Raw genomic sequence first — 60,643 nt, 5'->3', positions numbered from 1 at the left:
GACACACGGCTCACTCGGGTCCTGGCTTTGACATTTTTTGCTTCTATAACCCTGGAAAAATTGCTCCGCCTTCCTGAGCCTTAGTTCTCCTCTTTAATAGAAATATTTTTATCTTCCTATTGCAGTTTTTGTGACAATAACAGGCAGTGCATCAAGGGTCTTGTTACGATGCCCGGCGCTCAGCAACTTGTGCTCTTGTTTGTGGTGGTGTTATTAGTATTTTATCTTTTGGAGCAGAATCTTCTCTCATACCTTTTATTTCCCACAACGGGATGCATAGTCTTGCAAATAGTATGGGCCCAAATATAATTTTTGAAGGAAGGATTGATTGTGTTTTAAATACTATGGGGTAATCAAGAGATAGGAGCCACTGTATAATTTTTAAAGTTCTATCTAAATATCATATTCTTCTATTTTTCCATGTTATAGAGCAGAGTGAACAGGCCTCAGTTCTTGTGGTTCATCCAGGTTCTTATCTCCTCTTCTAAAGACCATCGGATGCATTGTCTGGAGTCAGCATAACGCAGAGCAAGGGGAAAGCCCTCACGAACGTCTGTTGCTGACCACCACCATTCTACCCACTCCGTGGCCCAGGGGTCAGGCAGAGGCAGCTGCTGAGGCGTTGAATATAGGACCCACTCTCCTTTCTCCTTTTCGGTGTTCTTTTGAGAAAAGCAGTCCTTCAGTTTAACATAAATTGAGAACTAAAATACCCATGGAGAATGCTGTGACTTTAACTATAGGAGTTAATTATTAGCTGAATGAAATGAGAAAGGAGAAGTGTTTCTAGGCATTTAATGTTAAAATAATTAAATGCACAGCTGGGCACCTGGGTATCATCCCAGCAGATATAATAATGTTAGGCATACACCTCTAACTTGTTCATTCTAGGAGCTCATACCACGGATATTAAACAACCTAGACTGAAAGGACCTCTGTCTGTAATTTCTCTAGAGATGGATATCTATTTTTATATCACATTTAATACCGTACCTAACTTTCATCTACATCATACTGTTTAAATCTCACAACAGCCTTGTGGAGTGGGTGGCATTATCCCCATTTTTACAGATGAAGAAACTGGAGTGCAGTGTATTAAATCACTGCTTAAGGATATACAGCCAGTGTATTTGTTATTTATTGCTGTGTAACAAATTACCCCTAAACTTAGCAGCTTAAAATGTTTGTTATCTCACAGTTTCTGTAGGTCAAGAATCGGGCCACTGCTGAGCTGGATGCCTCTGGCTCAGAATCAGGCTGTTGCTGAAGGCTCACCTCAGGGAGGGTTGGCTTCCAAGCTTACTCTGGGGTAGAATTCAGCTCCCTGTGGGCTGTTAGCCCAAGGAGCTCAGTTCCTCGCTAGCTGTTGGCCAGAGGGCCTTTCCTCAGTTCCCAGCCACGTGGGCCTCTCATAGGACAGCTCACAACGTGACAGCTGGTCTCCCTGAGCGAGCCAGCAAGAAAGGGGGCGGGCCACCCAGCAAAGAGTCACAGTCATTTTATAACCTAATCTTGAAAGTGACATCTGATGTTTCTTCTGTGTTCTGCTCATTAAAAGGGAGTCACTAAGTCTAGCACGCACTCAAGGGGAGGGGACTTTAGCAAGGCGTGAAAACCAGGAGACGCACTGGGGAACCATCTTAGAGGTGGCCTACACAGCTAGTTAGTGATGAAGAAAGGCCTCAGACGCACATTAGTGTTCTGTCCGCTACACCACGATGCTCCAGCCAGGATCCATTGATTCTTTCATTTATTGCAGAGGCGATCCCCCCTTTTTTTGGCAAGAAACACAATTTATTTTGTAGCAGATATACTGTTATGCCCTGTTGTCACTCACATGTTTCAAATGCTAATTCTAGCTTATTTTCCCAAAGGAAAGTAATCTGGAATCTAAAGATGTGGGAAAGTTTCCTGTGTGGATGTAAGAGCATCTCGCAAAGAAACTACCGTCTAATTAGAAAAGAAAAATGTGTTTTATTTACTACAAGTTTCTTTTCTTTTGGGGGACAAGGTTCTGCTTGCTTGGCCTATAGGCCAACTTGGATTTGAGTGATACTGCTAAATCTGATTTCCTTCCCCCTCCCACAGCACACCTACAAAGTCCATCCAGGTAAGACAGAATTCACTCAAGTTACCGACTCTTCTGTTCTGGCACAAGCCCAAGTCAATTCTAAATAGCTGAGTGATACAAATTCCTCTAAACATCCAAGAAATCCAGTTATGAGGAATAACATATCATAATGCTCTATGTGAAATCCAGTGACTTGTCACATTTATCCAAAAGGCTGTGTAAGTTGTATAATAAAATAATGGCTGTGGGTAATTATCTGCATGGCCAGAATTTTTTCTCCTTTAGTCATTGAGGGAACTCAATCTTTTACAGTAGGCAGATACGCTATCTCATAAAGCTTTTGTCCAAATGAATTAGACAAGCAGAGGACTCAGATTATTTCCATTCTACAGACGGGAAAACTGAGGCACAGCATAGACATTCTCTATGCCACATACCAGTGAAGCGGTGGAAATAATAAAAGATCGCTTTTGGTTATCAAGAATCTACCCTAGCCCCTCACCATCAGGCCTGTTATAAATATTAGTGCTAATTTTCGCATCTACCCTGGAAGGTAAATATTAGCAAACTGAAGTTCAGAGGGGTTAAGCGACTTGCTTAAGGTCACATAGTGATTAAGTGATAGAATCTGGGAGCTGCCTGTCTAATTCCAGAGTCCATGCTCTTTGTACTACTTTAAGCGCAGGCATCCTGGTCTGTGGCCTAGAAGATCGCACCGTGAGATAGGGACACAGCACTGGCTTTTGTAAGATGTGTGATGATTAAGTTTCAAGATTTCAGAGAGCAGTGCCCAGGATGTGGTTAAAGGTGAATTTGGACTCAGGTGAATGCTGCTGCAAAACCAGGTGTTCCTGTTTTAACGAATGTGATTAAGTTGCAATGGGAAGTGGGCTGGAGAGGAAGAGTTTAGGGGCCCCGCTCTGGCTCCGTGGATTAAACAGTGCACAGATCCAGCCCCCAGCTGGAAAGAGGGACCCTCGCAGGCAGTGGGACTGCTCTCTCTCACTTGAGCATCCTGCAGAGAGGAGCATGAGAGAGAGGCTCTAAGCTAGTGTGGTCTCGGGGAGAGCAGGGACTTCACAGCCAGCCAGGCTACGTTTAAACCTCATTTCTGACACTCTCAAGGGTGTGTGCCTCGTGTATGTCACAGCTTCCCAGCTGGGAAACCAGAGACACCCTGATCATCTTCATAGCAACATGATGATGATTAAATGAGAACTCACGGTTAAGATGCCAGAGCAGGTAGTTTGACCTTCCTGGTCTGGGATGGCTGGGTCTCAGGAAGCCAAGCTGCTTCACAGGGGGATGCAGTGTGACCCAGGGTAGCCCAGGCTGGTTTGGTGTTACCAGCATAAACCAGACCCAGCCTTTACTGCGCTACAGGAAAGAACAGGGACATGGTTCTGCTTCACTAGCTGGTGCAAGGCAGTTTCCACCAGGCTAGCTTAGAAGGAATGAGGCGGTGATTATGGGAACTGCTCCAGGCGAGATTACCTCCCCAGGGAAATGGCATCTGGCAGCCCTGCTCTGCCCAGAAAGCGGCAACCTGCAGGTTGGGTTTACAGAGCCCCACCGGTACTGGAACGGGGCGGGAGAGAAATCACGTACTTCTCAAGGCCCCTTGCAGGCTCGGCTTTTCCTTGCGTCACCCACGCCTTTGGGCAGAGCGTGAAAGCAGCACCCAGACCTGCCAGATCCCCTCCTTGTTTTGCCTGCTCAGCCGCGGGCTCTCAGGGACGCAGCTTTAGAAGAGTGAGAGCTTTCCAAGTCCAGACTAAATGGAGCCGACAGGGCACCAGGGCCCCAGCGTTTATTATTCCTTGGGAGTCTTGAGCTCTCCTGTAATTTGCAGTTAATACGGTAAACTGTTTCTCACTTGTCAGCAGCCTTGACTGAGTGCCTGCTCGCTGCCCAGCAGAGCTGCACAGATTGCCTGAGAGTCCTGACTTGGAAGCACACATCATGGGGGATGGAGGCCTGTGCCATAGCTTACTAACTGAAGGACTTTGAACTCCCAAACTCAACTGCCCCATCTGTAAAATGGGAATAGTGTTAACATACACCTGATGCAAATTGACCGATGCCTTGTCAGACATTCTCTCTAATGCTTGGCACTTGTTAGATATCCCATAAATGTCACTGATATCATGAGTAATAGAGTATTCATAGTCTCAATGTGGTCACAGTGAAAGCCATGCAAAAAATAATAGAATGAAATGCACAGATCCCATAACTAGAAAGAAAACATAGGATGCAGAATTATGGAGAGTGACCTTCCAGGCATTTAATTCAGACAGATGGCCATACTGTCCCTGATTAAAGTCAGTCAGCACTAAGGGGGCCTCAGCTTTAGAACCACATTTTAATGAGAAGGATTTTTAACTTAATCATATGGCTCAGGGGTGTTGGTGATAATTTCATTCATGCCACAAATATTTTTACTGCCTACCATGTGCAAAGTTTTCCAAAGAAAACAACTGCCACGTTCAGGATAAAAGTGGTACATACAATTTCTGGTGAACCGATTGGAATTATTTGGGGTGAAATGGAAAAGGAGGCAGCTTGCCCTGTGTGTTTTTCATGAGTTCTTTTGGCGTTTTCGTTGCTCCAGGTGCCCTCTCCTCCCACCACATCCCCTCTCAGCCGTGTCCTTAGTCTTCAGGTGTCCCTTCTGGTCTTCCTGTCTTCCCGATGTACGTCAGAACTTACCTGTCCTTGTTCAGCATTGGGTTTCCTCGATGCCCAGTCTCAGCTAACTGTGAGGAATTAAACTGGGAGACCACATTTCACATCGTATTAATTATTACAATCCCATTAAAATCTTAACCACTCCAGAAATATTTACAGCATAAACAGGGACAGGTTGGGCACTTAACACACTGGCCCAAGGAACTGAATCTAATAGAATTTGAGACACTGCAACAGGAGGATGAGGTACATACAGATATTTTTGCTTCCTACTCTGATCATTTTTTAATTTTTTGTTAAAAGATGGGAGGAAGGAAGAAGAGAATTTACAAAAAGAACAATGGGCCAGAGGCTGACAGGGGCTTTGGAAATTTGTCGATGAATAAGACAGTCCAAACAATTTTTTAAGTAGGAAAAAAGGATGTGATTTGGAAGGTACTAGGATACTTAATCCTTCTTCCTCCAAATGGAGATATTTGCTTGACATTTTCCTCCTTTGTTGAAATCTCCTGTGCTTGTCACCTCTCGCCATCCTCCTGACTTGTCTCCTGGATCAATCTTTAAAATCCTTCAGTTCACAAAGAAGATTTTTTAAAGGGAAACTGATTGTATGGACACAGTGCTTCTGCTAAGTGGTCACCCCTCAAGTTTGTTTTCCTGATGTTCTAAAACGGTGGTCACATGGGGGTGGTTCCTTAAATCAGGCCAATGAGGCTTCACAGGTACATATTAGTTTTTATTAAAGTGTGATTGTTAGTTTATATTTACAGTCTAGCTTCAATTTTTTTTTTCCTGGGGAAATATCTTTGAAATATAATGCAAGTAGAAAATTTGGTTCGTTAGGAAATTTTAATTTTATTTATAAATATACAGAAAGGAAACTAAGACTTATAATTTGAAGTTGTCTGATTAAAACATTGTAATACTATATGGGTTAAAAGTTAGGAAATACCAGATATTTTTTCATTTTTATCCTGACATTCTCTGGAATATTGTATTTAAAATTGGTATCTTTGAAGGCAGGAGCAGTACCCTTGTGGTTTATCCTCTCTTGGTAGGAATTCGTAATCAAAAAATATTAGGAAAGAATCCTTTAGAGCAGGGATCCATGGTCTGTGGATGGATTCAAGGCATCCATAACACCCTGAAAATGTATGTTGATAGTCTAATGTATGCACTTTCTTCCGGAAAGTTTAGAGTTTAGAGTTTTCATCAGATGCTCAAAGTTGTCTGTGATCTTCAGAATGCTGAGAATCACAGTCTCGGAGATAAGCTACACCAGCCATCTCATTTTACCAGTTGGGAAACTGTGCACCCCGTCCCAAACCTGTATGGTTAAGCAACTTACCTGACATTCTGTATGAGAGCAAGGCAGATCCCAGACATGGACAAAAGTCTGTGGACTTCTAGGAGAATAGAATTAGAATCATCCCCACTAACACCAATATCCTCTGGGCTTTTCAGGCAAATGATAGATGTTAAATTTAGTTTTGAAAAATACCATTTTTCACCATAATTATAAATGGCTCGTTAACATTGATGAGGAGCTAGAATTGTATTGGTGAAACACTGCATTTCTTAGGTGTACTGGCCTCCAGTTTGGCTCTGATTTAGGACAGGGGCTGCATACGTGCATGAATAAACACCCCCTCCATCTCTTTCTCCTGCACCGCATCCTGCTCACACGTTTGGTACTGGTGGCAAGTGTTTTGGTCTCCTCTGATGAAGCCCTGGAGTCGGAGGATGCTGTTTGCTTTTGTTTCATGGAAAATTACTGCCGTATCTAGCCCTCATATCTGAAACCTCATACCGCAGTTCTCATCCAGCAGGTCTGTCAGGTGTCAGGCGTTTGCACAACAGACTCTTGGACAATAACGGAGAAGGTAAAATTTCCCAGATAAGGAGGAAGCGGGGTGGGTGGAAACCCGAAGAGGTTTATAATTGCCATTCCTCCCTCTCCTCACTTCATCCCCCCACCCGTCTCAGAGTCTGTCCGTAAAATGCTGTCTGCACACGGGTGACAAGCTGTAGAGTTCACAAATGGTCGTTATGAGTGGTCCACCAATGAATGTCTATTCTACGTACACTTGTGTAAACGGCTTTGTCTGTAGCCGAGTGACAGTAAATAAAGTTGAATCTGAGAGGTTGAACTGCCAGGTGTTGAGTGACCTTCATTCCCTTTCCTGGCAAACCTGGGGAAAATTGCCCAATTCATGCATCTCAGTGCTCTCCAAACAACTTGTTTGATATCATTAACTTTAAGAGTTAAGTCCTTTCCTTCTAACACATAAATATTTTTCTCAATGATTTTTTTTTTCTTATAAAATGGAATTATTACTTCTTCTCACTCTCAACCAATTTCCCAACCAACCCTTTCAGGGTGACTGTTAAATCTGTTTCTTGCTGCTTTTGTTGTTGTTGAGGAGACATAGCGTCTCTCCTCCCAGTTCTCATGTTTGGCAGAAGGAGTTTTCTGTTTTAACTCGTCATTTCAGTTCAGTTGAACAATGGCTTTTGAACCTTTCCTCTGTACCCTCACTGGTTGTGAGGAGCTCACTGCTGAAACAAGCAGGCTTGGTCCTCAAGAAGCACACAGCTCTGTGTGGGCGTCTCGTGTAAGCTGCTAATTTTAACACATGGCAGCATGACAATTTCATGCTGGAAAGAAATACAGGCAATGTGTCATGGCAGCTCACAGCAATTACATCTTAGATGTGTGATCAGGAAACTCTGCAGAGAAAGGGAAGCATTTGAGTTGAACTCTTATTTCCTAAAATAGTGAACAGATAGCATTTATTGAGTGCTTACTACAAAGCAGTGCGATTTTCTCATTTCATACTCACAACAATCCTATGAGGTAGATACTATTATCCCCTACTTTACAACTGGGCGCTCACAGGCTTAGAGTTCAAATAACTCCAAGTGCCAAAGGCGGTTCTTGCTGACTGCAGAACCCCTGCCCTCACCACTCCCCCATGCACCTGCTTATCTGAGTGAGTTCTCTAAGCCGCAGCAGGTGAAAGCATCCCAGGCTGCACTGCTGTGCTTCCCGGATGAGCAGTGGAAACTGAGTCTCAGAGGGCAGGACTGTGGCAGCCTAGAAAAGAGTGCAGGAGTCGTTCTTAACTCCTGAGCAGTTTCTCTGAGTCAGGTGTTAACTGAGCGCCTCAAAGACACAATTATCATTTCATCGTCATAATACTCTTGAGAACTGGATCTCATTATCCCAATTTTTACAATGGAGGAGACTCAGCGAATTAAGTTTACTTACTTGAGATGTCAAGGAATGTTGAAGAGCAGGGGTTTGATCTCAAGTCCCAATAATTCCTTTCTTCCAACATCTCTAATCTGCTAGGAGAAGAGGAGTCTCCATGAACCTGATCAAAGACTTCTGGGCTTTGAACCATAACTATACCTTTACTTCCTTCCTTTCTCCAACCCAGGACCAGAAGGCAAATTCAAAAACAAATATCCTAGACTCCTTTCATCAAATCAACTTCCTTTTGTCAGTTGGAATATTATCTGTTGGATTATAAACTGGCAATGAGAAAGAAAAGGGAGCAGAGTAATTCTCACCATAACCTCCCCAGATGAGTACTGCTTCCCTTATTTTACAAAGGAAAGAATGTGTCCTCAGAAAGTAAAGACACTTGGGTCAAAATCAGATAGCAATTAAGAGGCAGAGGGATGAGTGCATCACTGGATGATATTTATGAAGACGATTATGATGTAAAACACTTTGTATTCAGATGCTGATCCTTGGCTTTCTCTGGACTACTCTTTTAAAGGACTCAAAGTCAAAATTTGTAGATGGGTCTCCTTCCTCAAAGTTTGGATTTGGGGTGTTCTAGTCCTTGTGGGGTTTGGGGAACTTTGCATTGGACTCGCCATAAATGGTAACAAGTCCTCCTCTGTCATTCTCTCAGGAAGTCTTGGGGGCAAACCTCGTCCGAGTGCACCTTCACAGATCTGGGTCATCTCTTGAAAGAGGGCAAGGGAGATGCCCGATTCCAGCATCCTAGAGAGACTCTGCAGATTGTCCTTCCTTCTCTGTCCCAGAAAAGTAAAAACAGCATGTTTCTCAGCTGGTCATAGGGTAAATGCCCAAATGCCCTTGGGTAGCCTAACCATGCTGGTGATTCATGGAGCCGCTCACCGTGGTAATGGGCACCTAGAAGAACCAACTGACAGCAAATGTGAAAATGTTACTCAGAGGTACTAAATTGTTGCTGAACTGTTGATCGAAGACTGCTCAGAGTTTACAATTTTATCATAGCAACAATAAATATGTATTGAACAGCTACTATGGGGCCAGATACTCTGTTAGAAATAGGATGTAGGGGTAAATAACACAAAATTTCTCCCTTCAGGGATCTTACAGTCTAGAGGAAGTTTCTATAAAATAACAGGCAAGTGCACTGAGTTTTGGGCAGTGGTATAATAGGGGCACTTAAACAGGAAGGCACAGGTGGGACACTAACCTGATGGGAGCCTCAGGGAAGACTTCCCAAGAGAGGTGCCATCGAAGCTGAAGTCTGCAGGGTGGATCGGTGTGAGCGCAGCGAATGGGGAAGAAGGCATGGGAAGTGTGCTGTGCCCTTGGAAGACTGTGCAAAGGCCAGAAAGTAAGGAAAGTCATGATACTTTTGGATAGTTAAGAGTAATTCTTGTTGCTGACTCATGCAGCTCTGGGGAAGAAGCAGGGGCAGACTATGAGAGGACAGCTCCAAGTCTTTCTCAAGAATTGATTTTTTTTTCCCCCACAACTAGCAATTTAGTAGTGACTTTGAGGTTTCAGAGACAGAAGCTTTGACTACACTAAAAAAGAGTATTTCTCCCCCAACAATATATTTTAAATATAGAATTACTAAGTGTTCCAGTTGGAAAGGGCTTCTCATTTAATACCATCACCTTGTTTAACAAATGAAACCGAGGCTCAGAGAGGTTTGATGACTTATCCGAGCTCCCAGCAAGCTTTCATGGATGCTTTTGCTTTAATATGCACAAGTACTTTACATTCCAGGATGGGAAGAAAGTACTTTTTCCAAAGCGAATACCTTTTCCAAACTCAGATGTAGCATTTATACAACTCCAATTAAAGTGGCAAAAGGATTGTTTATAAACAATCCAACAAAATCATTCTAGAAATGAGTGACACTTAAGTGTCCAAGTCATTCAGAGTAATTGTCTTTTCCATAGTACAGTCCCCATAGAAGAGAAGAATGGAAGAAATGCAAAAAACCCTTTTGTCCGTACTTCCATATGTTTCATCCTGCTTTTAATGAGTCCGAGTACATTTTAAGAACACATTTTCCAGGGGAAATGTTCTTATCCTTCCTACCGTCCATCAAGTGGACAGACAGCCAGCAAGCTGATTTGCAGGGAAGCTGTGTGATGATGCCTTCAGTGAAAGGAGCAGCAAAAGGCATTGTAAGTCAGCCCTGGCTCAAAGCCTTCCATGCCAGCCTTTCAAAATACTTACTGTAGTAGCTCTTCTTCCTTCCAACTGCAATAGTAATTAATGCTTATGTAATGTCTTTTATCCCAGGAGCTCTAAGGGATTTACTAACATTACAGTGCTTAGGTCCTTCCTGATTAGCCATGGGAAAATGTCAGTTCTTGTGGCTCAGGAAAGTTACTGCTCTTCCCAGTACCCCCCGCACAGCCGAATTCATCGTTCTTGGGCCAGGCGAGCAGAGTCCCCGCACCCGAAGGGCAAGCTGAGACTGGAACAAGGGAGGGACTTGCGTCAGGGAGTCGGGTGCTATTGCCCGGGGGTGGTGTTCACACAGACCTCCGACTCCCCCACGTGAGCAGTGCTGGGGAAGTTTTGTTTAAGGAGACTCACCCTCCATGCTGTTGACCTTGGCTTTCTGCAGTGTGCGTTAGTACTGTGGTTTGGAACCATGCGCTTCCTGTAAGCCACTTTTTTTTTAATGTTTCCTGGGTCTGTTTCAAATGTTAAGAAGTGTGTGTGTGTGTGTGTTTGTGTGTGTGTGTGTGTGTAGCTCCTAATTAACAGGACAAGGGTTGCCGGGCGTGGAGCACTCCTTTCAGAACTATGCAATCTCACTTGTAAGGGTATCCAATCCAAGCAGTTTGAGGAAACAGGTTACTCCTATGGGGAAACTTGTATGCTACCCTCTGCTCCTTCGGTACTTTTCCATCATTGTCATAAGCGTCTGGCTTTGAAGCTAAACACACACTATAGGGAAACATTAGACAATGGACTTTGAAGTCAGAATTCTTGGGTTCAAATCCCAGGTGCTCTACCATGTGGCTGTGTGGCCTTGGGCAATTACTTATGTCCTTCCCCGAACAGTTTTCTCATTTCTAAAATGTGTATAATCCCATCTCAAAGGGATTAAATCAAATGTGGGGATCAAATGTGTTGACGAGCATATAGAGTTCAGCCTGATGCCCAGCACAGAACCGTGGGGATGGCAGCTTTTGTTCTATCTGTGAAGTGGTTTCTGCTGATAAACTTGCTCACAGAGCTAAGCCATGTACCCTCTGCCTTTGTCAAAAGGAACTGGAAATTTTTTTCTCTGTTATGGTAATCAGTTTTTTTGTTTTTCTTTTTAAAGAAAGATTTATGAACTGAGAACTGGCAAAAACAATGTTTACTCTCAGGCCCTTTTCCACCAATTACTCTCTCCACATGCTGGTTTGTTTTTTTTCCCCTCCTTTCTTTCTTTTTTCTGATCACTTTAAAGTAAGATATTTATGTAGTTATCAGATGGTTCTTAAAGGATTAGGGCTTAAGGGAGAATTCTCATTAGCATTTGGTATTAAAACCAAAATCTCACACCTTGTAACTATTAACATTATTTTATCACTTATTACGTCACTGGTACCTTTTAAGTATTTTATATATGTTGACTTATTTAATTCTCACAAAATTGTATGAGGTAGAAAATGTCAATTTTCCCAATTTACAGAGGAAGAAACTGAGGCCCAGAGACATTCACTAATTTACTCAATTTATGCCATCCTGTCTTCCCAGGGTCCTCTGAAAGTCAGAGCCTGAGGCAAGGACTAAAGCATTAAGTCTCTATTTGGGAGATGCAGATCTGGGTGCGAGTGAGATGAGGAAAGAGGTGAAGCACAGGCAGGCATGTTCCCTGGAGAGTCAGGGCTTCTCTGGAATGTTTGAAAGGAGAAAGTGTCCCTTGGAGCAGTCGGTGGAAGGAACATTTATCCACCCGTTTCCTGCCATTTTCTCATCCCCTTTGATGGAGGTGCCCCTCTCCTCTTCCCTGAGAGCGCCCTGCCTCTCACCGTACTGCATGAGTACGTCATGCAGTCCCTCAGCTCCGCCGTTGCTCAGGAGCCAATGCCGTGATGTGGAGCGGCCACCCAGAGCAGGTAGAGTGCTGTCAGAGACAGAGAAAGAAGAAGGTGCTTGAAGGAGACTGAGAAGCCTGGCAAGTGTGTGACTGGAAGATGACTGTATCGCTCCAGGGATGGGTAGAACCGCCTAGAACCCAAGTGTATTCATTTCCTAGGACTGCCACAAGAAATAACCTCAAACCTGGTGGCATAAAACAACAGAAACATATTCTCTCACCATTCTGGAGGCTAGACGTCTGAAATCAAGGCGTCAAGAGGACCATGCTCCCTCTGAAGGCTCTAGGCGAGAATCCTTCCTTGCCTCGTCCCAGCTTGTGCAGCTTCCGGCAACTCTTGGAGTTCCTTGGCTGGTAGATCATCGCTCCAGTCTCTGCCCCATCTTCACGTCACCCCCTTCTCTGTGTCTCTGCATTCTTGCTCTTCTTATGAGGATACCAGTCATTGGCCACCCTAAATCCAAGATGATTTCATCTTGAGATTCTTAACTAATTACATCTGCGAAGACCATTATTCCAGAGAAAGTCCATTTTGAGGTTCTGGATGGACACGAATTTGGGGGGACATGATTTAACCTACTCCAGCAGGCCTTACAAAACCATCACTATCTGTTGTAGTAAAATGAACAGGGTAAGCATGCCCCTGCCTGAGAGAGAACAAGGACCATTGGGTGCACTGTGGGGCGTGAGGTCAAATAAAATCAAAATACCTCAGAATGTACTGATAATCTAGTTTACTGAGCTTATCAGAATAAAATCATTTGGTGCCTTTTGAAATAAAGTGCATTCTCTTTGGGACGTCCAATTGAAATGAGCTATCTGCTTCAGCCACACATCCATACACACACATACACACATGTATACGTGGAGAGAGAGAAAGAGAGAGAAGGTTTTACATGACACTGCTTATTGTATTATCATATACATGTAGCTAAAAAGACCAGAACTTCTTTGCATTTTTTATGCAATTGGAGGCTTCTCTTTAGTCAATGCCATTGGTTACTTTGGATTACACAGCATGACACTTTTTGCAGATTTGCGTCTTCTCTCCATGAATTATATTTTTTTTCCTAGAGCCATCTCATTTTGGATATTGCCACGTGGTGTGCTGTTGATTGTTGATTATTCTCTCTGTAAGGTCACAAGCCAGGGGACCACATTAGTTCAAGCCTTGCTTCAGTGGCTCCTGGAAGCATTTTTTTGAGGGGGAAAAATCTGAACTGAGGAAGGAGGATTGGAGCGTACCTTTACTTCATTGATGCTGTCCTGTTTCAACTCATCCATGCAGGGAAAGGCTGATTCAGCACCTGAGGTCAATGCACCAGTCCCTGTGATGGACTCTGGGGATACAGCGGTGAACCCACAGGCAAGTCCCCTGCTTTCAGATGGCTGATCACCCAGCTCACCAGACAGCAGCTGCTTGGATATACTGGGGTCATGGCAAGCAATGTAAGTCAGAGAAAACCATCCTTTCTAAGCTACTTCTTGATCTAAATTCAATGTCTTAAGAGGCAGCAGACAAACAAGTATTTATAGAATCAAAAGGCTGAAATTGACCTCTTGGATCATGTGATCCAGTCAACAGACATTTGATAAACATCTATTAAACGCCAAGAATGTACCAGGCACAGTACCTGAAAACACACCAGTGAGTAAAATCAGACACAGAACTTGCCCTGATGGAATGTGTAGTCTAGTTGGGGAAATCAGATGTTATCAAATAATTACACAAGTAAATATAAAATTGTGATTGTGATAAAGGCTATGAAGAACGTTTATGCAGGATCGTGACAGTGAGATTGGGAATTTGTCTGAGTCAAGAAAGTCAAGAAGGCTTCCCCAGGAATTAGACTTAAGCTGAGATCTAAAAGAGGAGCTTTGCAGGGGCAGAGAAGAGGGAACTGGCAGGTTCATTGTGGATTCCCATTCCAGGTCCTTCTCCAGACCTGCAGCAGGCTCTGAATGGGGACCAAGAATCTCCCTTTTTTTTTTTTTTTTTTTTTTTTTTGCAAGCCATCTATGTGATTCTGATACAACCCTGAGAGAGCCCTCATTTTGAAAGGAAAAGCTTTGTGTTCTACCAGACTTTAAAACAGATTATCTTCACCAGCTAGGTGACCTTGGGCAAGTTTCTCTTTTAGCATCAATCATCTGCTTCGAAGAATAGGGATAAGATATCCTTCAGAGCGTACAGAGATGACATTCAATATCATGCGTGTGAAAGCGTGTGCCACGGTGAGACACACTGATGTGGGAATACAGGTCAGTGAATTGTCATTTTCCTTTGCTCAGGAATATCTCCAAGGATAGAGTCTGCATGGTCTCTAACAGCCACAAGCAGCTGGAGACCAATGGCCAGAGCTGGGGACTGTCATCATGTTTCAGAATTGGCCTTGTATTGAATCCAGCCAGTTATCTCTTGTATCAGTCAGATCCCGGCAGGAAGTAGGTACATACTCAGGAGGAATGACTGGAGAGAATAAATGAAAGAACCATGTACAAAGATGTGAGCAGGATTAAGGGTGAACACCCACACCTGGGCCAGCTACACTAGAAACAGCTGAAACAGTGCTCCCAGGCTGGAAGTGGCAGGATAAAGGGTGATGTTACTGGAATCTAGCCTTGGAAGAGGGATCAGCCAACAGAAGCTGAGGCTTCATGGTGAGAAACCCAGCCACTGCCTACCAGGGCTTGGCAGGCAGGGAAATGAATATTTTGACCCTTTCCTCTCATCCTTTAATATTCTCCTGGTGCCTCCCATTGGCCAAGCCCAGCCAGGACCCAAGGGCAGGAGAGCACATTAATGCAGTGCATAAAACTTCCCAGGGCACTTTGTAGGAAGGAGAAGTGACTGCTTGTGGCTGACAGCTACCCCATGGGAGAAGAATGTGCTCCTCACTTACATGATGATGGGGGGCATCCTTGTGGTTCCTTCTTCACTGTGAAGCCAGTCCCACTTCTGCCCACCAATAGTCTACCTTCCACTCATATTGCTCCATCCAAATGCACATCTTTGCAAACTGTTCCCTTCAGGAAGTCAAAGGCAAATCTTGTCCAGGAAACAGATCAGGAATCCCTTTGACTTGTCCTGATGCATGTGGGAAAGGAAAGTGAAATGGAGATTGTCCAGTGCATCACTCACAAAACCGTGACCCCCCCCCCCTTTTTTTTTAGTACGAGGCCCTCTTCAGGCACTTTCCACATACTGTGTTATTTAATTTCATGTAGATTACAAGTAAAGTATGTGCACGTAGGTATGAGTGCATGAATGCGCACAGACGTGTGCACACGCACACACTCACGCACACACACCCTTCATGGCTCTGGCAACATAGCAGAAATGCTGCAGCCTCTATCAGTGCTGCTGCTCAGATGAAGCAATCGCCCTGCCAGAGAGTGTTGAATTATTTTGGTAGATGTTAATATTGCAGCGTTTTAAGAAGCTGGGATAGAAAATAGAAGTCATTAACACGCAGCATGCTCAGCTCCAAGATGCTGACGGGGACCGGAGGGGAGGCTGGGCTGCTGCCTTTGCTGTGGTTCTCAGTTCTGCTCTGTTGCTGTCCTCGTGGCCGGTGTGTGAGCCGGAGGCCGCCGGTGCGCGCCATGAAAGCAGGATGATAAAGCCCTCACCGCAGCCCATGGGCCGTGGTGCCGGGGGCACACCTGGACCTGGGCCAGCAGCTGGGGAGTTGGCAGAGGAGCCTTGCCTGGTTCTGCCTCACTCAGGGAAATGCATGAAGTCAGACACATTCACAGGAAATGAATACGCATCCTAGCCTATAGTTGTAAACTTGGTTGTGCATGAAAGCCTGCTGGGGAGAGGGGGAGCTCATTGAAAACACAGATTCTGGGGCCCCATCTCCAGGAGTTCCACTTCAGTAGGGCTGATGGAACCCCAGGAATCTGCCTCTAGCACATTATTCCTTGACGCAGGTGGTCTGAGGACCTCACTTTGAGAAACACTGGTTTGGAGCTGGCATGTGTTTTTAGAGCTGGGAGAGATGACAAGCTTCCTAGGTGGCCAAGTCCAGCTTCTGAAGCCCACAGAGGTTAAGTGCTTGTACAACGTCAAAGGACGTCCAAGTGTGCAGCGCGGGAAAGCAAGCAGGAGCATGAATCGTAGTTAAGGGACCAACATGACCAGAGGAAGCAGCGGACAGACCATGCTGGGGGGGCAACTGGCAGAGACAGTGGAAATACTCTCCCCTGGAGTGGAAAGTCCCCTTTAAGGAGGCTCCTTCTCCTGCTAAATGGTCAGAGGGAAGGGGTTGGTAAACGTTCATGAACTGGATCTTCCAAGGCACTCAGGATGTGTCACCTTGCTTCCCTATGGGACACACCAAGTCTCATGATGCCAAGTCCTCCAGACCCCTGAGAAAGCTGAGACTGACCATCAGAACAATGTGGGGTGCTTCAGGATCCCCGATTTGGAACTGGGAGACACAGGTTTGTATCAGCACCCCGTCACTCAAAACGTCTATAACTTTAGACATTGCCTCTCAAAGCCTCCATTTCCAGATTGGTAAAATGGAAATAGTAAAGCCAGCTTTACCACCTCTACCAATGCAAGGATGAACCGGATCATGTCAAGCCCTGCAAATGGAAGGATGTAAATATGCACTGAGAGTCTGCTCCCTGCTAGATCGTGTGGTTTGTGTACAGAGGCGAAAGTATTTGTAAGGCGGATCTCAAATTAGGAAAGTTGGCTTGGAATGACATCCCTTAAGTGCCTTCTGATTGAATTGTTTTCTTTGTTTCTCATCTGCATCCACATTCCCCCACTGGGATGGACATTCCTTCAGGGTGTTCTCTAGCAGGTCACGATCTCCTGATTACATGTATTCGGATGTCTGTTGTTTCACTTACAAGTACACAATGTATTCACTGAAGCAATATTTCCAGCAGCCTACATGTCTCTGGGCTTCATTCATCCTCACAGATCCCCCGAATGCTAATTAGGCACTTAGCCCTGCGAGCTTCCTTCCGTGAGTGCCTCAGAGCTAACCTGACTTAACTCCCCAGACACAACCTTGGTTCCAGTGCATGTGAAGACCTCCCTCTCCACCTTGGAGGCTCCTCCTTCTGCCTGTTGCTTCCGAACCTCCCAAATCCTCCTCCCTCACTCTTCCTTCATTGTCCAGCCCTGTCCTCCTGACGTCTCTTCCTGAAAACTCACTCTCACTGACCTCTGCCGTCCACATTCATCTACGTGAATTAATGGAGCTCCTGAGAGTGGTGACACAGCACCCTCCCAGTTTTGCTCATTCCCAGCTAATCCCACCTGTCACATATCTGCACGAGGGTATTCAGCTGCCTGTAGGGCCCTGGGATGTTTATCACACTGATTTGTATGATGAGACCCTCCATCCAGTGTCTAGTGTTTCTCTGAAGTGATAATGACAGCCTACATTTATGTCAAGTGTTAAAATTTACAAAGGCTTTGCAAGATAGGGATTTGCTTTGATTCTCCCCAAAATCTCATGGTGGTTATTATCTCTTGTTTTACAGATAATAGAACAGATTTGTCTAACTCAGTGATTCTCAACCAGAGATGATTTTGCCGCCACCAGGGAACGTGTGGCAATGTCTGGAGGCATTTTTGGTTGTCACATTGTCAGGAGGGGAGATGCTACTAGCAACTAGTGGACAGAGGCCAGGGTTGCTGCTCAGCATTCTATAATATACAAGACAGTTTCCATCACAAAGAATTATCTGGCTCAAAGTATCAATAGTGCCGAGGTCAAAAAACTCTGGTCTAATGTCATTTGATTTGCTTGTAGAACCAGAATTCTAACCCAGATATTTGGATTCCAGGAGCCCCTGCTCTTTTCAGGATCGTGGGCCACTGCTCTGAGGTCCTGTCACTATCTGGGATAATATACACTCCTCATTAAGAGAAACAGACTGATGAATTCAGTGAAGCCCCTTTTGTGCCTTGTGCTAGCTGTGAAATTAGGGCAAGTTACTAATTCCCTCTGAACCTCATTTTCTCATTTCCACAAAATGTTTATCCTAGAACTGTTGGAAGAGTACCCGGTCTATCACATGTAAAGCACATAGTAGGGTGTCTAGCACACAGTAGGTGCACTTTATTCTACCCCTCCCAATCTCCTCTCCTCTCTCTCCATAACTTGGGCTCTTACTCTTTCTCTACTGCCTCTAATATGAGCATTTTTAACTTCACTGGTAGCTCTCAAGGCTAACTTCAAATGGCACAAAGGTAGGTTCTATCTTAAGAAGGCAAAAGATCATGCAGAAAGTGGCAAGCTTGAGGAAGAAGAGGACAGCCTGGTTTGCCAAGATTATTTAAGACCTTCCTCAGCAAAGTATGAAGATGATGGATATTCTTTTTGGAGGGAAGCTATGAATGGTTCAGCGGACACTTGTCATCTTTCCTGACAGCATATATATGAAAACCCTGTACTTTGGCCGCAGAGAGCTGCAAATCCTAATGATACATAGAAGTTAAAAGGGGAAAAAAAAAAAGAAGGTGTGCAAAATAGAATCCTCCAATAATTTCCAGTCAATATTTTAGTTTAAGCATCTGTTTAGCTGGGGCTGTCACCTTCATCCAGGCACTAGGATAAGCCATGCCCTCCACCTTCCCAATAGCTTGGACACAGAGCCAACAGGCATGCCCAGGTTACTCCAGTGGACTTATGTCTACTCTAGAGTGACACCGTGAATGTATATTGTTTTAACTGGCAACATACAACAGGATCGTCTCCAATCCTGAAAGTCTAAAAGTAACTCACACAGAGGGCTGTGTTGATTTGAAACCCGTTCCAGGGCTCCCTGTTGAGATCAGGCCAAAGCAGTATATTTAGAATTTCTCAAGAAGGAACTATATCTGTGAGGAAGCTGCCAGGTAGGAGTGAATCCAGTCTCCAAAAAGTCTCACCACAATGTCTGTGGCTTTCCATAGCTTTCAGAAGAACTCAGACCTAGTTAAAAGTATTGGTGAGGATGTAGAGAAATTGAAACACTCATACACTGCTGGTAGGAATGTAAAATGGTGCATCTGCTTTGGAAAGCAGCCAGGCAGTTCCTCAAAAAGTTAAACACAGAATTACTATACAGCCCAGCAACTCCACTCTTAGTTATGCATCCAAGGGAAATAAAAGCATAGAGCCACACAAAAACTTGTATATGAATGTTCATAGCCAAAAGGTGGAAACAACCCAAATGTCCACCAACTTATGATGGTTGGATAGCCTGTGGTATGTCCATACAGTGGAACATTGCTTGGCATTAAAAAGAAATGAAGTACTGACACATGTTATAATGTGGAAGAACCTTGAAAACATTATGCTAAGTGAAGGGCCAGTCACAAAAGACCAAATATTGAATGATTCCATATATATGATATGTCAAGTTAGACAAATCCATAGAGACAGAAAGTAAATTAGTGGTTACCTAGGGCTAAAGGGTTGAGGGGAAATGGAGAGTGATTACTAATGGGTACAAGATTTCTTGTTAGATGATTTAAAAAACTGTTCTAAAATTGATTGTGCTGATGGTGGTACAACTCTGTGAAAATACTAAAAGCCATTGAATTATATACCTTAAATGATGAATTGTATGGTGTATAAATTATATTGCAATAAAGCTGTTAGAAGGAGGAAGAGGAGAAGAAGAAAAACAAGAAGAATCATCCAGGCTTTTGGAATGCTTATTGGCAGAGTCTCTCCAAAACATCTCAAGTCCATTACTACTAGGAAGTGAGAGGGCCTAGGGATTACGCTGTGAGCTCTGGAATAAATACGAATGAGTCGAGGTTAGACAGGCTTTAGTATCACTATATTACTCCTTACCGAGTGACCCCCAGAATTTGGGTAGAGTTTTCTGAGATACCTTGTGTATGGTGGTTCTACAGCATGCATCGGATCACCTGGAGGGCTCGTGAAAATGAGTATTGCTGGGCTCTACCCCAGAGTGTCTGATTCAGTAGGTCTGGAGGAGGGTCAGAGACCTTGCATTTCTAGCAAATTCCTAGGGATGCTGATGCTGTGGGTTCCTAGAACCACACTTTGAAAATTACCGATTTAATATTTAGTTCTTGAAGTTCCTCAGGGACTATTGAGCACACTTTGCCAACAACAGCAGAAATTCATAGTGCAAATTAGTATGTGTGTGTTATTAACCTTATAAATACTGGATTTGGCAATTATTTCTAAATGTTGATGTGTAATTAGTGGACTGTAGTTTTGATGAAACAATGAAAGGAATCACAGAGTAGGAATCAAAAGACCTGGGGGTCTTGCCCTTCTAGCTCTAGGAATTTGAACCAGAAAGCTTCCTGACTACAATCTCCTCATCTGTGAAAAACAAATCCCAGTAATGCCTCACTAATATATAAGGCTGTGAGAAAGATAACATGATAACCTAGTTTAAAGATGCATGGTAAACTGTACGTGCATTAAACTTATACTCTTTTTATTTCTTATTTTTCTTTTATTGAAGTATAGTTAATTTACAATGTTGTATTAGTTTCAGTTGCACAGCAAAGTGATTCAGTTATATGCATATTTTTTTCAGATTCTTTTCCATTGTAGATTATTACAAGATATTGACTAAAGTTCCCTGTGCTATACAGTAGGCCCTTGTTGTTTATCTCCTTTATGTTTAGTAGTGTGTGTATGTTAATCCCAAATTCCTAACTTATCCCTCCCCTCCACCCCTGCTTTCCTCTTGGGTAACCACGGTTTGTTTTCTATGTGATAAACTTATGCTCAGGGGAACGATTCCAGGTGAGGCCTCCAGCAATTGGCTCCAAGTCCTCAGCAGTCTCTGGAGGAATTGCAGGAGTTAGGATGCTTTCAACAATGAGTAGCAAGAGCCTACATCCAAACTAGCCTAAACTGTCAAGATATTTACTTTTTCACGTCACTGGATGTTTGGCCAGGGAAGCTCCAAGACGTAAGATAAGAGAGGTCTGCTGGGAACAGCAACAGGGAGGGCCTAGAAGTTGTTGGGAAACGAATGTGTGCTAAAGATGAGTGCTTACAATGATTTGTATTGTCTCTTGGAGTTCTTTGAGGTTCAAGATTGCTCGTGAGTCATATCCAGAATGCAGGCTATAATTTACGAGCAGCAGGATGATGTATTTTAAAACCTCTGTAGTAGCGGGTCTCAACCTTGGCTGTACGTGTGAGTCATACAGGAAGGTTTTCAAGGATCCTCTTGTCTGGGCCTGGCTCAGGAGCTCTTGATCTGATGGGTCTAGGGTGAGGTTCAGACATTGGTGTTTTTCAAAAGTTCCCCAGGTTATTCTTAAGTGCTGACAGGATTGAGAATAATTGCTCCAGCATATCATAAATCAGAGTGGTTGGAGGACTCCAGTTGCCAGCACTGGGGAGTTAACTTAGGGATAGAAGTGATAAGAGAAGATGGTACTAAAACAAAACTGGGACTCATAGGCCTGTCCAGCCCAAAGCCTCTTTCCCTCCCTTTGATAACTGCATCATCAGAGCAAATTACATGCCCAACACACACACACACACACACACACACACACACACACACACACACACACACGCACGCACATACATGTTTGCTTTCCTCCCATGTGTGACTTTCTCCATCAAGTTTATCTTAATCTAGCCTAAATGCCATCTGGTAAGTATTTTATCCGTTGGGCAAGGGGTGGGATTTATAGTGATTTTTCCCCCCTGGCTCACATTCTTTTAGGAAAATGGTTCTTCAGCTTTGATGTAAGTAAGAATCACCTGGTGGACCATTTTTTTTTTAATATAGATACGTGGGCACCGCCGGTGAGGTTATGCTTTACTAGATCTGGAGTGGAACCCAGGAATCGGCATGTTAGCAGTTTTCACAGGGGCTAAAGAGATTATTGGTCAACAACAACAATTTTAAGAAACGTCCTTAAGAACAGCCCTGATGAAAAATGAGAACTACTACCCACTTAGGAGATGCCCAAAAGGCTCAAGAGATCTGAACAGCTGAATCACCAAAGAAACAGACGGATGGCCAATAAACACATGAGAAGATGCTTAAAATTATTAGTCATTAGGGGAATGCAAATAGAAACCTCATTGAACTACCCCTGGAAACCTATTAACCTATTAAAATGGCTGAAATAAAAGAAATGGCAGTTTTCTGGAAGGGGTGCACAGTGGTTCAGTGCTTTACAAATCAGATAGTTTCTTACACAGCTAAATGCACACTTACCTCATGTTCAGCACTCTTATTCTCAGGTATTTGCCCTAATGGAAAAAAAAAATTTGCTCACACAAAAACCTGTACATGGATGTTTATAGCAGTTTTATTTATAATTACCCAAAACTGGAAAACACCCCACGTCTTTCAGGTGGTAAACGTATAAACAGTCTGTGGTACAACCATAGCATAGAATCCCGCTCAGCAGCGCGAAGGAGCGAACCACCAACACACAGAGACATGGATGAGTGTCACAAGCATTATTCCTAGTGAAAGGGGGCGGACACAGAAGATTGCGTATTTTATGATTCCATCCATTTGACATCCTGGAAAAGGCAAAACTATACAGAAAGTAGATCAGGAGTTACCGGGGGCTTAGTATTGGGGAGGGTGTGACTTGGGGGTCAGTGGATCTGTTCTATGCCTCGGTTATGGTGCTGGCTAAATGACTGTATGCCCAACATTAGAAAAGGTGAATTTTATTACATATAAATTAAACCTCATTAAAAAGTGAAGTAAGCCAGAAGGAGAAAGAAAAATACCATATGATATCACTTATAGGTGGAATCTGGGGAAAAAAAAAAGGCACAAGTGAACTTATTTACAAAACAGAAACAGACTCACGGGCATAGAAAACAAACTTATGGTTACCAGTGGGGAAAGGAGGTAGGAAGGGATAAATTGGGAGTTCGAAATGTGCAGATGCTAACTACTATATGTAGGATAGATAAACAACAAGTTTATACTGTATAGCTTAAGGAACTATATTCAATATCTTATAGTAACCTGTAGTGAAAAAGTATACGAAAAGGAATATATGTATGTACAGATATGACTAAAACATTATGCTGTACACCAGAAATTGACACATTGTAAACTGACTATACTTCAATTAAAAAAAAAAAGAAAACTCAACATGGAAGGGAAAAAAAACACCAAAGGGTATAAAGGAGCTTTATTCAGATTAAACCTATTACACATTTGAGAGCCTAGGACAGTTCCTAGGAGTACTTGGTCTACTTTCAGCAGCTCGGAAGGATGCGTTAAGTGTAGAGATGCCCCACTTATCTCTCCCGGGGCCCACTGTACTTCCGTATGTGACTTAAAAATTCTCTGAGTAGCCTGCAGACTGGTATTCCCTGCTTACACTCAGGGTTAAAAGATGTTGGGCTGAGAACTTGAAAGAAACCAGGCGTCCCAGCCTTGCAGAAATCTAAATGATGCTGTCCCTTCATCCTCTTATTTTGGTGTTTTGAAATCACTCTCTGCATATCTGTGCGGTCCTGGAAGTCTAGTTTGGAGAACAGATACAGGGGTTTGCTAGCAGTGGGTGGGGCAGGGCAGAGAGAGGTGAGGTGCTCAGAGATGAGGGGAAAATACGCTCCTTTTTTCAAGGGAATGTTTCTAAGAAGAGTGAAGCTGTTTGCCTTTGTAATCTGTCTGCTAGCTTGTTCCTTCTCTGGGGAGTTTCTTCCATTTGCATGTTCCTTACATTTTCCTAGAATTCCACCTTAAAACAAGCTGAATGTACTTATGGCCAATAGCTCCGCGCCGAAAAGTTTTGCTTAAACGATGACACACTGCAGTTGGAGCCTGCTCACCCACATCTGGAAGCCACATGTCAGCAGCAGCTGCATAAAACGGGCAGCCCAGCAGACCTAGGGTGACATTTTTTGCCAGAAGCCCAGGCAGCATGGACCTCACTCTTCTGTGGGTGCTTCTGCCCCTGGTCACTGTGGCCTGGGGCCAGTACGGCGACTATGGGTACTCGTACCAGCAGTACCATGACTACAGCGATGATGGGTGGGTGAATCTGCACCGGCAGGGCTTCAGCTACCAGTGTCCCCACGGGCAGGTGGTGGTGGCTGTGAGGAGCACCTTCAACAAGAAGGAAGGTTCTGACAGACAGTGGAACTACGCCTGCATGCCCACGCCCCAGAGCCTCGGGGAGCCTACGGAGTGCTGGTGGGAGGAGATCAACAGGGCTGGAATGGAATGGTAAGAGCCGGCCGGCTGCACTCGGCTGGGAATATCCCAGCAGAACCCTCCCCCTGGGGGATGCTTGACCTTTGGGGAACAGCACTCACTGAAGACTGCAGAGTCCTACCAGGAACCTTACCACTGCACGCTCTGGGTGGGGCAGGGCAGATGCTATGGGACACAAACCCAGGATGAGGGGTGTCCGTGGCAGACGGACTCCTCTGAGGTTCTGTTCCTTCCAGAAGCAGCCCTTCTCAGTTTGGTCCAGGAACGAGTGTGGCGCTGTGAAATGTTTACCAGCCTGCCAAAAAATTAGTTCAGAATTGGAAAGTGTTTAAGCAACGTTGTAGCAATTTAACAGCGTTGTGACGTCCAAGTCCTATTTTAGTTAAGTAGTCATTTACTTTTGCTGTTTTACAAAAGGATTGGTACCCGACAGTCTGGGGGAAGTAAACGACAGGACCCTCACCACGGACAGTTTGAGAAGTATTGATTTAGAGCACATGAATGGGGAAGAGGGCTCAGAGAAATTTAGACAAAGAGAAGTGGCATTACATTGCTCTCAACTGCCCCAATTAGATATAAGTGCCAAGGGTCTTTTCTTTGAATTTAAAATGGGGTTCGTTGCTGGGAAAGAGTTTACTAAAGTCTTCTGGGGAGCAGTGCTGTTCTTACCTGACTGGGCTCTGCCTTGGCTGATGACATGGAAATGGCCTGAGTCTGTTTCTTCACTGTGGGATGTGACTGTATCTCCCTAGGACTTGGTCAGAGCCCATCCCAGAAGCTATGGACTCTGAGCTCATGGCTGCCTGAATGGAGGCAGGACCGCTGGGTGACTGAGGGAGGAGAAGGGGTGAAGACAAACCCTGAGGGAGCCAGCCTGGGGAGATGGAAGCCCAGGCTGCTGCTGTGGTTACTGCAGAGAGAAGGCTCTGTGAGCAGCTCCAGCCAGCATGTGGCCAAGTGGGGGAGGGAGTGGCCAAGCATAAAACTCTGAGGGTCACTCAGGAAGCACATAGGACAATGACGGGGAGATCAGGAGAAAAAGACTGATGTGGAGAGGAGCCAGGCAACAGAGAGGACCCCTGAGTAATAAAAATAGCTGCCATTGATCGAGTCCTTACCCTGAGCAAGCACCATGCTGAGTGATTTATATGGATTATCTCATTTAAAGCTCGAAACAAATCTATAAGTCATTTCATAAGTAGACAGACTGCAGCACAGAGATCGGAGGTTCCTGGAAAGTGGGAGAGCCAGAATTTGGAGCCAGCGAGTCTTAACTCCAAAGCTTATGTGCTTAGCCATGGTGATGGGCTAGCTGAGAGTCGGCTGCCCCTGCTCAGTGTGGGCTCGGTCAGCACAGCCAGGGCCACAGGACTGGAGTCAGGGCCGTTCTTCATCCTGGGGAGGGTGAGTATCTAAAAGGTCACAGAGGAAGTCGGTCCTGGAGGGATGGGACCAGCTTGATTACTTCCGTGACTGAGGAGGGGCTTAGCCAACCTGTGGAAGGGATGGGAGAGGCTCACACAGGCAGCAGCAGGGAGAGGCCCCTTTACTGGGCCTTTCTCATTCACCTCCACTGCTTCTCGTGAGCAGATTTAATTATCCAAAACCCCTTCTGACAGATGGCTGACCCACAGTCTAGCCTCACCTCAATGACTGACCATCTCCAGTGGCTCCCCGTAGCCAGGCCCATTGCCTGACACAGAGCATGGGAAGGACCTAATTACAACTATCCATCTAGTCCTCCCATTTAGGGGACCATTATATGGGTGGGGCCCCTTTCTAATGCCCCCTTTCAGAGCTGGAACAAAACAGCACTCAGAAGATTTCTTAAGTCCCAAAGGAAGAGCCATGGGCTCTGAGTCAGGAGGCCTGAATTTAGATCCTGGTTTTTAAAGACAACTTGCCAATGACCTTGAACCACGGGTTCGGCTCTCTAGGCTCCCACCTCATTTGGATAATGAGCGGTCAGACGGCATGATCTGGGAAGTCTCCACAGCTCCAATACGCTGTGCTCTACTTGGCCCTGAAAATACAGCTGGATTTTTCTTGCATTCTGTTGATCTTTGTGTTTATTCCTGCTAGGGGAGAAGGCAAATTATGTTTAGTTTTAAACTTGCCAGCGTGTGACTGGTTTGTCATTAACTCCCAAACTATTTAAAGCAAGTGGGAGCCACATGAGAAGCTGAGAGGCAAAATCTCTCTTCCGTCTCCTCTATCTCCACATTTTTGAGTATGCAGAGTCAAAGAACTTTCTTCTTTTCTCTTTCCACCCTCTGTTGCCTCCTTCTCCACCTCCATTAATCACAGAGTAAAAAATGTACAAGCATGAAAAGCAGCTTCTTTTACAGGAGAACTCGGATGCCCCAGGACCGATACCAATTGCCCTAGAGACATTTTCTTAGATGATTATTGCTTTGAGTTTAGACTCCAGATACAGTGAAAAATCTGGAAGGAAAGAAGTTGCTCATAAACTGGGGAGCAATTGTATCTTCCCATTGGCTTCAGGCTCTTAGTCTGTTCTGGGGGAAGAGTTGATGGTTTTGTGCAATTTGGCTGCCTTGTATAACTACATTAGCTTGCAGGTTTATTTTAAGTGGGGAGAGGAATCTCGAACACAGACTTGACCACAGCGCAGAGGATCTGCTAAAGACACTTGCTAATTAGAACACAGTCCTTAAAAAGGGCTTCCATCGTGGCTGAGTGGCTTGTAACACTGCTATTCGCTAGGGTTTCTCTGTTGAAAAATCACTCCTTCAGGTGCCAGATTCTTAGGTGTGCATGCTGCCCACCCACCCCACCCTCCTCCCCTCCACCCCACCCTCCTCCCCTCCACTGACAACTACCTGGAGGCTTCACCTGGGTCCCATGAGTGGCATTTTGCCATCTCAGAGTGGACCTCAGTTGTTCCGAGAGGATCTTCTCTGACTTGGGTCGGCACAGGCTGGAGGACATGTGGGTCTTGGGTGGAACAAGATGAAGGTGGGACTTTCTAGGCAGGCTGAGCTGGAGTGTGGTGGCAGGAGCTCGGGTCTTAGAATCAGGAAACATTGATTCACAGCTCCTGTTTCTATCATCTCTGAACTCTGTGGTCTTGGGCATTTCAGTTGCTCATTCTGGCAAAAAAAAAAAAAAAAAAAAAAAAAGTGTGACACCCACCTCACAAGTTGTTAGGAGGTGTTACTGTGATGCTTATAGGAGAAACTGTGGGAGAACTCTAAAACAAATCTAAATCTAAGACAAATCCCTGGCACGTCACGGGCAGTCAATGAAGATTTTGTGGCATCTGGAACTTGCTGAGGCTGATCTGGGGCAAGCCAGCATTATGTGGAGTCTGAATTCAGAGGAAGGACATTGAGTCTATTACCTGCTTCTTCCCCTGGGTTTCAAAGAATTCTCAAGAAGACGTCTTAAAATGACAGCTTGTATTCGAGCTGACTGTTTGAATTTATGAATTCACCAAAGATAAGCCACGTAATAGAGAAAAAGAAACCATGTTGCTTCTACAACATTCCAAAATCATGAGATACTCTGAAAGCATATCTACTGTTAGTATAAATTGGGGCAGTTTTGTACTTGGCTAAAGTACAAGCCTGCATTAAAGCATAGAATTCAGCTTGTTAGGGCCAAGTAGCCATAGATAAAGATACCGCTTCATCCATATCAGAAGAAGTTACAATAGCATATCCACCACAGTTTTTGCCTTTGTCACCTTTTAAATAAGCACCATCAGTGAATCATGAGTAGTCAGTGTTACCCAAAGAATTTCCCACAGATCAACACCTATCTGTGTTAAGCAGTCGTGAGGAACTTTATCAGTGATGCAGGCGAGAAGAGTAGCGGGATTAAGATTACAACAATGTAAAAGCGTGATGTGAGGAACAGTTAACACAAGGACTTCTAAGGAGGTGAGGCAGCTGGCTGAGAGATGCTGACTGTGATGAGTTCAGGAGAGCTTCTACTGCATACGGTACAAAAATGGCCAAAGGGGAGCCCACAGTGATTTTCACCGTGGCCTCAACCAAAAGGGCAGTGATTGTAATGGTTCTAAGGTAAGGGGAGGGGGGTGTATCCCTGAGCCATAGAGTCCAGTTGCGGGCTGTAAGACCCTATGGTGGTAGCGTGGTCCCCGCGTTTTGGGGTGAGTGCCCCAAGGGCATTCCTTTCTCTTTCACATATGAAAAGGGAAAAAGGAATCTGATCATGGGGGTGCCTAAGGGCAGGTGGGTTCATCAAACTCTCTTTTAAGGCCTTGAAGGCTGTGTCATCCAGTTTCTCCCATAAAACTGCATAGAGGTTGTTCTTTAGTAAAGTATATAGAGTTTCGGTCATAGAGAAAAATTTGGGATCTGATTTTGGCAATAACTAACTACCCTGAGAAAACCTTGCTGTTGGCATTTAGTTTTGGGTTTGGGGAAACTTAGGAAACTATGAAGCCCATCTGGATCTGGATGTAGCCCTTGTTTTGATGTCAGATGCCCTAAGCATTAAACCTGGGTTTAAGCAAATGGTAAGATTTCCTTGGCAACCGTATGTCTCTTTAAAGTTAGAAGTGTTAGCAAGTGCGTGCTGTCTTCCTGTGAAAAGGCTTGAGGAGGACAACGAAGAAGCAAATCATCCATCATTAAAACTCTGAGTCATTACTGTCCAGCTTTTTTTCTTCCTAAGCAAAGCAAAAAGGTGTTAGCTAGCTTCATCACCTAGAACACTAAAGAATTCACTGCATAAATCAATTATAGTAAAAAAAAAATTGTTTCCAGTGGAAATGGATGTTAGTAACGGATGAGGGTCAGGAACAATGGTGTTAAAGGATAACAATGTTGTTTATTGCTCAGAGGTCCTAGACAGACCTCCACTCTCAGCCCTTAGGTTTTCTCACCCTAAAATAGGAGCATTACAGGGACTAGTATAAAGGACAATGAGGCCATGAGCCTTGTAATTGTGTAATATGGTCTTTATGCCTTGAAGGGCTTTTTTACTTATACGATATTGATTAATTCTGGGAAGGGGTTTTAAGAGATCTATTTAAATCTTGACGGAAGGTAGGCTGTGAATTTTGTCAATATCAGCTGGAAATTTTGCCCATGAGGAGGGTGGTAGTTGATTGAATAGGGGCCGATGATCAGTGTTTTCAGAATCAGCTCTAGTACCATCAAAAATAAAGCAAATAAAAGATGCCAAGAGTCATTTAATTCATTCACTCGGTTGGCTGCTTTGATGACTACTGTCAAATTCTAGAATAACTTTCCCCTTTGGGGAGAAACAAATTCCTGTATGATACTTCTCTAAGAAGTCTTGACCTGATAAGTAGATGGTCAGAGAAATCAAGAAGAAAGGGGTATGTGTTTCTCAAAGGGCCTAAACAAAAGGGACTAGGTTCAGAGGCAGAAATCTCTTGAGGTCCGTAGGAGACCCCACCACTGGAATTGTTTCAGTACTCTGAGGCAGGGGCTGCTTTGTTGTAGTGAAGCTGAGCACAGAGAGTGTAGCTCCTTTGTCAGTTAGGACTGGAAGAGATTCGTCGCAGTCAGGAGAAAACGTTTCTTCAAGTCAATTAAGAGGGAGGATTGGGAAGAGATCCTGTAGTTCCTTGGAGCCTAGTCATTGAGAACTGAGAGGATGTTGGAAATGCCAATTAGAGGGCTGAAGGCACTTAAATTTGAAAGTTTCTTTTCCAATGTCCTGGATTTTTGCAATAATAGCAGAAACTTGGGGAGGGGAGTTTCATTTGGGACTTCATTTGCTGGAGTTGAAGGTTAAGAATTATGGCAGTCTTTCTTTTAAGTGACTATCTAGAGTATGAGAGAGTTGGTTTATCTGATTAACTAAATCTGGAGTGGACATAGTTTCCCATCCTGGTCCTTTTTACTAGAAGGGAAAGGTCCCGGTTCAGCCCATTAATAAACATAGAATTAAAAGCCACTCTGGTGGAATCAACATCTGAAGAAAGACCAGAATTTGCTTCAAAAATAAACTGAAGTTGATTGTAATAGTCATAAACAGGTTCATCAGATTCTTGTGTACAAGCCTGCATTTTGCTCCAATCAGCAGGATTTGGAAGAGCCTTAGGAATTTCTCAACGAAGCCGCCTGGTGATTGCCTGCGCCTGATCATGTGATCTGTTAGCAGGCTGGCCTCATGGTTGTAATTCTAGAGACCGCTCAGGATTTTCCCTATTAGTGGTTTTCACCCGATGCTGGGCCTGGCCTTCGTCAACAAGTGTCTGAACTAGCTGAACTTAGTTGAGGAGACCAAGCTGGCAAGTTTCAATGACTATTCGTTGTTCAGCAGATCTGTGACGATCTCCAGTTACTTTGGGGAGATCTTCGACTGTGGCTCACAGTTCAGCTTCAGTCCAGGAAATATAAGACATTGAGGGTGTAGCCTCTGGATCCCCAAAGGGCTTAATTTTAAAGGGACAGTTTTGGGTAAGTTCAGAGGGAAAGAGAGTGGGGAGAGTTTCAGAGAAAAAGGGGAGTTTGGCAAGAGAATTGGTAAGGGGGATAGAGAAGGTGTAGGTGGCAAAGAAGGGAAGGAGAAAGATGGCAGTGGAGGCAGGGTCTGAGCAGGAGGAGCTGAGGAAGAGAGACAAGGTGGGGTAGGGAGGGTGGAGCCTGAGACGAGAAATCCAAGGAAGAAGAGCCTGAGGCTTCAGGAGTCATCTTCTCTTTCTTTAATTGTTTACCTCAGTTCATCTTAGAAACTTGCAGAAAATTTCAGAGATGCAGTTTTAGCCTCCTGATAATGTTTGGGGGCCTCAAAATAGCAATTGAAGGAGGCAGTTAGTTGTAGAAATTTAAAAGCTATGGTTGTCCAATTCAATTTTAAGAAAAGTAAGTTTGGGGATTTCAAAAATTCCCCATAATGGCCATTGATATTCTAAATTGCCTTTGGTTAGGTCAGTCCATTTAGTTAGAAGTGCACATGAAAAAGGACCTTGGTTTTCAAACATAAAATAGGCCAGGATCCCCATAGGTAGGGGGTGCCCTCAAAATATTTACACAACTGGGATCTCATTGCTTAGAGCTTTTTCACTAGAGTACAAGAGTAATTTTCAAATAACTTAAACAGCTCAAACAGCTCCAACAGTATGCAGGCATACCACCAGCCAGTTCTAAGGAAACAGTCTAGTCCTGGAAGAGCCAGGCAGAAAGCTGCTCAGCACAGTTCCAATGAAACAGCCCCTGCTCCTGAAGGAATGGGCTGATGGCTAGCCAGGTCCAGTTAGAACAGTCTGATTTCAAAATCAAACTGAAGGGCCAAATGTCCTCGCGTACAGAGCAAGGTCTTAACCAAAAATGTGAAACTTCAAAATAGATCCTGAATGAAACTTGGAGAGCTTCAAAACTCAAAGAGGGCAAAGCTCAGATCTAGGAGAAAGACTTACCCTTAAACCCCAGGGTCAGTTAGAAAACCACTGAGCAACAGTGGTTCAGTGTTTGCACCTATTTGCTCACCAGGCTCACGGTCATTGGGGTCTTTACTGGATCCCCATATAGAATACCAAAATGTTGACCTAGAGCAAATATACTGCCAGTTATATTCCTAGAAGAAAAAAATGAGTTTATTTGGGATGAGCAAAGAATTACAATTTAGGATCTACAACCATGGCAAGCCACATTCAAGTCCTTCACAAAATGGAAAGAACTCTTTTATAGAGGGAAAAGGAAGTTAGAAGGGCTATCGCAAACGAAGAGTCCATGGCTTTTCATTGGCCGAGTTTGACAACCTCTCATTGGCTGAGCTCTTGCAGGCGAGAAGAGGAAATCTTTCTTCTTCCTGTTGGGCTCCGCTATCATCCCAGGGTGTGAGAGCTCCCCCTTCTGTTCTCCTGACTCTGCTTAATTGAGGTTTCTGTTTATTAATTTTATATAGAAGCAACTCAGTTTTCCATAATCTGATTCTAATTGAGACGAAGGTTCTGTATAGTACAGAGCAATCAGTCCTGACTCGTCATTCTGACCATTCAGTACACACAGTGCCCATCTCCTCAGAGAAGTCTTCCCAAACCACCTCCTCTAAACCAGCGTCTCTCACTCCCTACTCCCAAAATTGCTCTATGTTTCCGGTGGTGCACTTGTCATTACCTGATTCATATTTGTATATTGTTTGCCTCCTTCAAAATACAAGCTTCGTGAATGTAGGGACTTTGTCTGATTCACCACTGTATAGAATATTGCCCAGCACTCAAACAGTGCTGGCACATAGGAGGTCCACTAAATATGTAATGAAAGAACAAAGAAAACTAGTTTATGCTTCCAGCAGCCCAAATCCCAGCCAGTGTCCCCAGCACCCTCAACAAAGAAGCCTGTGTACCTTCCTGCAAGGGAAACCATTTTGCTTACTTTTTTTTTTTTTTTTTGGTTTACACTTTTGATTTTCAATATGCCAGATCTATAATATGAGGCTCAAGTTTATTGTTCACATTTCATTTTGGCCTGTAGCATTTACCACCATACAAGATGGTCTTTTTCAATTTCCTTAAGTTCTCTAAGCCATGCACAGAGGATGGCTGACACATTTGTTACCTCAGGATAAATTCTTTATTAGGTTTCCATTATCCCCAAATTTTAGTGTCCCAATATGCTTTTTAAAAAAATACAATAGTAAAACTCTTCATTGCAAAAGCTATAAGGGCTAAATGCTACATACTATCCTGGTTTGAACTCTGTAACAGAAAAGGGGCATTAATGGAAAAAACTAGTAAAATCTAAATAACGTCTGGAGTTTAGTGTTATACCAATGTGAATTTCTTTGTGTTCATAAAGGCACCATTGTTATGAAAAACAACTTTAGGGGCAGCTAGGTGGAGGGCATAACATGGATCCTGTGTATTATCTTTACAACTCTTCGACATCTCAAAAATTATTTCAAAATTTAAAAATTAAAAAAAAAAGATGCAGGCTGGTGCATTTGGGGAGTTTAAAAGGAAAGCAGAACGTAACAGAATCAAAGACTCTCAGCACTGAGGGGAATTTCATGTATAATTTACAACAACCTCCCTTCATCATAGATTAGGAATTAAAGCCAAGAGAGTGAAGCAATTGGAAAAGCCATGAAGCAGGTACATTACAAGTGCTGTTACCCTAATCCTAATTGACATGGTGCTTTATTCATACATTCATTTGCTTATTCATTCACTACCAAATGCTTATTAGCACTAACTTTGCCAAACTCCAGGAATATGAAGATGAATAACCTATGGTCTATGCCGTTGAGTTGCTCATGGTTTAATCTTATCTGATCTGCACAACAATACTGAGAAGCAGGCATTACTGTTTTCTCCATTTTATACACAAGGGATAGTGTCTCAGAAGCACTGGGAGACTTGCACTCTCAGTCAGTGAGCAGCAGAGGTGCAACCCAAGCCACAATGCTGATGTCACAGAGCTGCAGGTGGATATTAAAAGTTGATGTATATTTGTTCTCGAATAAAGCTGTAGTGAGTGCTGGGCTGAAGAAGATACCACATCCATGTAGGAGGGACTTCTGAGGGCAAGAAAGCTGAGTGTGGGCGAACAGAGTTATGGCAGATCTAGGATTCTTGCCAACCTTCCATCTAGGTCATGCTCCTAAGAATCAAGAATCAGTTGTCTAGGGGAACTTGAGCTTTGTAAAAATGGCTCTTGGCTGTGCTCATAAAGATGGCCAAGGTTCACTCCTTCTAGTAGCGGATTTGCTTCTGTCTAGGTGCTTGTCAGAGATAATATTCCTGATGAATAAGAGATTTCCACAGTTAGGATACCTTCCTGTGTGTGTGTGTGTGTACGTGTGCAAGTGTGTTACTTTGAGGTATCTTGAAGAAATGGGAATATTATGAACTTCTGAGTCAAACAGAACAATTCTTAAAATGCAGCCCCCCTAGTACCTTTAGGCAAGTCATGTCAACTTTCTAAGTCTCAGTTTCTACTTCCACAAAGACAACTCCCTAAAATTGTTGTGAAAATTAAATGAGATAATATATACGTTTCACTGGCTGTGTGTCCTTTGGGAAATTACTCAACCTCTCTAAACCTGAGTTTCCTTATCCATCTAATGGTGATGGGGGGTGGGGGGAGGAAACTAATTATCCAAGCCCATTTCATAGGATTGTTTTGATGATTAAAATAATTAATGCAGGTATAATGCTTAATGCAATGCCTGGCACACGGTTAAGTCCTTAATAAAGGTTCCTTATCCTTACTATTACGGCTACTCTCTGGAAACTGAAACTCAAAGAGATAAATTGATAAACTATAAAGCTGGAGTTGAAATACGAATCACAGGATTACAAAGACCCCTGTACCATTTTGTTTTGGGAACATATAATTCAGGTACCGTTTATAAATATTAACTGTACATTATGAGAGTCTTAAATATTTGTCACGTTTTCAGATAGACATTGACATAGCGTTAGATCTCTTGGTTATCAAATATTGCAATAATTGGCGTTCGTGAGCTCCTGTGGTTACGCCTGAAATCTCTGCACGACCTAGGCTAGATCTCAAGCCATAACTGATCTCAAGACCTAAATACATCTCATAAGATAACCTGGATCTTCTCAGAGGCTTTGGAGTAGCCTCTACTGCTTGTATTTTTCCAAAACGGGGCAGGTGTTTGTATTTTAGGAAATTTCTGTTTCTTCCTCTATCCTGTTCTGTGTCTTTCTATCCAGAGAAGCTGTACAGCAGGTCATTTCTGCTTCACCATCTTGAAGCCTGGTAGACCCTCGCAAACTTACAACTTGACATGGAGAAGATAGCAGAACTCTTATCTAGATGAGGGCAGGAAGAGAGCAGACTGGATGCGACTCAGCAGTATTTAAAAAGATCATTCATATCCCCACCACTGTTGCCTGGGGACCGGTGGCCAGTGGTTCAGAACCCCCGCACCAGCACACCATAGGATGGTTCAGAGATAGCCCGTGTTAGAGGAACTATGTGATGGCGACATCAACATGTCATGAGGAAGAAAAGTCAGTATAAATTGGAATTGTCAAGAAAGGAAGACCTCTTGGAGCAAGTGAGGCTTGAAAGTACGTTTTATTCTCTCTCTCTTTTTTTTTTTTTTCCTGAGGATCATCTCACTGCCCCACTGGAAGAGTTCGACAGTGACAGTTCCTAATTTAGGTCCCAACAGAAGGTGGTTTGTAGAGACTAGAATGTAGCTTCTCTTTCTAGTTAATTGCGAATTTCAATGATAATAGTAATAATAACAGCTACACCTTTCCTGCCTTTCAGTAACACACCTTGTGTCAGGCTCTGGGGTGGATCCTTGACATATAGCATCTCTTTAATTTTCATTGAATTCTGTCAGGCTAGAAATTGTCGTTCCCATTTTGCAAACGCAGGCATTAGTATCAGCAGAACAGAAAAGATGGGGCATTGAGTCATTCTGCAGAACTGAAGAGAGAAATCTAGAACTTATAAAGATCCTCTGTCCAGGTAAACTTGTCCCCAAGCTGATTTGTCTCTGCCCCACCATCCCCACCCAGTCTCTTGTTTCTCTTCTCTGTCTTTAGTACGAATCTGCTTCTTCTCTCCAACTATCTGCATTGTTGTGATGCCTCTTCCCAGAATTCTGGAAAGAATTCTGGACCAAGTACAGTACCGGACATAGAGCAGGTTCTGTGAATATTTGTTGAAAAGCTTAACTAACATTCTGAAATTCTGTGGACTACATTATAAATGCCTGGTAGCAACTCAAAGGATTATTCTGGGGAAAATAGAGTTAACAGGAGTCAAAGCTTTACTCTAGAGGAATGAATCTTTCTTGGTGGAATTTAAACCCTCATCAGGCTGGGTTGGGAGAGAAGTGGTGAGTGAGAGCCTGTGCCACGTGGTCTCCCAGGCGCAGGGAGTTCGCCACTGGCCTGGAGGACAGGCAAAGCTGCTCTTATTCCGTCTTTGCCGTGGAGTTGGAGACTGGCTGGCAGCCCTGGAAACACGTCTGTATGTTTGTGGAGCTGAAAGAGACGAGACCAGCACAACCAGTCCATCCGTTTGCCGGGACTGTGAAAGCTCTTAACCAAGGCAGTGCTGCTTTCCTTTACCCTGTTCTCCACGCAACCCAGTGCCTCCTCCAACTTGCTAGGAGTTTGGACTTTCTGTAAGTTTGGGCTGAGACTAGCAGAGACCAGGAGGGGAGATGAAAGCTTCACAGAGGAGTTCACCAGCAAAACCAGACATGTGCACACTTTCCAGTCCTGGTCTCCATGATTCAACCCAACTGACAGCCCTGGATCCAATGAAGAACACAGAGAACAGGGAGAAAGCCTGGCTGGAGAAGGGATCCGAAACAGAAGGACAATCCTGGAGCAACTTTTTGTGCTCCGTGACAGTTCATGAACGGGAGCTTTGGCCTCAGAAAAATCTGAGTTCAGATCCTGGCTCTTCCGGTTTCTGTCTTGGCCAAGATTTTTGCAGGCGCTACTTCATTTCATCCTCACAGAGACCTAAGTGAGGCTCTGCACAGCATGTGAAGGCCAGGGCTAGGACCAGAGCTCATCCCTCTGCTCATCCCTCAACAAGGGCTCTGTCCCCTGCATCCTGTCTCTTCCATGTTTTACTATCGTGGATACAGGAGAAGGTTTTCTGTCTTTGTTTTCAGAGTCATGGCCCTGAGAGAAACCACTTGCATGCAGAAAGGCCACTTAATCCGAAAAGGTCCAGGAGCGTTGTTGTCAGAAGAGGAGTAACTAACTGCCTGGCGATTTTGCTTCTAGAAAGTTCTAATGTCAGGTGGAGCAGGGCTCACAGTGCTCCAGTCTGTGAAACTGAGCCTTCAGCCTTCAAAGGAATAGTGAGGAAGAAAATATGTCTCTTTAGGTGGAGAGGAGAGAGCCTTGAAACAGAGCCTCCCCCATGCCCTCAGCCTCTGAGAGAGTGTTCCCACGACTGTGTTGAGGTCTTGGCCCAGGTCCCACCTCCATTCACCAGGAAAGCTGCAGTCTTGTGCCAGTAACTCTTTCTACGGACCGCCTTCAGGGGCAACATCCAGGTGGTGGGAAGTGAAGCGGAACCTCAGGGATGTAATTTTTTTTAAATTGGACTTGAATCACTTTAGTAAGGCAAGCCCTCTCCAGTGCCCCCAGTCCCCTCCCCCTGCCTCACGGCCCTTCTCACCTGCCTGGGACCTGTGTTTGCAATCCCGCAGCTTGTGGCCAAATGTTTAGATGAGTTTTATTAATAAGTTGCTTTTAGAAAAAGGTGATTGACAGGGAAAGGAGTGAAGGAGAGAAATGCCCAAAGCTATATACCTTTTGCACCCTCGTCCTAGAGGAGGCTTTTTCCTGAAGGAGAAGGTGGAAGTGGGAAGATGGGTCTCTCACCTTAGTTCCCACTTGGGAAATACTTGGAGAGAGTTTCCAAGCCCTTCCTGGATTTGACTGATGGGCTCTTAAAAGTCAGTTCTGCCTCTGATGATGGAAAATGCTGTGATCATTCATTCATTTATTCATTCTTCCATTAAACATTTGCTGGACCCCAGTAACAGGCATTGTGGATAATTTAAATTCAAGATATAGTGATCTTTTCCCTCAAGGACTTTGCCATCTATTGGGGGCAGTAAGTCATACTCAGGTATCTATGCTGCAAAGTGGGTGCATCAGCAAGTAAGACAGCCAACCTCCATGAGCTTTGTTTTAGGAAACCAACCCCTCAAGGAATGCATATGAGTCCACCAGCTTTCCGCTGATGGAGACTAGGAAGCCAAGGGCAGAGTATACTCACAAGCACCATGTGGACTAAATGAAAGTATGATGACAAGAATAAGTAATTTATTAAGCATTAAAAGACACTATTCCCAGAGTTGTATGTACATTGCCGTATTCGATCTTCACAATAACTTAAATAAGTTCATACTGTTGTTATGCCCATTTTACAGATGAGGAAACAGACCATTTGAGGGTGTGAAGCTTGTCAAAGGTGACTCAGTCAGGAGTGGTTGGAGCACCAATCCAGCAGCATAGCCTATGCTCTTAGCCACCCTGCTATACTGCACCCATGTGAGTGTGAAAACATGCCTTTAAAAAAATCCAGTTCTAAAAGGAATAATCTCATTGTGTTAGCCACATACACTACCAAACTCCAGTGCATGCTCATTCTACCAAAATGTGAAGGCAATGGGACAGAAAGCTCAGGGAAGTGAGTTCTGCATGGTTATCTAATTTTCATCATATGTTTTCAGGCCCTGGACCTGCAGTGTCCAAATAATCTTCACCGGGCAATGTTATCTGAGGTGGTGTGTGAGAGAGTGACACACACACTTCCCATACAAGACTGTGGGGCCAGCTGCCTGGCTGATAGCCGGCAGAGAATTCATGGAACTTGGATGGCCTTCAGAACCGGTACCCCATGAAACAGGTCGCCTTATCTTGCTGCATTTATTTTTGCTTATGGGAACTTACCACCACGGGAATGCTGCCCCTGTTCTAAGTGCACAGGATAAACCAAAACAATGGAACAACAGCTCCAGGGAAACCACAGGCTGGCTCAGTTCTGAAAGGGCTGTTTTGGAGGAAGGCAGAATGTTAGTGATGATAAGGAGGAAGATGACAAAGAGCACCATCTGCTGCACCATCTCTCTTTGCACACATGTGAGCTTCGTTTACAACACTTAGAGCTTTCTGTTGAAGCTGGCTCTCACTAACATTGCCAGAATCAGGACAGGATAAACCACGCTGGAAGATCAGCCCCCGGTGTTACCCTTCCGACCCTAGTCATCCATTCCAACCAGGTGGCTTCCTGAAATGCACCAGGTGTTTTCCAAAGTGGTAAAACTCCTGATGAGATGGAGAATGGTAGAGCAAAGGCTAGGTCATCAAAGCGTCTGGATCTCAATTTACATCTTAATTTGCATTATCAGTCTCCTATAGCTGAGCTCTCTAAGGTCTGTCAGAGCTTCCTACAGGTCCCGGGAGCAGGGAATTCAGGCTAATTTGCATGATGACCAGGTACCAAGCCCATCTCTGAATTCTTTCTCAACACAGAAGCACGGTGATTGATACAGAATGGTAGTGGAGTACAATGCCGAGTGGATGAATGAATAAATAAACACATATTTGAATATATATATATATTTGCAGGAATGAATAAGTGAATAATAAATGAATGAAAAGTACAAACATGAAATATATTTAGTATCTAGTTTTGGCAGATCCAGAAGATCATTTCCAGTAATTAAAAAGAATAAAATGAAATCCAGTCACTGATAGTTTTATAGTTGTGTGTCTGCAAGGTCTCTCTCACCTACATCAGCCCAGCATACTTATTCTAATTTTGTCTGTTATATTTTGTGGCAACTTATCTTTACGTGGAAAGCAGGGCTGTATTCCAGCAGCTGTCAGGCCATGACACAGAGACAACTGTCTGCTCTGCTCGCTCATAAGAGTGAACATGATCAGTGGCCAGGTGGGTAAAAGACACCAAGAAATGGAGGTCGCAAAAGACCTATTTTGGAAGGGCTTGTGAAAGCTATCACTCCTCCACGTAAGGTGTGAGCCCACTGCTGCCAGGTGGAGAACAGCCTCCTCTTCATCACAGCACAAGGTAGTTAAGCCTTAAGGCACTGGTGGGATGTAGGGCAGCATTGGGAGACCATAGTACGGAGGGTGAAACAAAGGAGAAGATGAAAATACTGTTCTAAGGCAATACTGAGGGAGGTGCTTTGGAGCTGATTCCTAGACCAACAGCAGCCCAGACAGAATGAAAGAGTGAAAATTCATGCGACTGCAGGGAGGGTCTGTGGACTGGAAGAATTAGAACTGAGTAGCTAGGGCAGGAAAGGGGCCCTTAGTGGTGTTTAGGGAGTTCAGGGAGCGAGTCACCACTCTGCAAGGAGTGTCTTTATATGCCAGGAGCCGCAGTGGGCACTGGGGATAGAATTTTGACCAACACACTCCCTGACCCTGCGGAACTTACAGTCTGGTGGGCAGTAGAAAGATTGCTGGATCTGCGGTTGTGGTCCCAGCTACCCCTCTGGGTCACCCTGTGCAAACCACTGTGCCCAGCTGGGCTTTACATCCTTTTTAGGGGTAGGATGAATGAGCATCCTTGTGTTCAGTTGCCAGAGCTCTTCTTTTCAGCCGAAGAAATGTTTATTTGAAATTCACCCATCCATTGTGTTTGTCTTCTTTTTATTTTGAATTCAAGTAAAGTGAATTATATTATCTTTTATTTTAAACAGCATGAATAATACAGTCTTGGCATTTGTAAAATTCTCAGTGCCTCTATATCCATCCATTTATGCATTCTTCCGTCTAACAAGATATTCAAGAGCAGAGTTACCCACATTTCCTTCCCTTGAAAGATCCTGGATCATTTGAATTTTAATGGCGAGTGCATGCCATTTCTACAAATAAAACAAAGCCTTTATCATTTGCATAAAAATGGAATAAATTGTTAGGAATCTAGGTCAGTGAAAGAGGAACCTGACTCAGTAAACGTGAGAGCTGTGATCTTGGGAAGGGCGTCTGGGGTCCCAGTAAACACTGTCCCTAGTTTACTTGGCATTGCTCTCTTCTCTTCAGGTACCAGACGTGCTCCAACAACGGGCTGGTGGCAGGGTTCCAGAGCCGCTACTTCGAGTCAGTGCTGGATCGGGAGTGGCAATTTTACTGCTGTCGCTACAGCAAGAGATGCCCGTATTCCTGCTGGTGAGCTTGGCAGTCACACGCAACCCCTCAGAGCTCCTGGGGCTGGAGGAGAGCTTGGGGGGTGCTCTGGTGCATGTCTCTGGCTACAGATAAGTCTGGGCTGTCACAATTTTGAAATGCAGCAGCTAGCATATAAAAGGGAATGAATGAATGAAAGGCTAGAATAATAGTCACTCTGGGAGGAACCTTATAGATCATCAACCCAGTGCTCCTACACCCCTCTTTTGACAGAAGAGGAAACAAACAACAACAGAGCAAGGAAGTGGCTTGTCCAGAACCACCCAGCAGTTCATGGGGCTTCTCCTCTAAGCTGAGGTCTGCTGACTCCCGTTCCAGTGCTCTTTCCCATCTCTCACACTAACTTCTCGTTACATCCAAGGCTACTGGACCTATTTGGGAACCTATGTTTTCCTGCAGGCCTTCTTTGGCAGAAGCCAACTCTGTTCCAGGTCACAGTGGCAAACATAGCACATAGTTATAGACTGAAAGATATCTGTGTTTTCTAGATCACTTTGTAATTCCATGCTGTGGAATTTTGTTCCTTTCCTGCCCACTGGGCTGATGCCAGATATCCCCTGAACTGGCCTTTGAGTTGAATGGGAGAATGTATATATGGTTATTTACCCTGATAACTGACACTGGATGTTGGCAGTACAACTGGTCCCAAACTCTTCAGTCTGCACACAAGCCAAGCATTTCTACTTTGGACAAAGGGATCCGAAAGTGCCAACATTTGAAGGTTGGCTCACTCAAGTGACGTAGCTTATTCTCTGCAGTGTGACGCTTGGAAGGGCAACCTTGTGGGTTATACTTACTCTCTGCAACCAGACACCATTACTCCACAGATGCCCAAGGGAGGCACCGTGTCTCTTGGGGACTGGCGGCTTTGCTTCTGTTTGAAGCAGTGATAAATCGTAAAATCAGAGCTCAAAGTCAGTGGATATAAGTAGATGAGGCAGGGACCTCGTCCAGCTCTCCAAACAGCCTCCATAAGGCTGTTCCCACTCCACCATGGCAGGTGAACAGGCATGGCTGAGGTGTAGGATCCAACTCTGACAGGTCCTGAATCAAATACCTGAAGCTCTCACCTTCTGGGGTAGAGTGGAAGGAGCCCTGATGTGGGCAACAGAAACCTGAGTTCAGAGCTCTGTACTGACCCCTGCCCTCTCTCCCTCTCTCTTTCCCCTCTTCCTTCCTCTTCTTCCCACTGTAACTGTGCCATCTCTAGAAAGTCTCTTTATTTCTCTGTAGAGTCTCAAGTCCATCACTTACAATGAGGACCACCTTTTCTGGATCTGTGAGATGTTTAAAAACCTGATGAAAGCTAGAGGTCTCATATTCAAGAAAAAGAAAATGCATTTAAGCATACTTACACAGAAGTTTACAGAGAATTTCAGGAGCCCTCAAGCTCCCTGAAGGCCACTAGTGGACATCCTGGATCCTAAGCTGAAACCCACGGGACTGAAAAATCTTTGGGGTTATGTAGAGCCCTAAACACCTTTGACTCCAAAGGTGCTTTTGTAAAGGATGATCCAGATGCCCAGACTGTTTGCAAAGAGAGGAGGAAGTTTCTAAAGATGACTGAGCTGTGGCGGGAGTCGGGAGTCGGTAGGAGCCTGCCAGCTGTGACCTGAGAAACTGGGCCTTCCCCAGTCTTCCCTTCCCCAGTCTGCGAATGGCCCTCCCACAATGACACCAGCCTCCCTTTGTTGCTAGGCATTAAAAGCAAGTTAAAATACAAATCAATTATCTGAGGAAATAAACAACAAACTAGTCCTCGGTCAAGAAATCCATTACCATTTCAGCAAGACTTCCCCTTGGTCAGGCTCCAGAGGAATGTGTCAGGGATGAGGGACACCAGATGGCCCAGGGAGCAGGTGCAGGAGAAGGGGTAGAAGAGAAGTCAGCCCAGAGCAGGGCTGCAAGGGGGAGGATGGACAGCCCAGGGGCAGCAGGAGGGCTAGGAGCAGGGGCCCTGTTTTCCTGCCCTGCATGGATGCCTCTGTTACAGCGCTTAATACGCTGCATTTTAACTATGTATGTACAGTTCCCTCTCTCCACCTAGGCGGGGAGCAGCTGGAAGATGTAAGGAACAACTTGGTCCTTGTATCCCTGTAGGGCTTGTAGTGTCTGCTTAATAATTATTGCATAAACGTTCAAATAAATGATCCTGGAGGCCATGCAAATAAGGTGAGAAGGCCAGAAAGCAGAATTCACTTACTTACTCTAAAAGGACTTTTTTTTGTTTGTTTAATCTGTGTCCACTCTTGCACCTTCGCCCTAGAATGTAAGCTCTGCACAGACAGAAATCTTTGTGTTGGTACATCCCGAGCCCTGTAACAATGCCCGGCACATAGTAGGCACTCAGTAACGTCTGTTGAATGAATGAATGAATGAATGAATGAATGACTTCAGCCTACTTCCTAATTTGGTGAGGATTAGATGAGATGATATATGCCTGGTATTGCCACTGGCTATTCCCACACAGAGCCCCCTTCACCCCCTCAGCTGCAACAGAGACCCAGCCCCCTCGTCAACTAACAGACCTTTCAAAAGCAGACTCTGCCCGAGGTCATCGCGGTCAGGGGTCAGATCGCCACGCAGAAAGCAGAACCTGTGACAGGAGGTGGTTATGCGGAGGAACAAGGAACTGCCCACTTGGCCAGTCTGCTGGGGGTGTACTGACTCACTCCTCCCCAGGCAGATGAGGAGGGAGCTGGGGCAGCTGCACGTCTCATCACAGCGAGGCCCAAGGTCTCTGCCAAGATGAGTGAGACACCCCTGCCTCGCCTGGCGGTCACACAGTCACTCGCTGGCCAGTTGGCTTCTCACCATACAGAACAACAATACAGAGTGGACTCAGGGTGCAAGGCTTTCGGTGACAAGGCAGACAAGAAACTGAGGCTCACTTGGTTTTAAAAAAAGTTGTCAAAGAGCAGAGGTAGGAGGTGAACAGAGGTGAAGATGGAATGAAGGGGAGAGCTTCTAAGTCTTCCCAGAGTCCTGTGATTCTGTGGAGTTCAGTGATCTGTGTCACCACCCTAGTCGTTGCGGCTTAAAGCGTATCCTGTTTATTTGGATATTGAGACCTGAAAGCCCCCCAATCCCCACCCCAGGTCTTCTGTCTCAAAATTCCGCTAGTTTTCTGATGATGCCCCAGGCTTGCCGTGGTCACCTGAGGGCTGGTTCCAGGCTGCTCCTGCTCCTCACGAGTGTGAGATGTCCTTCCTCTCGTGCACTTTACAGCGGGCTTTTCAAGTTCCCTTAGATGCAGCCCACCCTGCTAAGATGCTACGACTTTAGTGAATATGTATGAGCTGTGTATGTAGAGCCAAAGTCTTCAAGTTAAATACTGACAAATAGAGATGAGCAATTTTTTCTGGCAGCAAAATTTAACCTTGGCCTTAGTCTACAATGGTCTGTCCACCTTCCCTCACCACCGCATCCTCGCCCTTCCCCACCCCCCCCACCCCACCCCACCCCCCACGTCACTGATGGCTGGTAGACCCAAAGGGGTAGGGGGAGAGAGGATAACAATTTGGAAAGACACAGCAAGTCAACTTGGAAGTGGTCCCTCTAAGGAAGTCTTCGCCTGGCTGCACCTCTTTCTGGTTGTGTAGTGTCACAGCTGAGAGCTACCGCAGTTGTCAAAGGAAACAGTACTTTTTCCAAGGGACACTTGGAGCCACAGCAGAGAGAGACTGCTATGCGCACCGTGGCATGCAGTGCATGACTCATTGTCCCACTGGTGTGTCTAGACGTTTTAGTGGCATCTTTAAATTTCCTGAGTCATGACGTTGTATGTTTTTCCAAACTGAATGAAGCCTCTAGGGCATGAATGAGTTCTTATTTCTTCAGCATCTCAGCATATTGCCTGGCACAAAGTAGGCCCTTAATAAATGTATCGAATGAATAATCGAAATTTGCAGGCTCCCTATGAACAGTTAAGAGTGGTGAAACTTGACTTTGATATACTGATGTTTTATAGTGGGACAAAAGCTTCGTTCACAGGCATTATTTAATTTGATTCTTTTAATAGCCCTTCAGAGTGGGAACTGTTTTCCCACGGAGAGAACTCCTGATAACCCTGTTATCTGAAACCTTCACTCACATCACTTTAATTCTCTTGAATCACCTCCCAGGGCACTGGACACGTGTGGGTGGGGGCATTTTTCTCTTCTCGCTCCAAAGGCCATTCTGCAGCACGGAGCCAACCCCGTTCTGAACAAGCGAAGTGAGCAGCTGTCCTCTGGGCTTGCAGGCGTTCAGGGATTCAGGACTAGCACCACTCTGTGCAGGAAAAAAAAAAAAAAAAGTCATCCAACTGGCTCCCACATGAGTGCAGGATTTATTTGTTTGGTGGGAACCAAGGTGCTGCTCCCATTTCAGTCTCTGTATTTTCTCGTGAGATATTACAGCATCACTGAACTCTGGCAAGAAAACGAATTCCTGATAGATGCAGACATGCCGTCACTAACCAGTCCCCCCTGGGATTGGATACATATGTAAATTTTACACATATTTATTTATATATGAAAGCTTGAATTCTTAGTCCATCCATCTGCAAACCACAAGCACATGTCACTGAGGAAGCCACAACCTTTCAGATACTGTTTGAAATAACTCCCTTCTCTCCAGTGGCTGCACGGCCGTGCACCAGTCTGTCCCCCATCAGTGTGCTGAGGCTGTCTGGGCATAGACCGTGTCCCAGCCACTCATGGGTTTGAACTGAGTATGAATTTCCTTTCCTAAGTGGTTCTTCTCCAGATTCATGGCCTTTCATCAGGCTCATTGAATAATGTGTTTTGACCGAAAAAAATCAACATAGATGACCTTTTAGCTTTCCTCCAGCCTTGAGACACTATGAGTCTCAGATGTTGCATTCTCCACTGCCTGCCCCCCCCCCTCCGATGCTCAGGTTATATGCCAGAGAAGGGTTTTGTTTTGTTTTGTTTTGTTTTAAAGAGATTTGGAATTAAGGTGCTTTTTATTTTTTAGTTTTTCTTTTCTGTGTAAATGACATTTTCTTTTTTTTTTTTAATTGAATCATAGCCAGTTACAGTGTGTCCATTTCTGGTGCACAGCACAGTGTCCCTGTCCTGCATATATATATATTCATTTTCATATTCTTTTTCATGAAAAGTTATTTCAAGATGTAGAATATAGTTCCCTGTGCTACACAAAAGAAATTTGTTTTTTTAATCTATTTTTATATATAGTGGTTAATTTTTGCAAATCTCAAACTCTCACATTTATCCCTTCCCACCCCCTTTCCCCCAGTAACCATAAGATTATTTACTATGTCTGTGAGTCTGTTTCTGTTTTGTAGATGAGTTCATTAGTGTCCTCTTTCTTTCTTTCCTTCTTTCTTTTTCTTTCTTTCTCTTTCTTTCTTTCTTTCTTTCTTTCTTTCTTTCTTTCTTTCTTTCTTTCTTTCTTTCTTTTCTTTCTTTCTTTCTTTCAGATTCCATATATGAGTGCTATCATATAGTATTTTCTTTCTCTTTCTGTCTTACTTCACTTAGAATAACAATCTCCATGTCCATCCATGTTGCTGCAAAATGGCATTATTTTATTCTTTTTTATCCCTGAGTAGTATTCCACTGTATAAATATACCACAACTTCTTTATCCAGTCATCTGTCGATGGACATTTAGGCTGTTTCCATATCTTGGCTATTGTAAATAGTGCTGTTGTGAACATTGGGGGGCATGTATCTTTTCGAATTAGAGTTCCCTCCAGGTACATGCCCAGGAGTGGGATTGCTGGATCATTTGGTAAGTCTTTATGTAGTTTTTGGAGGAATCTTCATACTATTTTCCATAATGGCTGCACCAGACTACATTCCCACCAGCAGTGTAGCAAGGTTCCCTTTAGAGAAGGTTTTTTTCTTAATTCCTAGATAGCTCTAGCTAACAACAGAACCCACAAAATCAGTTAATCCCGAAAATTCTTCTCTCTTCACCCCCAAAGCACTCCAGCAAAGCTGATCTTTAACTCCCACTCTCACTCTCACTCTTCAGATTTTAATACAAGACGGATAGTGTTTGCACAGCCGATCCCCATGAAATCGTGGTAGAACAAAAATGACCTCATAAGGCCCTCAACTGTGGCATCTGTCACCCCCATCCCTGCCCAGACACCTGCTGCATCACTGGTCTGAGAGGCCTGGTGGGAAGGGCAGCTTCTACACTGGTTCCTCTGAGTGGGTTGGAAGCTTTGTTACAGAGGTGGAGACATCCGTACTTTGAGAAAATGGGACTGGATGTTACATTTTAAAGCCGCTTGCATTGAGTTGAGGTGCCCTGGAACAACCATTGCCTGGCACTGCATGATGCACAAAGCACTCATTTTGTGGGACAAGAGCCCCTCTGAGCTTGAGTGAAATGAATCATGCCTTTCATCAGTGAGGTGGCTTTTGCAATTACTGTGCCATAATTATAATTTAGAAATGTATTTGGTGCCTGCATATCAGCGATGCCTCCCTCCCTGTGCTCAAACTTCAAGAGCAGAAATTTTAGAGCTGTGTCTGGTTGTCTAGTAAGTATTGGCTAACCCAGGGCCAGGACCTACTTGCTACTTAGAACAAAGTAAACCTCGCAATTCAAGACCAAGTTTGTTGCTTCGTTCTCTCTAGTCTGCTCCCCTTTGCTGTATTCTTGCAATAATCATTCATTCCTCCATTCATTAATTCATTTAATTGGACTGAATATAAATGGACGTAAAATAAGTGCAATTCAAAGACTTTGATTCAGTTCCTGATGATGATGATGATGATAACTTTTATTTATTGAGCACCTATCACGTTAGCTCACTTACTTCTTATGCACAGAAATTGTGATACGTACATGAGGGAATTGAGGTGTAAAGTTGTGACTTGTTCAACGTTCCAAACTCAATCCCAGCAGATCTGTGTGCCTCCACATCCCATGCTGTTCGCTCATTTCTGAGCTCTCCCCGTCTCAATGAGGAAATAAAACCTGGACAGGTGAAGCATTAGGAACAATACAGTAGGCATCCAGTACTGAAAACAGAAGCAAGTGGTTATTTTAGCTGGAGGGGAGACGTTGCCGGTGGAGCTGTCCCCGTCAATTACAGGACTAGGGCAACCCTGATGTAACGTGGCCAGTGAAAGCCAACATGAGTCAGAACAAATGTGCTTGCTGACCAGCTCTGGGCTTGGACAGGGAGCTGGAAACTCATTTCCAAGAGAGCAATTTGGAAAATACTTAGGGACTTTCCTCTTCTAATTTAAGCCGCAGATGTTGCTGGAGCTGTTTCTCATGTTGTGACACGTATTTGAACCATTTGAAATATAAATCTTCAAAATGCCCCAAGAGGATAGACATGAACATACTACATCCTTTTTCATACCCCCAGGGTTCAGGGTCTCTCTGCAGAGAAGGGCACTCTGATGACTACAGAGCCATTTAGTCCCACTTGATCAATTTCCCCAGCTTTTTGCAAGAGAAGCTCTTTGTGGGCAGCTGTTCCTTCAAGGTTGCTTTCCTTTATGTATAACTGTGTTTTCTTTTTCTCATCCTTGCAAAGATAATTCAGACAGGTTCTGATGCAGAACCTAGGGGGGTTGCCAGCCTATTGGCAAATTAGTCTAACCTAAAATATTCTCATTCTTTGTATCTTACCTGGAAAAGTATTTATTCTGCAAGAGGATTGATCATGAACAGATTCTGTTTATTAAGACACTTCTCAATGATTTGCCTGTCAGAAAGGGGAATCCTCTTTTTAGCTGGATGTACAACGTAGGCCAACCTTAACACATCAAGGCTACCAATGTTGAATTTCTCCTCCATGCCCACTGCTGAACTAGGTCATAAAGGTGTATACACCTGCCACGTACCAGTGACCCCTTAAGGAGTCACTGTATTGGTCATTATCATGAAGCAAGATGCTAGACAGTATCCTGTTTTTTAATTAATTGCTAAATATGTGGTGCTGACAAATAATAGGACATTAGAATAGGATATTTAAAATAAGGTGCTAATTGGGAAGTGTAGGAAATAGGAGCAAAACAGAATCAGGGATTGGATTAACCAGAAGTTTCTCTAAAATGTTGAGCATGAGCTGAGCTCTAAAAGAATGGGTTGGAAAACATTGGTTATTCTTGTTTTGAAGAAATCTGAAGTATGGCTTCCTCAGTTATGCCTTCTGGTAACTTGTCAATGCTGAGTTTTTCTTCCAGTTTTTATGGTAGGAAGTCTGTGGTGTGCGCTTCGCTGGTATCACGCAGAGTGGAATAAGGTCAAGGATGCGACACTAGCTGACACGGCCCCGTTAGTTCATGTGCACAGCAGTGGGGCACACAGCCTGCAAGTGGAGCCTCTAGGATGACCCCAGGTAATCCAGTTGTCCCACGTGCTGGCAGGTCAGACACACAAAAAATAAATGTTAGACCTATGAAGTCTGACTTTGTATTCAAGTCTCAGTAATCAGTAATAAAGGTGGGGTTTGATAAAATCTTATACTGAGTCACTTTCTGTTGAGGAAGAGATTCAAAGGCCTTTCCTTTAACTATTAAAAATTGATAAAGTTCTTAAGCAACCCCCTGACGATGAGTAAAATTGGCCTCTTTAACTAAATTCAATCTGAACCCCCTTTTCTTTTTATTATTATTATTTTTAATGGAAGTACAATTGATTAACAATGTTGTGTTAGTTTCTGGTGTACAGCATAGTGATTCAGTTACACACATATATATATTCTTTTTATTTATTTATTATTTGTTAATTTTTTTATCTACTCCCTTTTTTAGAATTTTATTTTTTGTTGAAGTATAGTTGATTTGCAATGTTAGTTTCAGGTGTACAGCAAAGCATTTCAATTATATATATATATGGTTTTTTTAGATTCTTTTCTCTTGTAGCTTATTACAAGAAATTGAATACAGTTCCCTGTGCTATAGAATAGGTCCTTTGTTATTTATCTGTTTTATATATAGTAATGTGTGTCTGTTAACCCCAAACTCCTAATTTATCCCTCCTCCCCTCTTTCCCCTTTTGTAACCATGGTTTGTTTTCTATGTCTGTGAGTCTATTTCTCCTTCGTAAATAAAATTTTTATCTTTTTTCAGATTCCACATGTAAGTGATACCATATGATATTTGTCTTTCTCTGTATGAGTTACTTCATTTAATATGATAATCTCTAGGTCCATCCATGTTGCTGCAAATAGCATTATTTCATTCTTTTTTATGGCTGAGTAATTTTCTATAGAGTGTGTGTGTGTGTGTGTGTACGTACGTGTGTACCACATCTTCATTATCCATTATCTACTCCCTTTTTTAAAATGAGTGTGATAATATATATCTATTACTAACTACTACCCCAGGGCATTCCAGAAATTGATTGAACAGCAGTCTTCTCAAAAGAGATGCTTTGCAGACAAGCTGTTCACTTGAACAGGAGGCCTTTGGTCTGGTTACGACCAAAAATGAAGCAGTAGAGAATGCTAATTAAAGAAAGTGTTGGTTGACTTTTGTCCCCCTTTGAAACTTAAAACTTTATGATTTAAAAAAAAATGCAAGCCTCTCTTTCTCACCTTATTCCCAATGTATTTAACTATCCAAATAATCTGGAGGTAGATCAGCAAAAACTTAAAAACTAATAATCTAGTCTAATAATTTCCAAGTAGTTTTCGCAATTGGATTTAGCCTAATGTAGTATTGCCTTATGTGGATTCTGCCTCAGCACATATTAAAATGTTTCACAGTTAAACTTTTTTCAAAAATTTATTTTTTTTGGTGGGGGAAGGAGGTAGTTATGTTTATTTGTTCATTTATTTATTTTAGAGAAGGTACTGGGGATTGAACCAGGGACCTCATGCATGGTAATCATGTACTCTACCACTTGAGCTGTACCCTTTCCCCCAGCAGTGAAGCTTTATACATTGTATCTGGAGAGTGTCTTTAAAGTTCTGGATTTTGTGTTCTCTGATATAAGAAAAACACATCCTACTTCATCTCTTTTAACCCTAATTTTCATTATCCACATTCTCTACAAACTCCACTTTCTTTGAGTAAACTTGAATCTAGCCCTTGCTAGACTCCTCAGGGATCACTAACCAGTGGATTACAAGTGAGGCCCTATAAGGTTCATTTATGAGTCATTTAACATTTTCACTAAGATGAGGAAGTCTTTGTTCTAGGTCTCTTTAGAAGCACAAAAGAGACTTCTACATTAGCAGAGCTTCATTTCCTGTCATAAACGTTAAGCAGAAATACACGTAACCCACTCCAGGTTGGGCTTGGCATCCTGATAGAGCATAATTATGTCTTGAGAAGAGAAAAATCAGCAAACAAGGACAACCGCATAATGTGGGGAGAGGAATGGTTATGAACAAGGGAGTGTTGTCTTAGTGGAGTCTGGCTAACCCGGGTTGTCTTGAGCTAACCCGGGTTGTCTTGAGCTAACCTTTGATCTTGTTGCACCTAAGCACTGAGATCCTCCTAGGAGACCTTCCATCTGATAAATCAGTCTTTCCAAGGTTTCATGACAATCCTTGCAATAGTAAATCTACGTAGGGGAAGATCATTCTATCATCATCATAAAATGACCTGGTGACCCCAGATCGTATTAAATTACTGACACTCAGTTTGTTTGCCAGGCAGCCTTGGGGGTGCAGATAAAGGCTTTGGGGAACTCACATCATACTGAAAGGACTGTTTTGGTTCTGAAGATCCCCAATGGTGAAGACTTATGAGAAACAGGAAATTCTAGATTTATTCCAGGGTAGACCACAGCGAACCTACTCAGAAAGGACCAGGATTGACTTAATCTTGGAGGAGAAAGAAGGAAAGGAGAAAGAGGAGAAACAGAATTTCTCCTGATTCAACTCCTATCTTGTACTAGTATGTCACACATGGGTGTATTCGTCCCAATGATAAACCCATACAGTAACTCATTCTTCTATAGACCAGGGAACTGAGATTACGTGACTCTCCCAAGGCCATTTATTTATTCAGCGAATACTTACTATGTACCAGGAGTTGTTTTAAGTGCCAGAGAAACAGTGGCAGGCAAGGTAAACACTATCCTTGTATAGCTTACATTTTACTTTAATATTTTTCAAATACTTTTTTGATCATGACTCACAGTAAAAAAAAAATACGTATCAAGCTATCACACAATACAAACATCATATAAATACATACATACATATGTATTTGAAGCAAAGTTTTTACACACATACACAAGAATTTATCATTAATATGTACAATGAAGTCTCTGAGGTTTTCTATTCTATTTCATTTTCTTTTTTAAAGCTTATTTGGTAATAACCAATTAAATTGATTTCGTGATCTACTAAAGAGTCACAACCCATAGTTTGAAAACATGGTTCTGGTTGACTTGAATGGAATGGGCTAATATTGATACTAATATTTCCTCAAGGCCTGAGGAGTTTTCTGCACCTTTTTTAGTGTGTAGTTCAATGGCAAGAAGGAAGATCAGAAGTGGGAGGAAGCTGTCCATCTTTCTGCAGCCTGGAATGGTTTGATGGAGGCCATCCAACTCTGGTTTGGGTCTCCCACGATGTTCAAACTCCGTCTCTCCTTGTAGCATGTCTCCTGTCTTCTCCCCAACAGTAATAGTTTTATCCCTGTCTTCGAACCTTTTGTTCTTCCCACAAAGGCTGACAACAGAATATCCAGGCCACTATGGTGAGGAAATGGACATGATCTCCTACAACTATGATCACTATATGCGAGGAGCAACAACTACTTTCTCTGCAGTGGAAAGGTGAGTCTTCCCCCTGGGCTCGGGTCAGAGAGGTCAGGGACTCTCTCCATGCCAGGATCATGTCTGCAGGAATTTTGATCTGGGGTTTTCCCTATTTTAGTTTCCTACTTGGTCTAGGACTAACTGAGAGATTGGCGGGACAGTGGAATGCAGTGGGACCTGGACCAGCCCATGGAACAGCCCACCCTCGGAGAGGTGGATGGGTTCCCGCCTGCTCAGAGCAGGAAATCCTCAACTTGGTGTTCCATGATGTTCTAAGCTCTTCTCTCTACTCAATTTCAAAGAGCGTGTTTTCTTACCAAACCTTAGGAAGAGAGAACAAACATGAGTACCCACTCTCAAAGAAGCCCCTATCCAAAGCCGTTTCTCCACGGTGGCCCCCACTTTGGGCTGTGGGGAGGAAGAGAGAAGACAAGGAGAGGGGGCTGGAGAGGAGAAACATGCCAAACCTATCAACCATTTTTAGACATTAAAAAAGGAGAATTTAAAAAACATAAAATAAAAAAGGCACTAATTTTTTATCCTCTTTCCCTCACAGTCACAATCTTATCACAAATACATCAAAATAAAACAATAAGAAAGAAACAAAAATTCTCCCTGCTAATACAGAGATTTGAATAAATTCAGGTATTAAGAGGTTGATTTGACCTGTTTAATCAGGTGATCATCACACCACACGGCAAATGAACTCCTGAAAAGTTACTGATAAACGTTCTGCAAACAGAACAAAACTTAACTCGTAAAATTAACTCATTAAAGAATGGACTGACCAATTTGAGCATGACTTATCTTTTGTGTATATTTATGCTTTTAAGGGAAATGACCTCTCACCTAACTAAAGTTAACTTATTTAATAAGACCCATAATTTAAAAAACAAAACAAAAAAACAAACATGAAGTAGCTCTGAGAAGGCACAGTATATGGGACAGGCTCCATGAATGAAAACCCTTATGTTTACACAAAGAAGGACCCCTCAGTTCTCACACATTCATTCCTTGTATTTTAGATACGTTTTTAACTAGCTTACTTACCATTTTCTAGAGGTGGCAAATTTTAAAATGAACGGGAGCGATACTGCTTAACATGAGCCTCGCTTCAGCAGTGAGAAGAAATAGCTGAATGACGTGACACACACAATAACGTATTTAAGAAAAAGAAAGAAAGGAAAGGAAAGACTTAAGAACTCAAAGGCTATGGAAGCCCGGTGACATCTCGCAGGGGTGTGTAGCCCTAAAGGGCATCACAGGATTACAGTACAGCAGGGTGCTCAGTATTCCTAATGATGTCTCTAAGTCAACAGGAAAATTAGTGCTGCCTTTTCTGCTTAAGGAGACAGGAAGGAGTACAGTAAAGAAAGAATGTCACCCACAGTTATTACAAAATATATATTGGCAGTTAAAATGTCCAGTAGCTATCGACTTGGAAATTTTCAGTTATGTGGCTTAATCCAGAATCTTGGAAAACTGAAATATTATGTCATGCATTTGCTTAGAATGAATATACCCGTGCAGTTTTGCAGCTGTCACTAGCAATCAGTGGCTTAAAGATCCACAACTTGGATTCCCTTCACTCTACTGAAAGACGCGGAGGCCGTTGCCTTGGAGAAATATTGTTAGTGCAGGACACACCAGGCAGGAGCTTTTCCTCCATATGCAAATCATAGTGGCTTCCTCCTGCAATGGAGTTGCTCAGCTTGGGCACTGTTGACATCTGGGGCCAGATAATTCTAGATGTTAGCAGCATCCTGGCCCCCACACATGAGATGGCAGTAGCAACTCCCCTCTTCCACAGTTGTGAGAACTGAAAAACTCTAGAGAGCAAAATTGCCTCTGCTTGAGAACCACTGTCCAGGAGGGAGATCAGAAACTGAGCCTGACTGAGTCCCTTGGTCCTTGTAGGGTCAAGTCTAAATTTTTCTTAGCATCAACTGACAGCCTTTTGAAGGAATAGTGTGAATGCCTGGCTTAAGCTCTTATTTACCTGTGTCTGTTGGCACACAGATAAGTAAGACTTGTCTACAATAATGAAATGTGTTTGATAAACACGCATGCCACCAATTTTCTTACCTCCATCTAAAACAAGCCATGCCCTCTATTGACAATTGCAGGAATAAATACTAATAAATAGTAGGTTATCTAGACTCTTGGAGATTTGTACTGGGGACCCTGTGCCCACTTCTTCTAAGTAAACAACCTGGAGCAACAGACTCAAATTCTAAAACCTGCCTTAGGCTGTCTGAGCAGCATGTACGAGGCTGCTGGCAAGAGTTATCTCCCAGAACTGAGAGTAGTCAGTCCCACCTTCCAGATTCAGGGCTGAATGGAGGTCTTATCAGTGTTGGTGTTTAAGAGAAACTGATCTGGGAAGAGCCCCTACAGATTGAAAAGGAAGGATTCTCGAAGGTTAAATGACCCCACTCGGTTTGGGAAGGATTTGCATCATCATATACGGAATGGCTCTTTCTTTTTTGCCCTCTGTCAAGACTTTGCAAAGGATGTGACAGCCATGTCCTCGATGGGGTTATGGCACCTAGTTACGGAGGCACTGTGGGACAAGGGAAAGTGCATGATATGAGTTCAACAAACTTGGAACCTGAAGTTGTCACCTAATTATCTCAATGAAAGACACATTTCTCTGAGTCTGTTTCTTCACCTAAACAGTGACTTCTCATGAAGATTAAATGAGAAAATATATAAAGCATCTAGTGCGATGCTGGATATACTGGAGGACTCAGCAAATAGCAGTTACAGTGGTCATTACCATCGCCATTATCATTGTTAAACGATGTTAGACCAGAAGAGTGCCCTGCAGAGTAGGCTCTCAATAAATTTTTGTTAAATGGGTGAACAAACAACTTAGGCTAGCCCTTAGCAAAGAACAATCCTTGAAATATATCCACAGCATGTTTTTCAAAGTTGAGCAATTCTTAAAAAAAAAAAAAAAAAAATGGAGGTACTGGGAATTGAACCCAGGACCTCATGCATGCTAAGCATGTGCTCTACCACTGAGCTATACCCTCCCCCATCTAAAATAGAGCAATTCTATGTCCTTTCATACCCATGCCAGGCCATTTAAACAAATACACAATTCAATTTCTGTTATGCAAGAATGACAGGTGTTTTAGAGTTGTCTCCCCCCTCTTCATTTCCCTGTAATAGTGTTTTCTGACGGGAAATACATAGGCTATAGCATGAAGCCTACCACATGGGAAGTGTTCAGGAAAAGAAAGAATAGATGAGCAGATGGTTAACCTGTACGTCCAAGAGGTACCTTCGGGCCAGAGCAGTGGGGAGCTGAGCACCAGTGATGAACAGGGCCTCCACACGCCAGTAACTTAGCTAGTCCCCTCCTACGTGCAACCGGAACTGTGTGAGGAGGTGTCCAGGACGCCTGACCTCCCAGACGATTACCTGGAGGTTCTCTAGAGACTTCACAGAGATGTCTTCCGGGAGGAAAGTGAGGTTAGGGTGGGTGTCCCTAAATTCTCCAAAGATCGCTCATTTTTTTTCCCTCAGTGGTGAGTCTTCCTAAGGTGTCTTTTCTCACAGACATTAGCTTTCTAACTCTCTCCCCACAGGGATCGCCAGTGGAAGTTCATAATGTGCCGGATGACGGACTACGACTGTGAATTTGCCAGTGTTTAGATCGGCCACCTACCAGTCTGGGTGAGGGGAAGGAGGGCCGGGAGACCGGAGGATGTCCACCTATGCTCACATCAGCTGGGACTCCTAAGCGGTTTCTGCTGCTCTCTCTTCTTCTCTTCAAGCTGGTTGTTGGCTGCAATGCCAGCTCTCTGGGCCTTTCTGACTAGTATCACACTTCTAATGAAATCCACAATTTCTCATTTGCAACGTGTTCCGTAGCAGCCACTCTATGTAAGTGACAATGGCTCTCTTGCACACATGCATACAGTGTGCATGCTCACAGCCTGAAAAAAAAAAAAAAAAAGCCTTATTCCTGGAGCACCTGTCACAGCCTTGATGCTTCTTTTACTACCAAATGAGCTGCCTGGTGCTGAGCAGTATCCGAGAAGAGGTCCAGTGGAGTGGAGTGAAGGGGTGAAAATTAGGAAGCTGGCAATGAAGGTTCTCTGCAGTTATGTCTGGTTGAACAGAACCCAGGGTCCTCACCGCAGGCAGACCTTCTGCCTTAAGGGCACATGTTTCCACTCCCCTCCTCCACATAAGCATGCTTGCCTGGAAGGTCAAGTGCAGGAGGAAAGAGACTCAGAGGCAAAATGTGGCTATAGAAAGGTTGGGGGTGCTGAAAGGCTGAGGATGGGAAGAGTTTCCTAAATGAGAAGAAGACTGTTAGCATACCCAGTGATGAAGGTGAGCACAGGAACCAGAGGAACCTGTGAAAGCTGGTCTCAAATAAGACAAAAACAAGGAGGGAGAGAGAGAGTCAGAGAATGGGACTCAAATTAGGAACTTGGTGGGGGAAGGAGAGTGGCCAGGTTGCTTCGGGAAATCGGACAAGGGGTCTGACTCCCTGGTACCTGGGAAGGCTGGCTTATGCCCTGTAGCCAGTAGAGCTGCTGGCCAACTCACTCGGATTAGTCTCAGTTTCCTGGATGGAAAGGCTGCCCTGGGGGTCTGCTTCTCTTCTCTGTGTAGTTTAGGGGGGTCTTTTGCACAGACAGCGCTATCTTTCATCCTCCTGTAATGACTCTGTCCCCAGCCCTCTGTACTCTCTTCATCATAAAAGGAATAAAGATATGAACACTTATTATGCTGCAAATGTTAAGGGTCAGTTTTTGCTCTCCCTCTCACCCCCTTCCAATTATTCATCCATCCATTCAGAAAATATAGCTTAGCGTTGTGATTTGGGCCAAGCACCATTCATGGCACCAGGGTACAATAGTGACAAAGACAGTACAGTTGAGGGCTCCAATAAATAAAACGAAGTGCTAAGTGCATTCATTAAGAGTTGGACAAAGGGTGCAACCACATTTCTTTGCCTTTGCATCTAGCCTGATTCGTCCTGAGCATCCTACAGACTTCCTCCCACCAATACGTCCCATGGTTTTTAACCACAGGAAGCCCTTCTTTCCTTTATCCACACAGTTTACCTTTTCTTTTCAGATCTATGCTGTCCTTCTCTTCTCTTCCCTCCCAGGGGACCCAGGAGACCAGGCAGCCAGGCAAAACCACAGGGGTCATACACCTTGTTATGCACCCCATCTAGGTGGCCAAGGCAGTGGCCAGCGGTGCTGCGTTTCCCACAGTGAGACCCTAGCAAGGCAGAGGGGAAGAGGAAGGCAGAGCTTAGGATGCCCTCCTTTGCCTTAATGCTGAAGCTTTTTTTCCAACTATGGTTTTGCTTTATTTCCTCCATTTCATTGTTTCCATCTCCCTGGCAATTTTAACTGAAAACAAGCTATGCAGTGGTACTTTTCACAAAGGGCACCATTAATATTTTAGCAACTGCAGCACTGGGTCAGGATGGCAGCCAGGGAATGGCCTTCTTTGGGTGTGTGAGAAGCCCAACTGAGAGGGAGGCAAGCAACACAGGTTGGCAGCCACGATGAAAACAAAAGGCTGGGGACGGCATGGGGGGCACTGGGCAGCGGATGGCTGGGGGTGGAGAGATGCAGCTTGGAGGAGCAGCCAGGAGACCTCAAGAGAGCACAAGTCGAGAAAAAAAAAAATGATAAAGCAATCCAATCAGTGTCTGTGCCAAGTAGAATAAATGGGGAGAAAAACTAAGAGAAAAGCTATTTCTGCATGTAGGCCAAGGACAGTGACAGTAAAGACATTATCAACTTGGTTCAGATCTGGATAATTTACACCTTCTGCCATCTGTCCGTCAGGAAGAACTAAGGGCCAGACCGGGGCCAGACCCCAGCTCTTCTGACCGCGGGCGCTCTCTCCCCGCTCTCATTACTCCATCTTTCCACTGACTTGCTCACAGCCTTGGGTGAGCCACCTCCTCACTCTAGCAGGACACTTATCTAGGTACTCATTGTGGTTTCCTGCAGTTCTGGAATTCTCTGAGCACTAACAGCTGCTCCAGATTGTTTGCAGAAGGCTTTGCTAAGGCATTTCTTTTTTTCCAGAGAAGAAGCCTGGGGTGAGAGTTCAACTCTCAATTCTCACAAAAGCATCTGTGAATACACAAACTTAAACTAGAAAAAAAAAAAAAAAAACTAAAAAATTTAGACATTTCCTTCTTCCGTGTTTTTTTTTTTTTAATTGTTCACCATATAGCCCCAACCTGGGTCCTCCCCCTGACCTTGACAGTGGGTGGCTGTGTAATATTAGACAAATCCCCGAGCTATCGTTTCTTCATCGTCGCCAGGCTAACCCTAACCAACAGAAATTTCTTTTTCCAATAACTTCACAAGATGGTGGTCACATAAAATGGGAAGAAAAGAGACAAGATTCCTGCTTCACAGAACGTACAGTCGAGTAGGGAGAGATGAGAAAATGAAGACGCAAGTACAGGAGGGTTTCCTGAGGAAGCTGAGTCTGTGGTTGGCCCTGAAGGATGAGCAGAACTTGTAAGGTAAGTAGAAAAGAGAGTGGGCTCTGGATCCCAGTGCTCTGGGTATAAATCCTGGTCTGTCACTTATCAGCTGCATGACCTTGGCTCAGTCACCTACCTTCCCTGAGACTCTCATTTCCTTAGCAGCAAAGAATCGTGAGGTGGTTGTAAGGATTAAATGAGATCTTGTAGTGTCCTGCACATAGTAAGTACCCAATAAATGTGGTGAGGGGAATGGAATATTGTTAGTATATATTAAAATAGTATTCCTCATGTAAGCTGGATTTTAGTATAGGTACATAACAGGAAAATTCATAACAGAGGTGGAACTCAAGTTTTGCTGTCATTCATTTACTCATTTATTCATGATTTGGTCACTGGATCAATAAATCATTAAGTGCTTAGCATATGTCCACCCCTGTACTACGCACAGTTCCTGCATTCCAGAGGATTATAAACTGAGGGAGTCAGACAAGCAAAGAAACTGAGTCCAGGTTGCTAAGTCAAGAATAGGTAGCATTTCCATAGAGAGTGGTGAAGAGTTGAGGTGAGAAAAGGGAGAGTGGCCTTTCAGACAATGGAAACAATGTGATGGAAGGCACAAAAGGATGTATAGCCTTAAAAAGTTTCCCCAGGGAACACTGATGTCATTAAGGTGTCTAGTCATAATGCCCTAAGGATGGATCAGTAGCTCACATTAGCACCATAAGACATTCCACTATTTGTGCATATTGCTTGCAATTTTTGTATCTATCTGGAACTCAGATCTCAGCTGGGGCTTCCTACAAATCTAGGGAGAGGGAACTTATCAACTCCTGTCTCCACTCCCCCGGCACCCCCATATGCAAATACCAAGTTCTCTCTCCATCCTCGGTCTTCATCCACATAAATTATCTTTACAGTCAGCTGCTCTGACCCAGACATGAAACTCCATTTTTTTTTTTTTAGTTCCTTCAGAGCAGTGTATTCTCACAAAAGCATTAGTGAATGCATAAACTCAAACTAAAGGAAAAAAAAAAACTTAAAAATTTAGACATTTCCTTCTTCCGTGTTTTTTATTGTTCACCATGTAGTCAGAGATTTTCCCTGTCTGTAGTTGGTCCCTTATCTAGCTTCCAGACTACTTGGTTCTCTTCTTACTCTTTCCAGTTCTTCTCCCCATTCATGAGGGAAAATGTTTCTCAGTGCAGCCCACGCTCAAATAGGTGTGCAGCAACGTGGCCAACACAAACGAAGGCCATGTAGTCAACAGTATCTGCTCTCCTTACAAAGCTTCAGTGTTAATCAAACCACTTCTGTTTAGCCCTCTTAAATTAAACCACTCTCTTCAGAAGTAATACCTGAGCCTCATTCCATTCTGGGATCCAGAGTCATTGAGGTAAGTGAAACTCTTTGCAAAATGGTGTGTTATCCATTACCATTCACTTGTTGAATTTATCAACTTACTCCTTTGTAAAGCAAGGATAAGAAAACATAGCTACCTCAAAAGTCATT

The 60,643-nt window shown here is 43.8% G+C and overlaps 1 protein-coding gene and 1 non-coding gene across 2 annotated transcripts; one reads left to right on the top strand and one right to left on the bottom strand.

Moving 5' to 3' along the window:
- Positions 1-23,903: 23,903 nt before the first annotated feature.
- DPT (dermatopontin) lies at positions 23,904-57,391 on the top strand. Its single transcript, XM_010953828.3, has 4 exons — positions 23,904-24,288; positions 40,781-40,906; positions 52,555-52,662; positions 56,241-57,391. The coding sequence occupies exons 1-4, from the start codon at positions 23,984-23,986 to the stop codon at positions 56,305-56,307; spliced, it is 606 nt and encodes a 201-aa protein (XP_010952130.2). The 5' UTR covers positions 23,904-23,983; the 3' UTR covers positions 56,308-57,391.
- On the bottom strand, positions 55,611-55,683 carry TRNAA-AGC (transfer RNA alanine (anticodon AGC)). Its single transcript has one exon. It is a non-coding gene; the product is annotated as a tRNA-Ala (tRNA).
- Positions 57,392-60,643: the final 3,252 nt, after the last annotated feature.

The sequence above is a fragment of the Camelus bactrianus genome, chromosome 21, assembly GCF_048773025.1.
Source record: "Camelus bactrianus isolate YW-2024 breed Bactrian camel chromosome 21, ASM4877302v1, whole genome shotgun sequence".
Taxonomy (NCBI): Eukaryota; Metazoa; Chordata; class Mammalia; order Artiodactyla; family Camelidae; genus Camelus; species Camelus bactrianus.
This window is presented reverse-complemented; position numbering and strand designations above follow the sequence as displayed.

Coding starts and splice junctions, on each gene's coding strand:
- DPT (XM_010953828.3), top strand. CDS start 23,984: ATGGACCTCACTCTTCTGTGGGTGCTTCTGCCCCTGGTCACTGTGGCC. Junction 24,289..40,780: donor AACAGGGCTGGAATGGAATG/GTAAGAGCCGGC, acceptor TCTTCTCTTCAG/GTACCAGACGTGCTCCAACA. Junction 52,663..56,240: donor ACTTTCTCTGCAGTGGAAAG/GTGAGTCTTCCC, acceptor CTCTCCCCACAG/GGATCGCCAGTGGAAGTTCA.